The sequence below is a fragment of the Dendropsophus ebraccatus genome, chromosome 12, assembly GCF_027789765.1.
Source record: "Dendropsophus ebraccatus isolate aDenEbr1 chromosome 12, aDenEbr1.pat, whole genome shotgun sequence".
Taxonomy (NCBI): Eukaryota; Metazoa; Chordata; class Amphibia; order Anura; family Hylidae; genus Dendropsophus; species Dendropsophus ebraccatus.
In genome coordinates, this window is record NC_091465.1 from 504157 (window position 1) to 569218 (window position 65062).

The 65062-nt window shown below is 52.0% G+C and overlaps 1 protein-coding gene across 1 annotated transcript; it reads right to left on the reverse strand.

The window, feature by feature from the left end:
- Positions 1-2062: 2062 nt before the first annotated feature.
- On the reverse strand, positions 2063-56643 carry CFAP107 (cilia and flagella associated protein 107). The gene is made up of 4 exons (XM_069947907.1): positions 56272-56643; positions 18665-18778; positions 3691-3865; positions 2063-2456 (listed from the first exon to the last, which is right to left on the reverse strand). The coding sequence occupies exons 1-4, from the start codon at positions 56380-56382 to the stop codon at positions 2182-2184; spliced, it is 675 nt and encodes a 224-aa protein (XP_069804008.1). The 5' UTR covers positions 56383-56643; the 3' UTR covers positions 2063-2181.
- Between the last annotated feature and the right edge of the window lie 8419 nt (positions 56644-65062).

Consider the following 65062-nt stretch of genomic DNA (forward strand, 5'->3'; position numbering starts at 1 on the left):
CTACATAAAGGTATACACACTTATCTACAGAGCCGCTACATAAAGGTATACACACTTATCTACAGAGCCCACTACATAAAGGTATACACACCTAACTACAGAGCCTGCTACATAAAGGTATACACACCTAACTACAGAGCCGCTACATAAAGGTATACACACCTAACTACAGAGACATCTACATAAAGGTATACACACCTAACTACAGAGCCCGCTACATAAAGGTATACACACCTAACTACAGAGCCCGCTACATAAAGGTATACACACTTATCTACAGAGCCTGCTACATAAAGGTATACACACCTTACTACAGAGACATCTACATAAAGGTATACACACCTACCTACAGAGCCCGCTACATAAAGGTATACACACCTAACTACAGAGCCCGCTACATAAAGGTATACACACCTAACTACAGAGCCCGCTACATAAAGGTATACACACCTAACTACAGAGCCATCTACATAAAGGTATACACACCTAACTACAGAGCCTGCTACATAAAGGTATACACACCTAACTACAGAGCCATCTACATAAAGGTATACACACCTAACTACAGAGCCATCTACATAAAGGTATACACACCTAACTACAGAGCCCGCTACATAAAGGTATACACACCTAACTACAGAGCCCGCTACATAAAGGTATACACACCTAACTACAGAGACCGCTACATAAAGGTATACACACCTAACTGCAGAGCCGCTACATAAAGGTATACACACCTAACTACAGAGCTGCTACATAAAGGTATACACACCTAACTACAGAGCCCGCTACATAAAGGTATACACACCTAACTACAGAGCCCGCTACATAAAGGTATACACACCTAACTACAGAGCCTGCTACATAAAGGTATACACACCTAACTACAGAGCCCGCTACATAAAGGTATACACACTTATCTACAGAGCCTGCTACATAAAGGTATACACACCTAACTACAGAGCCCGCTACATAAAGGTATACACACCTGACTACAGAGCCCACTACATAAAGGTATACACACCTAACTACAGAGACATCTACATAAAGGTATACACACCTAACTACAGAGACATCTACATAAAGGTATACACACCTGACTACAGAGCCTGCTACATAAAGGTATACACACCTAACTACAGAGCCCGCTACATAAAGGTATACACACTTATCTACAGAGCCCGCTACATAAAGGTATACACACCTGACTACAGAGCCCACTACATAAAGGTATACACACCTGACTACAGAGACATCTACATAAAGGTATACACACCTGACTACAGAGCCCGCTACATAAAGGTATACACACCTGACTACAGAGCCGCTACATAAAGGTATACACACCTATCTACAGAGCTGCTACATAAAGGTATACACACCTGACTACAGAGCCGCTACATAAAGGTATACACACTTATCTACAGAGACATCTACATAAAGGTATACACACCTGACTACAGAGCCTGAAACATAAAGGTATACACACTTATCTACAGAGACATCTACATAAAGGTATACACACCTGACTACAGAGCCTGAAACATAAAGGTATACACACCTGACTACAGAGCCCGCTACATAAAGGTATACACACTTATCTGCCATAATCCTGTCCCCGATCGCTGATGTCACTGTAATGTTGTGAGAGTCTGCCCCCTAGTGGTGGCAGTGATGGGTGCAGCTGATCCTACATAAGTAACATTACACACAATACATGTTATTCTCTGCAATTCACAATGGAAACATTTTATTTTCTATTCTTATTATTATATTGGGTTATAGCCGCCATCATCTGCATCTCTACTGGCAGGACTTTTTTTTTCTTTTTATTTAGCTCCACCTGTTCCACCCAGAATCGACTCCCAAGCATTGTGGAGACGCCCACTTCTGGGTGCAGCTGTGTAACCGTTGCCCTATGGATCAGGGGTTGGAGAGAACAGCTCATGCACAGTTTTCAGTGTCTGGAGCAGAAGGCAGCAGACTCAGAACTGGGGAGGGAGACTAAGATAATAGTATGGAGCAGTAGTCTCCGGGGGGTGGGGGGGGGGGGGGGGGGGGGGGGAGGTGATTGAACATGGATTTTACATGAGCGGAATACCCCTTTAAGGTCAATTATAAACATTTCCACAAAGCCGCTCTGTACAAAGTCATTGTTTATTATTCAGGGGGACGGAGCGCTCAGGGCGCTGACTCGTTCTTCTCGGTTCTTTCTATTGGGTGGTCAGGGACCTGAAGGTACGCCTGGCATTTAAAGCCTAAAGCCTTATTGGTGTTATTAGGCGGATGCACAGAGCTGGACAGGAGGCGGGGAGCGACTCCATACTGGGCGGTCATGAGGGCGGAGCGTGGCGGCTGCCTGTAGGACGCAGAGTAGACGCTTCTTAGGTCATCGCCCACTTGGTCTCTCCACAGTTTTTGCTTTTCTTGCAGGAGGCCAAAATTAGTCGGAGGATCTGAAAAAAAGTTCAAAAAGTTAGAAACATTCTGGAAAATTCTGGCTGGATCCCGGCCAGAGGAGCCGCACAGTCACATGGTACATAAGTGTATAATGGTCTGTCCTCCTGCAGGGGGCGCACAATCCACGGCCTATCCTAGAGGAAGAGCTATGGTGGCCCAGGCAAACACTGATAGGCAGGAAGGCCGGGGGCCGGAACCATCTAATATCCGGAGCTAAGATGACAGGACCCCCACATTACAGCTGATCACTGGGGGTGCTGCCGGGTATTATCAGCACAGTCCTGCAGGACCCCCACATTACAGCTGATCACTGGGGGTGCTGCCGGGTATTATCAGCACAGTCCTGCAGGACCCCCACATTACAGCTGATCACTGGGGGTCCTGCCGGGTATTATCAGCACAGTCCTGCAGGACCCCCACGTTACAGCTGATCACTGGGGGTCCAGCCGGGTATTATCAGCACAGTCCTGCAGGACCCCCACATTACAGCTGATCACTGGGGGTCCAGCCGGGTATTATCAGCACAGTCCTGCAGGACCCCCACATTACAGCTGATCACTGGGGGTCCAGCCGGGTATTATCAGCACAGTCCTGCAGGACCCCCATGTTACAGCTGATCACTGGGGGTCCAGCCGGGTATTATCAGCACAGTCCTGCAGGACCCCCATGTTACAGCTGATCACTGGGGGTCCAGCCGGGTATTATCAGCACAGTCCTGCAGGACCCCCATGTTACAGCTGATCACTGGGGGTCCAGCCGGGTATTATCAGCACAGTCCTGCAGGACCCCCATGTTACAGCTGATCACTGGGGGTCCAGCCGGGTATTATCAGCACAGTCCTGCAGGACCCCCACCTTACAGCTGATCACTGGGGGTCCTGCCGGGTATTATCAGCACAGTCCTGCAGGACCCCCACATTACAGCTGATCACTGGGGGTCCTGCTGGGTATTATCAGCACAGTCCTGCAGGACCCCCACATTACAGCTGATCACTGGGGGTCCTGCCGGGTATTATCAGCACAGTCCTGCAGGACCCCCACATTACAGCTGATCACTGGGGGTCCTGCCGGGTATTATCAGCAACAACGCTGTGTGAACATAGCCTATAACTGTATAACACACTATGTGCACCACTGTGTATATCACCTTGTGTTACCCATTCTGCCTCCCCCCATATTGCCTTAATGCTTATTATTACTTTTACTATTATTATTTTTAATTTTTTTTTACCTGTAGAAGGAAAATCGGATTTCTCTGGCGCCCAGGTGAGACTGTTCCCATCCCAGCTCCGGAGAGGAGGCAAGGTGGAGGTGCCCCACCTGATGTAGTGGTCGTCATAGTGAGACACCAGGTGCCTGGCGGGCGGCTCTCCATGATGTGACAGCAGGTGGGGTCCTGGTAATCCCTGGAGACAATGGAAGGAGACACATCACTTCGGAATCGGCCATCACAGTGGGCGCTGGAGGGATTCCTACATATCACATTCATTGTACACATCAGCCGTACTCCACTCACCATCTCCCTCCTCCTCCTCCCTCCCATCGCCCTCCTCCAGCCTCCCATCTCCCTCCTCCTCCCTCCCATCTCCCTCCTCCTCCCTCCCATCGCACTCCTCCTCCCTCCCATCTCCCTCCTCCTCCCTCCCATCGCCCTCCTCCAGCCTCCCATCTCCCTCCTCCAGCCTCCCATCGCCCTCCTCCTCCCTCCCATCTCCCTCCTCCAGCCTCCCATCTCCCTCCTCCTCCCTCCCATCGCACTCCTCCAGCCTCCCATCGCCCTCCTCCAGCCTCCCATCTCCCTCCTCCTCCCTCCCATCGCACTCCTCCTCCCTCCCATCGCCCTCCTCCAGCCTCCCATCTCCCTCCTCCTCCAGCCTCCCATCTCCCTCCTCCTCCCTCCCATCGCCCTCCTCCAGCCTCCCATCGCCCTCCTCCAGCCTCCCATCGCCCTCCTCCTCCCTCCCATCTCCCTCCTCCAGCCTCCCATCGCACTCCTCCAGCCTCCCATCGCACTCCTCCAGCCTCCCATCTCCCTCCTCCCTCCCATCTCCCTCCTCCTCCCTCCCATCGCCCTCCTCCAGCCTCCCATCGCCCTCCTCCAGCCTCCCATCTCCCTCCTCCCTCCCATCGCACTCCTCCAGCCTCCCATCTCCCTCCTCCCTCCCATCTCCCTCCTCCTCCCTCCCATCTCCCTCCTCCCTCCCATCGCCCTCCCATCTCCCTCCTCCAGCCTCCCATCGCCCTCCTCCAGCCTCCCATCGCCCTCCTCCAGCCTCCCATCGCACTCCTCCAGCCTCCCATCTCCCTCCTCCCTCCCATCTCCCTCCTCCTCCCTCCCATCGCCCTCCTCCCTCCCATCTCCCTCCTCCAGCCTCCCATCGCCCTCCTCCAGCCTCCCATCTCCCTCCTCCAGCCTCCCATCGCCCTCCTCCCTCCCATCTCCCTCCTCCAGCCTCCCATCTCCCTCCTCCCTCCCATCTCCCTCCTCCAGCCTCCCATCTCCCTCCTCCCTCCCATCGCACTCCTCCTCCCTCCCATCGCACTCCTCCTCCAGCCTCCCATCGCCCTCCTCCTCCCTCCCATCTCCCTCCTCCTCCCTCCCATCGCCCTCCTCCAGCCTCCCATCTCCCTCCTCCTCCCTCCCATCGCACTCCTCCTCCAACCTCCCATCGCCCTCCTCCTCCCTCCCATCGCACTCCTCCTCCAGCCTCCCATCACCCTCCTCCTCCCTCCCATCTCCCTCCTCCAGCCTCCCATCTCCCTCCTCCAGCCTCCCATCGCCCTCCTCCAGCCTCCCATCGCCCTCCTCCTCCCTCCCATCTCCCTCCTCCTCCCTCCCATCTCCCTCCTCCTCCCTCCCATCGCCCTCCTCCAGCCTCCCATCGCCTTCCTCCTCCCTCCCATCTCCCTCCTCCTCCCTCCCATCTCCCTCCTCCTCCCTCCCATCGCCCTCCTCCAGCCTCCCATCTCCCTCCTCCTCCAGCCTCCCATCGCACTCCTCCAGCCTCCCATCTCCCTCCTCCAGCCTCCCATCGCCCTCCTCCTCCCTCCCATCTCCCTCCTCCTCCCTCCCATCTCCCTCCTCCTCCCTCCAATCGCCCTCCTCCAGCCTCCCATCGCCTTCCTCCTCCCTCCCATCTCCCTCCTCCTCCCTCCCATCTCCCTCCTCCTCCCTCCCATCTCCCTCCTCCTCCCTCCCATCGCCCTCCTCCAGCCTCCCATCTCCCTCCTCCTCCAGCCTCCCATCGCACTCCTCCAGCCTCCCATCGCACTCCTCCAGCCTCCCATCTCCCTCCTCCAGCCTCCCATCGCACTCCTCCTCCCTCCCATCGCCCTCCTCCAGCCTCCCATCTCCCTCCTCCTCCCTCCCATCTCCCTCCTCCTCCCTCCCATCTCCCTCCTCCTCCCTCCCATCGCCCTCCTCCAGCCTCCCATCTCCCTCCTCCTCCCTCCCATCGCACTCCTCCAGCCTCCCATCGCACTTCTCCAGCCTCCCATCGCACTCCTCCAGCCTCCCATCTCCCTCCTCCAGCCTCCCATCTCCCTCCTCCAGCCTCCCATCTCCCTCCTCCAGCCTCCCATCTCCCTCCTCCAGCCTCCCATCGCCCTCCTCCTCCCTCCCATCTCCCTCCTCCTCCCTCCCATCGCCCTCCTCCAGCCTCCCATCTCCCTCCTCCAGCCTCCCATCGCCCTCCTCCTCCCTCCCATCGCACTCCTCCTCCAGCCTCCCATCTCCCTCCTCCAGCCTCCCATCTCCCTCCTCCAGCCTCCCATCGCACTCCTCCTCCAGCCTCCCATCTCCCTCCTCCTCCCTCCCATCGCACTCCTCCTCCAGCCTCCCATCGCCCTCCTCCTCCCTCTCATCTCCCTCCTCCAGCCTCCCATCGCCCTCCTCCAGCCTCCCATCGCCCTCCTCCTCCCTCCCATCTCCCTCCTCCTCCCTCCCATCTCCCTCCTCCTCCCTCCCATCTCCCTCCTCCTCCCTCCCATCTCCCTCCTCCTCCCTCCCATCTCCCTCCTCCTCCAGCCTCCCATCGCCCTCCTCCTCCCTCCCATCTCCCTCCTCCTCCCTCCCATCTCCCTCCTCCTCCCTCCCATCTCCCTCCTCCAGCCTCCCATCTCCCTCCTCCAGCCTCCCATCTCCCTCTTCCTCCCTCCCATCGCCCTCCTCCAGCCTCCCATCTCCCTCCTCCTCCCTCCCATCGCACTCCTCCAGCCTCCCATCGCCCTCCTCCAGCCTCCCATCGCACTTCTCCAGCCTCCCATCGCACTCCTCCAGCCTCCCATCTCCCTCCTCCAGCCTCCCATCTCCCTCCTCCAGCCTCCCATCGCCCTCCTCCAGCCTCCCATCTCCCTCCTCCAGCCTCCCATCTCCCTCCTCCTCCCTCCCATCGCCCTCCTCCAGCCTCCCATCGCACTCCTCCTCCAGCCTCCCATCTCCCTCCTCCCTCCCATCGCACTCCTCCTCCAGCCTCCCATCTCCCTCCTCCCTCCCATCGCTCTCCTCCAGCCTCCCATCGCACTCCTCCTCCAGCCTCCCATCTCCCTCCTCCAGCCTCCCATCGCACTCCTCCAGCCTCCCATCTCCCTCCTCCAGCCTCCCATCTCCCTCCTCCTCCCTCCCATCTCCCTCCTCCTCCCTCCCATCGCACTCCTCCTCCAGCCTCCCATCTCCCTCCTCCTCCCTCCCATCGCACTCCTCCTCCAGCCTCCCATCTCCCTCCTCCTCCAGCCTCCCATCTCCCTCCTCCAGCCTCCCATCGCACTCCTCCAGCCTCCCATCTCCCTCCTCCAGCCTCCCATCTCCCTCCTCCTCCCTCCCATCGCCCTCCTCCAGCCTCCCATCGCACTCCTCCTCCAGCCTCCCATCGCACTCCTCCAGCCTCCCATCTCCCTCCTCCTCCCTCCCATCGCACTCCTCCTCCAGCCTCCCATCTCCCTCCTCCAGCCTCCCATCGCCCTCCTCCAGCCTCCCATCTCCCTCCTCCTCCCTCCCATCGCCCTCCTCCAGCCTCCCATCTCCCTCCTCCTCCCTCCCATCGCACTCCTCCAGCCTCCCATCGCCCTCCTCCAGCCTCCCATCTCCCTCCTCCAGCCTCCCATCTCCCTCCTCCTCCCTCCCATCGCACTCCTCCAGCCTCCCATCGCCCTCCTCCAGCCTCCCATCTCCCTCCTCCAGCCTCCCATCTCCCTCCTCCAGCCTCCCATCTCCCTCCTCCAGCCTCCCATCGCACTCCTCCAGCCTCCCATCTCCCTCCTCCTCCCTCCCATCGCACTCCTCCTCCAGCCTCCCATCTCCCTCCTCCTCCAGCCTCCCATCTCCCTCCTCCAGCCTCCCATCTCCCTCCTCCTCCCTCCCATCTCCCTCCTCCAGCCTCCCATGTCCCTCCTCCCTCCCATCTCCCTCCTCCTCCCTCCCATCGCCCTCCTCCAGCCTCCCATCGCACTCCTCCTCCAGCCTCCCATCTCCAGCCTCCCATCTCCCTCCTCCTCCCTCCCATCTCCCTCCTCCTCCCTCCCATCGCCCTCCTCCAGCCTCCCATCGCCCTCCTCCAGCCTCCCATCGCCCTCCTCCAGCCTCCCGTCTCCCTCCTCCCTCCCATCTCCCTCCTCCAGCCTCCCATCTCCCTCCTCCCTCCCATCTCCCTCCTCCTCCCTCCCATCGCCCTCCTCCAGCCTCCCATCGCCCTCCTCCAGCCTCCCATCGCCCTCCTCCAGCCTCCCATCGCCCTCCTCCTCCCTCCCATCTCCCTCCTCCAGCCTCCCATCTCCCTCCTCCAGCCTCCCATCGCCCTCCTCCAGCCTCCCATCGCCCTCCTCCTCCCTCCCATCTCCCTCCTCCTCCCTCCCATCTCCCTCCTCCTCCCTCCCATCGCCCTCCTCCCTCCCATCGCACTCCTCCAGCCTCCCATCGCCCTCCTCCAGCCTCCCATCGCCCTCCTCCTCCCTCCCATCTCCCTCCTCCAGCCTCCCATCTCCCTCCTCCCTCCCATCTCCCTCCTCCTCCCTCCCATCGCCCTCCTCCAGCCTCCCATCTCCCTCCTCCTCCCTCCCATCGCACTCCTCCAGCCTCCCATCGCCCTCCTCCAGCCTCCCATCGCACTTCTCCAGCCTCCCATCGCACTCCTCCAGCCTCCCATCTCCCTCCTCCAGCCTCCCATCTCCCTCCTCCAGCCTCCCATCGCCCTCCTCCAGCCTCCCATCGCACTCCTCCAGCCTCCCATCTCCCTCCTCCAGCCTCCCATCTCCCTCCTCCAGCCTCCCATCTCCCTCCTCCCTCCCATCGCACTCCTCCAGCCTCCCATCGCTCTCCTCCAGCCTCCCATCTCCCTCCTCCCTCCCATCGCCCTCCTCCAGCCTCCCATCGCACTCCTCCTCCCTCCCATCGCACTCCTCCTCCCTCCCATCGCCCTCCTCCAGCCTCCCATCGCACTCCTCCAGCCTCCCATCTCCCTCCTCCAGCCTCCCATCTCCCTCCTCCAGCCTCCCATCTCCCTCCTCCTCCCTCCCATCTCCCTCCTCCCTCCCATCGCTCTCCTCCTCCCTCCCATCGCCCTCCTCCCTCCCATCTCCCTCCTCCCTCCCATCGCACTCCTCCTCCAGCCTCCCATCTCCCTCCTCCAGCCTCCCATCTCCCTCCTCCAGCCTCCCATCACATTACCAGGGAGGACGGCTATGCTGCCTGAGAAGAGACCTTTCTCCCAAGTAGCTTTTGTGTCAGATGGCGGCCGGAGCTCTTCCTTACAGTACAGCACCACCTGGTGGTCAGAACATGCGGCAATGTGCACGTCCAAATGATGAGACAGAGGACACACGTGATCGGTCACTCTCCTTACAGCCAGCCCTCCGCATAGTGATGTATAGTGATGTATAGTGATGTAATGTATAGTGATGTGTAGTGATGTATAGTGATGTATAGTGATGTAATGTATAAATGATGTATAGTGATGTGTAGTGATGTATAGTGATGTATAGTGATGTGTGTAGTGATGTATAGTGATGTAATGTATAAATGATGTATAGTGATGTATAGTGATGTATAGTGATCCCTGTATATCAGCCAGCCCTCCGCATAGTGATGTGTAGTGATGTAATGTATAAATGATGTATAGTGATGTAATGTATAGTGATGTATAGTGATGTGTAGTGATGTATAGTGATGTAATGTATAGTGATGTATAGTGATGTGTAGTGATGTATAGTGATGTATAGTGATGTATAGTGATCCCTGTATATCAGCCAGCCCTCCGCATAGTGATGTATAGTGATATATAGTGATGTGTAGTGATGTATAGTGATCCCTGTATATCAGCCAGCCCTCCGCATAGTGATGTATAGTGATGTATAGTGATGTATAGTGATGTGTAGTGATGTATAGTGATGTATAGTGATGTATAGTGATGTGTAGTGATGTGTAGTGATGTATAGTGATGTAATGTATAGTGATGTGTAGTGATGTATAGTGATGTGTAGTGATGTATACCTGTAGTGTATAGTTTGAGGGCCCTGTATACCTGTAGTATATAATTGGTGGAGTTCCTGTATACCTGTAGTGTATAGTTTGGGGTTCTGTATACCTGATGTACCCGGCGCTGCCTGGGTATAAAGTGTCAGTGTGTATAGGGGGTCCTGTATACCTGTAGTGTAGAGTTGGTGGAGGTGCTGTATACCTGTAGTATAGAGTTGGTAGAGGTGCTGTATACCTGTAGTATAGAGTTGGTGGAGGTCTTGTTTACCTGAAGTATATAGTTTGAGGGTCCTGTATACCTGCAGTGTATAGTTTGAGGGTCCTGTATACCTGTAGTATATAGTTGGTGGAGTTCCTGTATACCTGTAGTGTATAGTTCGGGGTTCTGTATAACTGTAGTATAGAGTTGGTGGAGGTGCTGTGGCAGTGTTATCCAGTCACTGTATGGTGGTATTGGTCAGGTCTGGCAGTGTTATCCAGTCACAGTATGGCGGTATTGGTCAGGTCTGGTATAGCAGTGTTATCCAGTCACAGTGTGGCCGTATTGGTCAGGTGTGGTATGGCAATGTTATCCAGTCACAGTGTGGCCGTATTGGTCAGGTCTGGTGTGGCGGTGTTATCCAGTCACAGTATGGCGGTATTGGTCAGGTCTGGTGTGGCGGTGTTATCCAGTCACAGTATGGCAGTATTGGTCAGGTCTGGTATGGCGGTGTTATCCAGTTACAGTATGGTGGTATTGGTCAGGTCTGGTGTGGCGGTGTTATCCAGTCGGGGTATGGTGGTATTGGTCAGGTCTGGTATGGCGGTGTTATCCAGTCACGGTATGGTGGTATTGGTCAGGTCTGGTGTGGCGGTGTTATTTGGTATGGTATGACGGTGTTATCCAGTCACAGTATGGTGTTATTGGTCGGGTCTGGTATGGCAGTGTTATCCAGTTACAGTATGGTGGTATTGGTCAGGTCTGGTGTGGCGGTGTTATCCAGTCGGGGTATGGTGGTATTGGTCAGGTCTGGTATGGCGGTGTTATCCAGTCACAGTATGGTGGTATCGGTCAGGTCTGGTGTGGCGGTGTTATTTGGTATGGTATGACGGTGTTATCCAGTTACAGTATGGTGGTATTGGTCGGGTCTGGTATAGCGGTGTTATCCAGTCACAGTATGGCGGTATTGGTCAGGTCTGGTGTGGTGGTGTTATCCAGTCACAGTATGGCGGTACTGGTCAGGTCTGGTACGGTGGTGTTATCCAGTCACAGTATGGCGGTATTGGTCAGGTCTGGTATGGCGGTGTTATCCAGTCACAGTGTGGCGGTATTGGTCAGGTCTGGTATAGCAGTGTTATCCAGTCACAGTTTGGCCGTATTGGTCAGGTGTGGTATGGCAATGTTATCCAGTCACAGTATGGCGGTATTGGTCAGGTCTGGTGTGGCAGTGTTATCCAGTCACAGTATGGCGGTATTGGTCAGGTCTGATATGACAGTGTTATCCAGTCACAGTAGTCAGGTCTGGTGTGGCGGTGTTATTTGGTATGGTATGATGGTGTTATCCAGTTACAGTATGGTGGTATTGGTCAGGTCTTGTGTGTCGGTGTTATCCAGTCGGGGTATGGTGGTATTGGTCAGGTCTGGTATGGCAGATTCATCCATTCACAATATGGCGGTATTGGTCAGGTCTGGTATGGCGGTGTTATCCAGTCACAGTGTGGCGGTATTGGTCAGGTCTGGTATGGCGGTGTTATCCAGTCACAGTGTGGTGGTATTGGTCAGGTCTGGTATGGCAGAATTATCCAGTCACAGTATGGCAGTATTGGTCAGGTCTGGTGGTGTTATCCAGTCACAGTATGATGGTATTGGTCAGGTCTGGTATGGCGGTGTTATCCAGTCACAGTGTGGCCGTATTGGTCAGGTGTGGTATGGCAATGTTATCCAGTCACAGTGTGGCCGTATTGGTCAGGTCTGGTGTGGCGGTGTTATCCAGTCACAGTATGGCGGTATTGGTCAGGCCTGGTATGGCAGTGTTATCCAGTCACAGTATGGCGGTATTGGTCAGATCTGGTATAGCGGTGTTATCCAGTCACAGTGTGGCCGTATTGGTCAGGTCTGGTATAGCAGTGTTATCCAGTCACAGTATGGCGGTATTGGTCAGGTGTGGTATGGCAGTGTTATCCAGTCACAGTATGGCGGTATTGGTAAGGTCTGGTGTGGCAGTGTTATCCAGTCACAGTATGGCGGTATTGGTCAGGTCTGATATGACAGTGTTATCCAGTTACAGCATGGTGGTATTGGTCAGGTCTGGTGTGGCGGTGTTATCCAGTCGGGGTATGGTGTATTGGTCAGGTCTGGTATGGAGGTGTTATTTGTCATTTTTATGATATAGATAGATAGTGATGTATAGTGATATATAGTGATCCCTGTATATCAGCCAGCCCTCTGCATAGTGATATATAGTGATGTATAGTGATATATCTATATCATAAAAATGAAGGTCTGTCCTTCTGTCTGTCTGTCTGTCTGTCTGTCCTCTATAGACTTCAAAATGCCTGAACCGTTTGACCCCAAATTTGACACACAGATACATTGGGTGCCCGGGAAGGTTATAGCGAAGGTCCCGTCCCCGCCAGATGTACAGGAGGGGAGGGGGAGGGGAAAGAGAGGCGCCCCATAGAGATGAATGGGAAATTCTCCTCACTGCACACACAGGTGATATAATTAGCTGCAGCAGACACGGCAGTTGGAGCCTTAGCAACCAATAGGATTACTGCTTTCATTTTCACAGGGAGCAATGGTTGCTAGGGAAGCTGCCTGACAACATCCACAGTAATAACTGGTAGATCCCCTACTCCAACTATACAGTACATGTATACAGGGCCCCCTACTCCATCTATACAGTACATGTATATACAGGACCCCCTACTCCATCTATACAGTACATGTATATAGGACCCCCTACTCCATCTATACAGTACATGTATACAGGACCCCCTACTCCATCTATACAGTACATGTATACAGGACCCCCTACTCCATCTATACAGTACATGTATATAGGACCCCCTACTCCATCTATACAGTACATGTATACAGGACCCCCTACTCCATCTATACAGTACATATATATACAGGACCCCCTACTCCATCTATACAGTACATGTATATACAGGACCCCCTACTCCATCTATACAGTACATGTATACAGGACCCCCTACTCCATCTATACAGTACATGTATACAGGACCCCCTACTCAGTCTATACAGCACATGTATATACAGGACCCCCTACTCCATCTATACAGGACATGTATATACAGGACCCCCTACTCCATCTATACAGGACATGTATATACAGGACCCCCTACTCCATCTATACAGGACATGTATATACAGGACCCCCTACTCCATCTATACAGTACATGTATACAGGACCCCCTACTCCATCTATACAGTACATGTATACAGGACCCCCTACTCCATCTATACAGTACATGTATATACAGGACCCCCTACTCCATCTATACAGTACATGTATATACAGGACCCCCTACTCCATCTATACAGTACATGTATACAGGACCCCCTACTCCATCTATACAGTACATGTATACAGGACCCCCTACTCCATCTATACAGTACATGTATATACAGGGCCCCCTACTCCATCTATACAGTACAGGTATACAGGAGCCCCTACTCCATCTATACAGTACATGTATACAGGACCCCCTACTCCATCTATACAGCACATGTATATACAGGACCCCCTACTCCATCTATACAGTACATGTATATACAGGACCCCCTACTCCATCTATACAGTACATGTATATACAGGACCCCCTACTCCATCTATACAGTACATGTATATACAGGACCCCCTACTCCATCTATACAGTACATGTATATACAGGACCCCCTACTCCATCTATACAGTACATGTATATACAGGACCTCCTACTCCATCTATACAGTACATGTATATACAGGACCCCCTACTCCATCTATACAGTACATGTATACAGGACCCCCTACTCCATCTATACAGTACATGTATATACAGGACCCCCTACTCCATCTATACAGTACATGTATACAGGACCCCCTACTCCATCTATACAGTACATGTATATACAGGGCCCCCTACTCCATCTATACAGTACATGTATATACAGGACCCCCTACTCCATCTATACAGTACATGTATATACAGGGCCCCCTACTCCATCTATACAGTACATGTATACAGGACCCCCTTCTCCATCTATACAGTACATGTATATACAGGACCTCCTACTCCATCTATACAGTACATGTATATACAGGGCCCCCTACTCCATCTATACAGTACATGTATATACAGGGCCCCCTACTCCATCTATACAGTACATGTATACAGGACCCCCTTCTCCATCTATACAGTACATGTATATACAGGACCCCCTACTCCATCTATACAGCACATGTATACAGGACCCCCTACTCCATCTATACAGTACATGTATATACAGGACCCCCTACTACATCTATACAGTACATATATATACAGGACCTCCTACTGCATCTATACAGTACATGTATACAGGACCTCCTACTCCATCTATACAGTACATGTATACAGGACCCCCTACTCCATCTATACAGTACATGTATATACAGGACCTCCTACTCCATCTATACAGTACATGTATATACAGGACCTCCTACTCCATCTATACAGTACATGTATATACAGGACCTCCTACTCCATCTATACAGTACATGTATATACAGGGCCCCCTACTCCATCTATACAGTACATGTATACAGGACCCCCTTCTCCATCTATACAGTACATGTATATACAGGACCTCCTACTCCATCTATACAGCACATGTATACAGGACCCCCTACTCCATCTATACAGCACATGTATACAGGACCCCCTACTCCATCTATACAGTACATGTATATACAGGACCCCCTACTACATCTATACAGTACATATATATACAGGACCTCCTACTGCATCTATACAGTACATGTATACAGGACCTCCTACTCCATCTATACAGTACATGTATACAGGACCCCCTACTCCATCTATACAGTACATGTATATACAGGACCTCCTACTCCATCTATACAGTACATGTATATACAGGACCTCCTACTCCATCTATACAGTACATGTATATACAGGACCTCCTACTCCATCTATACAGTACATGTATATACAGGGCCCCCTACTCCATCTATACAGTACATGTATACAGGACCCCCTTCTCCATCTATACAGTACATGTATATACAGGACCTCCTACTCCATCTATACAGCACATGTATACAGGACCCCCTACTCCATCTATACAGTACATGTATATACAGGACCCCCTACTCCATCTATACAGTACATGTATACAGGACCCCCTACTCCATCTATACAGTACATGTATATACAGGACCCCCTACTTCATCTATACAGTACATGTATACAGGACCCCCTACTCCATCTATACAGTACATGTATACAGGACCCTCTACTCCATCTATACAGTACATGTATACAGGCCCCCCCTCTCCATCTATACAGTACATGTATATACAGGACCCCTACTCCATCTATACAGTACATGTATACAGGACCCCCTACTCCATCTATACAGTACATGTATACAGGACCCCCTAGTCCATCTATACAGTACATGTATACAGGACCCCTTACTCCTACTTTACAGTACATGTATACAGGGCAGTATTACCAGCTGTTGATGCCCTAAGCACTAAACCTGAGGACACCCCATCCTCACCCACCAATTAGCATCAGGATTGGTAGGTAATAGCTCCAGACATCACATTTAACACCGCCACACCAAGCCTGACCAATACCACCATACTGTGACTGGATAACACCACCACACCAGACCTGACCAATACCGCCATACTGTGACTGGATAACACTGTCATATAAGACCTGACCAATACCGCCATATTGTGAATGGATAACACCGCCACACCAGACCTGACCAATACCGCTATACTGTGCTGGATAACACTGCCATACCAGACCTGACCAATACCACCATACTGTGACTGGATAACACCACCACACCAGACCTGACCAATACCGCCATATTGTGACTGGATAACACCGCCATACCAGACCTGACCAATACCGCCACACTGTGACTGGATAACAGCGCCATACCAGACCTGACCAATACCACCATATTGTGACTGGATAACACTGCTACAGCACCTCCTCCAACTCTATACTACAGGTATACAGAACCCCAAACTATACACTACAGGTAATCAGGACCCCAAAACTATACACTACAGGTATACAGGAACTCCACCAACTATATACTACAGGTATACAGGACCCTCAAACTATACACTACAGGTATACAGGACCCCCGAACTATATACTTCAGGTATACAAGACTTCCACCAACTCTATACTACAGGTATACAGCACCTCCACCAACTCTATACTACAGGTATACAGGACCCCCTATACACACTGACACTTTATACCTGGGCAGCGCCGGGTACATTTTCTAGTATAGTGATACATAGTGATCCCTGTATATCAGCCAGCTCTCTGCATTGTGATGTGTAGTGATGTATAGTGATGTGATATATAGTGATGTATAGTGATGTATAGTGATGTAATATATAGTGATGTATAGTGATGTATAGTGATCCCTGTATATCAGCCAGCCCTTCGCATAGTGATGTATAGTGATGTATAGTGATCCCTGTATATCAGCCAGCCCTCCGCATTGTGATGTATAGTGATGTATAGTGATGTAATGTATAGTGATGTATAGTGATGTGATGTATAGTGATGTATAGTGATCCCTGTATATCAGCCAGCCCTCCGCATAGTGATGTATAGTGATGTATAGTGATGTGATGTATAGTGATGTGATGTATAGTGATGTATAGTGATGTGATATATATAGTGATGTATAGTTATCCCTGTACATCAGCCAGCCCTTCGCATAGTGATGTGTAGTGATGTATAGTGATGTGTAGTGATGTATAGTGATGTATAGTGATGTATAGTGATCCCTGTATATCAGCCAGCCCTCCGCATAGTGATGTGTAGTGATGTATAGTGATGTATAGTGATCCCTGTATATCAGCCAGCCCTCCGCATAGTGATGTGTAGTGATGTATAGTGATGTATAGTGATGTATAGTGATCCCTGTATATCAGCCAGTCCTCCGCATAGTGATGTATAGTGATGTGTAGTGATGTATAGTGATCCCTGTATATCAGCCAGCCCTCCGCATAGTGATGTGTAGTGATGTATAGTGATGTATAGTGATGTAATGTATAGTGATGTATAGTGATGTATAGTGATGTAATGTATAGTGATGTATAGTGATGTATAGTGATCCCTGTATATCAGCCAGCCCTCCGCATAGTGATGTATAGTGATGTATAGTGATGTGTAGTGATGTATAGTGATGTATAGTGATGTAATGTATAAATGATGTATAGCGATGTATAGTGATGTATAGTGATCCCTGTATATCAGCCAGCCCTCCGCATAGTGATGTGTAGTGATGTGTAGTGATGTATAGTGATGTATAGTGATGTATAGTGATGTATAGTGATGTATAGTGATGTATAGTGATGTGTAGTGATGTATAGTGATGTAATGTATAAATGATGTATAGCGATGTATAGTGATCCCTGTATATCAGCCAGCCCTCCGCATAGTGATGTATAGTGATGTATAGTATAGTGATGTATAGCGATGTATAGTGATGTATAGTGATGTGTAGTGATGTATAGTGATGTATAGTGATGTAATGTATAGTGATGTATAGTGATCCCTGTATAACAGCCAGCCCTCTGTATAGTGATGTATAGTGATGTAATGTATAGTGATGTATAGTGATGTATAGTGATCCCTGTATAACAGCCAGCCCTCCGCATAGTGATGTATAGTGATGTATAGTGATCCCTGTATATCAGCCAGCCCTCCGCATAGTGATGTATAGTGATGTATAGTGATGTATAGTGATGTAATGTGTAGTGATGTGTAGTGATGTATAGTGATGTATAGTGATGTAATGTATAAATGATGTATAGCGATGTATAGTGATGTATAGTGATCCCTGTATATCAGCCAGCCCTCCGCATAGTGATGTAATGTATAGTGATGTATAGTGATGTAATGTATAGTGATGTAATGTATAGTGATGTATAGTGATCCCTGTATATCAGCCAGCCCTCCGCATAGTGATGTATAGTGATGTAATGTATAGTGATGTATAGTGATGTATAGTGATGTATAGCGATGTATAGTGATGTATAGTGATGTAATGTATAGTGATGTATAGTGATGTATAGTGATGTATAGCGATGTATAGTGATGTATAGTGATGTGTAGTGATGTATAGTGATGTATAGTGATGTATAGTGATCCCTGTATATCAGCCAGCCCTCCGCATAGTGTCAGGCAGGGAATCGGTGGAGCCCGTATAGTCACCAGGTCGTATAGCTGAGAAGTTGTCGTCTTCTTCAGGGTCAGCAACAAGGGAGGATCCTGTCAGCTGCCGGAGGAGACGGATCGGGCACATACGCAGCACGGCAGCCGGACATGATGAAATTATTTCTCTTTATAATATTAGATTCACTATAAAATGACTTTTGGTTTCTGAGGGGAATTGATGGATCCCGGGCTCTATAGTCTGGAGCGTTCCTTTAAGTTTTGCAATTCATGTTAATGTAAGTTTTTAAAACTTTTACCTCCATTCTTTTTAGGAAATCTCTCCTGTGTATCCGATCGGGCTGACTGTCTGGGAAGCGGATGAAGTCTTTGTGGTAGCAGCTCTGGGGCGATGGGAGATCACGTCTCCTGAACTAGAAAGAGGGAAGAAGAATCATGGGAGTCACGAGGGCCGAGGGCAATAGCACCGCATTCACACCCATCTTATGCTGCCTCCCCTGACCTGCTGCCCCTCTAACCTGCTGCCTCCCCTGACCTGCTGCCCCTCTAACCTGCTGCCACCCCTGACCTGCTGCCCCTCTAACCTGCTGCCACCCCTGACCTGCTGCCCCTCTAACCTGCTGCCACCCCTGACCTGCTGCCCCTCTAACCTGCTGCCACCCCTGACCTGCCACCCCTGACCTGCCGTCCCCTCTAACCTGCTGCCACCCCTGACCTGCTGCCCCTCTAACCTGCTGCCACCCCTGACCTGCTGCCCCTCTAACCTGCTGCCACCCCTGACCTGCTGCCACCCCTGACCTGCTGCCACCCCTGACCTGCTGCCACCCCTGACCTGCCACTCCTGACCTGCCGTCCCCTCTAACCTGCTGCCACCCCTGACCTGCTGCCCCTCTAACCTTCTGCCTCCCCTGACCTGCTGCCACCCCTGACCTGCTGCCCCTCTAACCTGCTGCCTCCCCTGACCTGCTGTCACCCCTGACCTGCTGCCCCCTCTAACCTGCTGCCCCTCTAACCTGCTGCCCCTCTAACCTGCTGTCACCCCTGATCTGCTGTCACCCCTGACCTGCTGCCACCCCTGACCTGCTGCCTCCCCTGACCTGCTGCCCCTCTAACCTGCTGCCACCCCTGACCTGCTGCCACCCCTGACCTGCTGTCACCCCTGACCTGCTGCCACCCCTGACCTGCTGCCACCCCTGACCTGCTGCCTCCCCTGACCTGCTGCCCCTCTAACCTGCTGCCTCCCCTGACCTGCTGCCTCCCCTGACCTGCTGCCACCCCTGACCTGCTGTCACCCCTGACCTGCTGTCACCCCTGACCTGCTGCCTCCCCTGACCTGCTGCCCCTCCTGACCTGCTGCCACCCCTGACCTGCTGCCTTCTCTAACCTGCTGTCACCCCTGACCTGCTGCCATTCTGACCTGCTGTAACCCCTGACCTGCTGTCACCCTTGACCTGCTGCCACCCATGACCTGCTGTCACCCCTAACCTGCTGTCACCCCTGACCTGCTGCCATTCTGACCTGCTGTCACTCCTGACCTGCTGTCACCCCTGACCTGCTGCCTCCCCTGACCTGCTGTCACTCCTGACCTGCTGCCTCCCCTGACCTGCTGTCACCCCTGACCTGCTGTCACCCCTGACCTGCTGTCACCCCTGACCTGCTGCCTCCCCTGACCTGCTGTCACCCCTGACCTGCTGCCTCCCCTGACCTGCTGTCACCCCTGACCTGCTGCCTCCCCTGACCTGCTGCCTCCCCTGACCTGCTGTCACCCCTGACCTGCTGCCTCCCCTGACCTGCTGTCACCCCTGACCTGCTGTCACCCCTGACCTGCTGCCTCCCCTGACCTGCTGTCACCCCTGACCTGCTGCCACCCCTGACCTGCTGTCACCCCTGACCTGCTGTCACCCCTGACCTGCTGCCTCCCCTGACCTGCTGCCTCCCCTGACCTGCTGTCACCCCTGACCTGCTGCCACCCCTGACCTGCTGCCACCCCTGACCTGCTGCCTCTCCTGACCTGCTGTCACCCCTGACCTGCTGCCTCCCCTGACCTGCTGTCACCCCTGACGTGCTGTCACCCCTGACCTGCTGTCACCCCTGACCTGCTGCCTCCCCTGACCTGCTGTCACCCCTGACGTGCTGTCACCCCTGACCTGCTGCCATTGTAAATAGTGCTGATCAAACTGTTCGAGAAAAGTTAAGTATAAGTCGAACATCTCGATTTTCTCAAACCAATAATTTTACAGTTCGTTCAAGTTAGCGTCCGAGCGCCTTTTTTGCCAGCCAATCAGTGCAGAGCAGAAACATCGTTGCTGAGGTGCAGGGGTCTCATTGGTTGCTAAAATCACATGACCATCTCATATAAAAGGCGCTGTGCTGGGCGCCATTGTCTCCTCACTCACTTTTCTGTACAGACGGCTATCACATAGATAGGCAGTGAGCAGGGACGCTTTAACCAGAGGTCACATGGTGCACGTGCAGGGCCGGCCTGTGCTCTGTGAGACCATTGCGGTCGCACAAGGCTCCGGCCACCAGCCTGCCAGGGGGGCGCCATCGGGATGGGTAAGTTACCCATCCATGGCGCCCCCTGCAGGCCCTGCCCCCCCCCCCCCTGCGCTATGAGCGCTCGTAACGAGCGCTCATAGGTACGGGCAGCAGCAGCGTCACTGACAGGTCGGGAGCCATTGGCGCCCTCCCTGTCAGTCATCCCTGTGCCCGCAGGCAGTGCTTTACCTGCGGGCACAAGAAGCCGCTCTCCCGCAGTGGTATCGGCGCTAAGTGATGTCAGCGCCGGCATCGCGAGAGGGGACGGCGGCCTCTTGTGACCGCAGGCAAAGCCCTGCCTGCGGCCACCAGGATGAGGTGAAGAGAAGAGGAACCCGCGGACCCAGGTGAGTATACGCCTTTGTTTTTTTGTTATTTGCTATATGGGAGGCCAGGGAGGGGGAGCACAAAGGGGGGCTATATAACGGGGGCAGCACACAGTGGGGGTCTATACTACTTGGGGTGCCCTATATACTACTAGGGGGGGTGGCACGCTCAGGGGGGTATATATAATTAGGGGGGCACACAGGGGGTATATATATAACTGGGAGCACACAGGGGGTATATATATATATAACTGGGAGCACATAGGGGGTATATATAACTCGGTAAGCACACAAGGGGGGCTATATACTACGGGGGGTGCATCGGGTTATTTTTAACTCAGGGTGTGCACAGGGGGGCTATATACTACTGGGGAGGTGCATGGGGGTATATATAACTGGGGGGGTGCACAGGGGGGTTTATATAACGGGGAGTGCAGAGGGGGGCTATATAGTACTGGGGGGTGCACAGGGGGTATGTATAACTGGGTGAGCGCAGAGGGGGGCTATATACTACTGGGGGCGCACAGGGGATATATATATATAACTGGGGGGGTGCACAGGGGGTATATATAACTGGGAAAGCATACTGGGGGCGCACAGGGGATATATATACTACTGGGGGTGCACAGGGAGAGTATATACTACTGGGGGGAGCACAGGGGATGTATATATACTACTGGGGGTGCACAGGGGGGTATATATACTACTAGGGCATACATATAACTGGGGGAGCACAGAGGGGGCTATATACTACTGTGGGCAGCACCTAGTGGTCTAAAGTACTAGGGGCAGCACTCAAGGGGTCTATATACTACTGGACGCAGCACACGGGTCTACTATATAGGGGTACATAGGGGGGTAACTGTAACTGTATAGGGGACCTTGTGCCTGTATGTTTTGGAGCCTAAAATGTTTCTCTGGCAGATTCTGGAGAGAAGATTCACAGCCGGGGGAGACATCATGGTGGCCCAGGCTGGATGGAGAGAATGAAAAGACTCTGATCAGAGAAGACGTCTCCTGTGAGTCACTGGATGTAACTGCACTCTGTTATAGGGTCTGTAGTGATAGGGGTCACGGTCTGGTGGTATTATGTAATGGTATCATTGGTGATATCTTTATAAGGTTATAAGTAGAGATGAGGGAACCTGGAGCAGCTGGAGTCCATCCGAACCCAAACGTTCGCCATTTGATTAGCTGGGGCGGCTGAACTTGGATAAAGCTCTAAGATTATCTGGAAAACATGAATACAGCCAATGACTATATCCAATAACTATATCCAATAACTACATCCAATAACTACAGCCAATAACTACAGCCAATAACTATATCCAATAACTACAGCCAATAACTACAGCCAATAACTATATCCAATAACTATATCCAATAACTATATCCAATAACTATATCCAATAACTACAGCCAATAACTACAACCAATAACTACAGCCAATAACTATATCCAATAACTACAGCCAATGACTATATCCAATAACTATATCCAATAACTATATCCAATAACTACAGCCAATGACTATATCCAATAACTATATCCAATAACTATATCCAATAACTATATCCAATAACTACAGCCAATGACTATATCCAATAACTACAGCCAATGACTATATCCAATAACTACAGCCAATAACTATATCCAATAACTATATCCAATAACTACAGCCAATAACTACAGCCAATAACTACATCCAATAACTACAGCCAATAACTACATCCAATAACTATATCCAATAACTACAGCCAATAACTACAGCCAATGACTATATCCAATAACTACAGCCAATAACTACAGCCAATAACTATATCCAATAACTACAGCCAATGACTATATCCAATAACTACATCCAATAACTACATCCAATAACTACAGCCAATAACTACATCCAATAACTACAGCCAATAACTACATCCAATAACTACAGCCAATAACTACAGCCAATAACTACAGCCAATAACTATATCCAATAACTATATCCAATAACTATATCCAATAACTATATCCAATAACTACATCCAATAACTACAGCCAATAACTAGAGCCAATAACTACAGCCAATGACTACATCCAATAACTACAGCCAATAACTACAGCCAATGACTATATCCAATAACTACAGATAATAACTACAGCCAATGACTATATCCATGATTTCCACACCGCCTTAGGGCTTTATCCAAGTTCAGCAGCCGCCGCTAATCACATGCCGAATGATCGGGTTCGGATGGACTCCAGCTGCTCCAGGGTCGCTCATCTCTAGTTATAAGGTAACTACCGTATGTATTGGGGCTCTTAATACAGTGTTGGGTCATTTTCAGGGCATTATACTGTGTGTGGAGCTCTGATTCTGATAACGCTGGGTTGTGGGGGGGGGGGGGGGGTCACTCTTGAGGGCTGTGCACTGGGCCCACCAATGTATTAAAACGGCCCTGGCAGTGAGATTAGTCATATTACACAGATAGGCAGTGAGATTAGTGATATTACAGATAGGCAGTGAGATTAGTGATATTACACAGATAGGCAGTGAGATTAGTGATATTACAGATAGGCAGTGAGATTAGTGATATTACAGATAGGCAGTGAGATTAGTGATATTACACAGATAGGCAGTGAGATTAGTGATATTACACAGATAGGCAGTGAGATTAGTGATATTACACAGATAGGCAGTGAGATTAGTGATATTACAGATAGGCAGTGAGATTAGTGATATTATACAGATAGGCAGTGAGATTAGTGATATTACAGATAGGCAGTGAGATTAGTGATATTACAGATAGGCAGTGAGATTAGTGAGATTACAGATAGGCAGTGAGATTAGTGATATTACAGATAGGTAGTGAGATTAGTGATATTACAGATAGGCAGTGAGATTAGTGATATTACACAGATAGGCAGTGAGATTAGTGATATTACAGATAGGCAGTGAGATTAGTGATATTACACAGATAGGCAGTGAGATTAGTGATATTACACAGATAGGTAGTGAGATTAGTGATATTACAGATAGGTAGTGAGATTAGTGATATTACAGATAGGCAGTGAGATTAGTGATATTACAGATAGGCAGTGAGATTAGTGATATTACACAGATAGGCAGTGAGATTAGTGATATTACAGATAGGCAGTGAGATTAGTGATATTACAGATAGGTAGTGAGATTAGTGATATTACACAGATAGGCAGTGAGATTAGTGATATTACACAGATAGGCAGTGAGATTAGTGATATTACAGATAGGCAGTGAGATTAGTGATATTACAGATAGGTAGTGAGATTAGTGATATTACAGATAGGCAGTGAGATTAGTGATATTACAGATAGGCAGTGAGATTAGTGATATTACACAGATAGGCAGTGAGATTAGTGATATTACAGATAGGCAGTGAGATTAGTGATATTACAGATAGGTAGTGAGATTAGTGATATTACACAGATAGGCAGTGAGATTAGTGATATTACACAGATAGGCAGTGAGATTAGTGATATTACAGATAGGCAGTGAGATTAGTGATATTACACAGATAGGCAGTGAGATTAGTGATATTACACAGATAGGTAGTGAGATTAGTGATATTACACAGATAGGCAGTGAGATTAGTGATATTACAGATAGGCAGTGAGATTAGTGATATTACAGACAGGCAGTGAGATTAGTGATATTACAGATAGGCAGTGAGATTAGTGATATTACAGATAGGTAATGAGATTAGTGATATTACAGATAGGCAGTGAGATTAGTGATATTACACAGATAGGCAGTGAGATTAGTGATATTACACAGATAGGTAGTGAGATTAGTGATATTACACAGATAGGCAGTGAGATTAGTGATATTACACAGATAGGCAGTGAGATTAGTGATATTACAGATAGGCAGTGAGATTAGTGATATTACACAGATAGGCAGTGAGATTAGTGATATTACACAGATAGGCAGTGAGATTAGTGATATTAGACAGACAGGCAGTGAGATTAGTGATATTACACAGATAGGCAGTGAGATTAGTGATATTACAGATAGGCAGTGAGATTAGTGATATTACAGATAGGCAGTGAGATTAGTGATATTACACAGATAGGCAGTGAGATTAGTGATATTACAGATAGGTAGTGAGATTAGTGATATTACAGATAGGCAGTGAGATTAGTGATATTACACAGATAGGCAGTGAGATTAGTGATATTACACAGATAGGCAGTGAGATTAGTGATATTACAGATAGGTAGTGAGATTAGTGATATTACAGATAGGCAGTGAGATTAGTGATATTACACAGATAGGTAGTGAGATTAGTGATATTACAGATAGGCAGTGAGATTAGTGATATTACAGACAGGCAGTGAGATTAGTGATATTACACAGATAGGCAGTGAGATTAGTGATATTACAGATAGGTAGTGAGATTAGTGATATTACAGATAGGCAGTGAGATTAGTGATATTACACAGATAGGCAGTGAGATTAGTGATATTACAGATAGGCAGTGAGATTAGTGATATTACAGATAGGCAGTGAGATTAGTGATATTACAGATAGGCAGTGAGATTAGTGATATTACAGATAGGCAGTGAGATTAGTGATATTACAGATAGGCAGTGAGATTAGTGATATTACAGATAGGCAGTGAGATTAGTGATATTACAGATAGGCAGTGAGATTAGTGATATTACACAGATAGGCAGTGAGATTAGTGATATTACAGATAGGCAGTGAGATTAGTGATATTACACAGACAGGCAGTGAGATTAGTGATATTACAGATAGGCAGTTAGATTAGTGATATTATACAGACAGGCAGTGAGATTAGTGATATTACACAGATAGGCAGTGAGATTAGTGATATTACACAGATAGGCAGTGAGATTAGTGATATTACACAGATAGGCAGTGAGATTAGTGATATTACAGATAGGCAGTGAGATTAGTGATATTACACAGATAGGCAGTGAGATTAGTGATATTACAGATAGGCAGTGAGATTAGTGATATTACAGATAGGCAGTGAGATTAGTGATATTACAGATAGGCAGTGAGATTAGTGATATTACACAGATAGGCAGTGAGATTAGTGATATTACAGATAGGCAGTGAGATTAGTGATATTACAGATAGGCAGTGAGATTAGTGATATTACACAGATAGGCAGTGAGATTAGTGATATTACACAGATAGGCAGTGAGATTAGTGATATTACACAGATAGGCAGTGAGATTAGTGATATTACACAGATAGGCAGTGAGATTAGTGAGATTACAGATAGGCAGTGAGATTAGTGATATTACACAGATAGGCAGTGAGATTAGTGATATTACAGATAGGCAGTGAGATTAGTGATATTACACAGATAGGCAGTGAGATTAGTGATATTACACAGATAGGCAGTGAGATTAGTGATATTACACAGATAGGTAGTGAGATTAGTGAGATTACAGATAGGCAGTGAGATTAGTGATATTACACAGATAGGTAGTGAGATTAGTGATATTACAGATAGGCAGTGAGATTAGTGATATTACAGATAGGCAGTGAGATTAGTGATATTACACAGACAGGCAGTGAGATTAGTGATATTACACAGATAGGCAGTGAGATTAGTGATATTACACAGATAGGCAGTGAGATTAGTGATATTACACAGATAGGCAGTGAGATTAGTGATATTACAGATAGGCAGTGAGATTAGTGATATTACACAGATAGGCAGTGAGATTAGTGATATTACAGATAGGCAGTGAGATTAGTGATATTACAGATAGGCAGTGAGATTAGTGATATTACAGATAGGCAGTGAGATTAGTGATATTACACAGATAGGCAGTGAGATTAGTGATATTACAGATAGGCAGTGAGATTAGTGATATTACAGATAGGCAGTGAGATTAGTGATATTACACAGATAGGCAGTGAGATTAGTGATATTACACAGATAGGCAGTGAGATTAGTGATATTACACAGATAGGCAGTGAGATTAGTGATATTACACAGATAGGCAGTGAGATTAGTGAGATTACAGATAGGCAGTGAGATTAGTGATATTACACAGATAGGCAGTGAGATTAGTGATATTACAGATAGGCAGTGAGATTAGTGATATTACACAGATAGGCAGTGAGATTAGTGATATTACACAGATAGGCAGTGAGATTAGTGATATTACACAGATAGGTAGTGAGATTAGTGAGATTACAGATAGGCAGTGAGATTAGTGATATTACACAGATAGGTAATGAGATTAGTGATATTACAGACAGGCAGTGAGATTAGTGATATTACAGATAGGCAGTGAGATTAGTGATATTACAGATAGGCAGTGAGATTAGTGATATTACACAGACAGGCAGTGAGATTAGTGATATTACACAGATAGGCAGTGAGATTAGTGATATTACAGACAGACAGTGAGATTAGTGATATTACAGATAGGCAGTGAGATTAGTGATATTACAGATAGGTAGTGAGATTAGTGATATTACAGATAGGCAGTGAGATTAGTGATATTACAGATAGGCAGTGAGATTAGTGATATTACACAGATAGGTAGTGAGATTAGTGATATTACACAGATAGGCAGTGAGATTAGTGATATTACACAGATAGGCAGTGAGATTAGTGATATTACAGATAGGCAGTGAGATTAGTGATATTACACAGACAGGCAGTGAGATTAGTGATATTACAGATAGGCAGTGAGATTAGTGATATTACAGACAGGCAGTGAGATTAGTGATATTACAGATAGGCAGTGAGATTAGTGATATTACACAGATAGGCAGTGAGATTAGTGATATTACAGACAGGCAGTGAGATTAGTGATATTACAGATAGGCAGTGAGATTAGTGATATTACAGATAGGCAGTGAGATTAGTGATATTACAGATAGGTAGTGAGATTAGTGATATTACAGACAGGCAGTGAGATTAGTGATATTACAGATAGGCAGTGAGATTAGTGATATTACAGATAGGTAGTGAGATTAGTGATATTACAGATAGGCAGTGAGATTAGTGATATTACACAGATAGGCAGTGAGATTAGTGATATTACAGATAGGCAGTGAGATTAGTGATATTACAGATAGGCAGTGAGATTAGTGATATTACAGATAGGTAGTGAGATTAGTGATATTACAGATAGGCAGTGAGATTAGTGATATTACAGATAGGCAGTGAGATTAGTGATATTACACAGATAGGCAGTGAGATTAGTGATATTACAGATAGGCAGTGAGATTAGTGATATTACAGATAGGCAGTGAGATTAGTGATATTACACAGATAGGTAGTGAGATTAGTGATATTACACAGATAGGCAGTGAGATTAGTGATATTACAGATAGGCAGTGAGATTAGTGATATTACACAGATAGGCAGTGAGATTAGTGATATTACACAGATAGGTAGTGAGATTAGTGATATTACAGATAGGCAGTGAGATTAGTGATATTACACAGATAGGCAGTGAGATTAGTGATATTACACAGATAGGCAGTGAGATTAGTGATATTACACAGATAGGCAGTGAGATTAGTGATATTACAGATAGGTAGTGAGATTAGTGATATTACAGATAGGCAGTGAGATTAGTGATATTACACAGATAGGCAGTGAGATTAGTGATATTACACAGATAGGCAGTGAGATTAGTGATATTACAGATAGGCAGTGAGATTAGTGATATTACAGATAGGCAGTGAGATTAGTGATATTACACAGATAGGTAGTGAGATTAGTGATATTACACAGATAGGCAGTGAGATTAGTGATATTACAGATAGGCAGTGAGATTAGTGATATTACACAGATAGGTAGTGAGATTAGTGATATTACAGACAGGCAGTGAGATTAGTGATATTACACAGATAGGCAGTGAGATTAGTGATATTACAGATAGGCAGTGAGATTAGTGATATTACAGATAGGCAGTGAGATTAGTGATATTACAGATAGGCAGTGAGATTAGTGATATTACAGACAGGCAGTGAGATTAGTGATATTACACAGATAGGCAGTGAGATTAGTGATATTACAGATAGGCAGTGAGATTAGTGATATTACACAGATAGGCAGTGATATATGATAGATTAATGAGGTGTTAATGAAGGTTACACTAGCATATTTGCAAGAAGCATTTTCAACAAGCCAATTTATACATAGAGCCTAAGGCTGGGTTCACACTACGTCTATTTGAGGCTGTATTTGTGAGGCTGTATAGCAACCAAAACAAGGAGTGGATTGAAAACACAGAAAGGCTCTGTTCACATAATGTTGTAATTGAGTGGATGGCCGTCATTTAATGGCAAATATTTGCTGTTATTTTAAAACAACGGCTGTTATATTGAAATAATGGCCGTTATTTACTGTTATATGGCGGCCATCCACTCAATTTCAACATTGTGTGAACAGATCCTTTCTGGGTTTTCAATCCACTCCTGGTTTTGGTTGCTATGAGGACTTGACATGAGGACCAAATACAGCCTGAAATATACATAGTGTGAACCCAGCCTAAGGCCCTATGCACACGTTCAGTATTTTTTTCTGGTCCTGAAACAACCCGTGAGAAATTGCGGATTGGACATCCGTATTCCATCCGTATTCCATCCGTTGCTGGACCAGACTGAGCAGTGAATGAATGGCAGACCCCCTCCTGCGGCATCATCAGACCTCCTCTGCGGCGGCATCAGACCCCCTCCTGCGGCGGCATCGGACCGACCCCCTCTGCGGCATCAGACCCCCTCCGGCGGCATCATCAGACCTCCTCTGCGGCGGCATCAGACCCCCTCCGGCGGCATCAGACCCCCTCCGGCGGCATCAGACCCCCTCCTGCGGCTGCATCAGACCCCCTCCTGCGGCGGCATCGGACCGACCCCCTCTGCGGCATCAGACCCCCTCCTGCGGCATCATCAGACCCCTCCTGCGGTAAGGATGCGATCTCCTATGCGATCCTCCTGTGCCGTTCTGCCTTCAGTGCTCTTAATTGATTCATTGATACTTTCCTAACCTCATAGTAAACACCAATTTATTGAGCTAATTGGTAATGATGATTGGCAGCTGGGCTACAAAGGTACAAGTACCAATTACCTCAATAAATTGGGGTGTTGATTGTAAACACCCCAATTTATTGAGGTAATTGGTACTTGTACCTTTGTAGCCCAGCTGCCAATCATCATTACCAATTAGCTCAATAAATTGGTGTTTACTATGAGGTTAGGAAAGTATCAATGAATCAATTAAGAGCACTGAAGGCAGAACGGCACAGGAGGATCGCATAGGAGATCGCATCCTTACCGCAGGAGGGGTCTGATGATGCCGCCGGAGGGGGTCTGATGCCGCAGAGGGGGTCGGTCCGATGCCGCCGCAGGAGGGGGTCTGATGCCGCCGCAGAGGAGGTCTGATGATGCCGCAGGAGGGGGTCTGATGCCGCAGAGGGGGTCGGTCCGATGCCGCCGCAGGAGGGGGTCTGATGCAGCCGCAGGAGGGGGTCTGATGCAGCCGCAGGTTCAGACTGAGGAATTCTCGCGGAAAATGTCCGCGGAATTCCGTCAGCTGTCCGCCCGGAGATCCGGAGAACTATAGATCCCAGCACTTCTATATACTGCTGTGCACAATAGGAGCATGAGTTATCCATATTTTTCTACGGAAATACGGATGCCAAACATGTTGCAATCCGCAAACAATCCGTAGACAATTGATGTCAATGAGAGCATCCGTGAAAAAATCTGGGTCCGCACCCGGTCCGCACTAGGACATGTCCTTTTTTTTTTTACGGATTGATTTTCATCCATTTCTGCTACTGATCGTGTGAATAGCCCAATAGACTTCAATGTGCACTAACTCGGATACGGAAATACGGATCCGTAAATTACGGAACGTGTGAATAAGGCCTAAAAGTGTATTTTGGTCTGCTCACATCTGTTATACAGTGTTTAAACGTACATCTCCTTTGTGTACGTGTATTTTTTTGAGTTATTATAGCTGTATTCCTATAAGCTAAAAAAAAAGGTCTTCTGTCAGTCAGGAAAAATTCAGTGATTAAACGTACATCTGGTTTGTCTACAAGCATTTCTTGACTAATTATAGCTGTATTGTCAGGACATTTCAGGGCACACAAAGGAAACACTCCCATGGACTGGTGAAGCCTGACACTGTCCCACTCCTGCTGTCCCTGCCTACTTACCACTAGACCACCCTAAATGATGGCGGACAACCAGGTGACGTTCCCTGGACTGAAATAGGGTGACACATGAGACAAGACAAAAGACGATAACAAAGACAGACAAAACACAATGGTGGGTAGTCGGGCAAAAAATGTGTCAGAACCAGGAGAATCAAAATATAGATCAGAATCACAGAGCCAAAGAATAGTCAGAAGCCGAGGTCAGGTATAATGGGAGGTCAGAAGCCGAGGTCAGGTGTAATGGGAGGTCAGAAGCCGAGGTCAGGTATAATGGGAGGTCAGAAGCCGAGGTCAGGTGTAATGGGAGGTCAGAAGCCGAGGTCAGGTGTAATGGGAGGTCAGAAGCCGAGGTCAGGTATAATGGGAGGTCAGAAGCCGAGGTCAGGTGTAATGGGAGGTCAGAAGCCGAGGTCAGGTATAATGGGAGGTCAGAAGCCGAGGTCAGGTGTAACGGCGGGTCAGAAGCCGAGGTCAGGTGTAACGGGAGGTCAGAAGCCGAGGTCAGGTATAACAGGAGGTCAGAAGCCGAGGTCAGGTGTAACAGGAGGTCAGGTGTAACGGGAGGACAGAAGCTGAGGTCAGGTGTAACGGGAGGTCAGGTGTAACGGGAGGACAGAAGCCGAGGTCAGGTGTAACGGGAGGACAGAAGCCGAGGTCAGGTGTAACGGGAGGTCAGGTATAATGGGAGGTCAGAAGCCGAGGTCAGGTGTAACGGCGGGTCAGAAGCCGAGGTCAGGTGTAACGGGAGGTCAGAAGCCGAGGTCAGGTGTAATGGGAGGTCAGGTGTAACGGGAGGACAGAAGCCGAGGTCAGGTGTAACGGGAGGACAGAAGCCGAGGTCAGGTGTAACGGGAGGTCAGGTATAATGGGAGGTCAGAAGCCGAGGTCAGGTGTAACGGCGGGTCAGAAGCCGAGGTCAGGTGTAACGGGAGGTCAGAAGCCGAGGTCAGGTGTAATGGGAGGTCAGAAGCCGAGGTCAGGTGTAACGGCGGGTCAGAAGCCGAGGTCAGGTGTAACGGGAGGACAGAAGCCGAGGTCAGGTGTAACGGGAGGACAGAAGCCGAGGTCAGGTTTAACGGGAGGACAGAAGCCGAGGTCAGGTGTAACGGGAGGACAGAAGCCGAGGTCAGGTGTAACGGGAGGTCAGAAGCCGAGGTCAGGTGTAACGGCGGGTCAGAAGCCGAGGTCAGGTGTAATGGGAGGTCAGGTGTAACGGGAGGACAGAAGCCGAGGTCAGGTGTAACGGGAGGTCAGAAGCCGAGGTCAGGTGTAACGGGAGGTCAGAAGCCGAGGTCAGGTGTAACGGCGGGTCAGAAGCCGAGGTCAGGTGTAATGGGAGGTCAGGTGTAACGGGAGGACAGAAGCCGAGGTCAGGTGTAACGGGAGGTCAGAAGCCGAGGTCAGGTGTAACGGGAGGACAGAAGCCGAGGTCAGGTGTAACGGGAGGTCAGGTGTAACGGGAGGTCAGAAGCCGAGGTCAGGTGTAACGGGAGGTCAGAAGCCGAGGTCAGGTGTAACGGGAGGACAGAAGTCGAGTTCAGGTGTAACGTAGGTCAGAAGCCAAGGTCAGGTGTAACGGCAGGTCAGAAGCCGAGGTCAGGTGTAACGGGAGGTCAGAAGCAGAGGTCAGGTGTAATAGAAGGTCAGGTGTAACGGGAGGACAGAAGCTGAGGTCAGGTGTAACGGGAGGTCAGGTGTAACGGGAGGACAGAAGCCGAGGTCAGGTGTAACGGGAGGTCAGAAGCCGAGGTCAGGTGTAACGGGAGGTCAGGTGAAACGGGAGGACAGAAGCCGAGGTCAGGTGTAACGGGAGGTCAGAAGCCAAGGTCAGGTGTAACGGGAGGTCAGAAGCCGAGGTCAGGTGTAACGGGAGGTCAGAAGCCGAGGTCAGGTGTAACGGGAGGACAGAAGCCGAGGTCAGGTGTAACGGGAGGTCAGGTGTAACGGGAGGACAGAAGCTGAGGTCAGGTGTAACGGGAGGTCAGAAGCCGAGGTCAGGTGTAATAGAAGGTCAGGTGTAACGGGAGGACAGAAGCCGAGGTCAGGTGTAATAGAAGGTCAGGTGTAACGGGAGGACAGAAGCCGAGGTCAGGTGTAACGGGAGGACAGAAGCCGAGGTCAGGTGTAACGGGAGGTCAGGTGTAACGGGAGGACAGAAGCTGAGGTCAGGTGTAACGGGAGGTCAGGTGTAACGGGAGGACAGAAGCAGAGGTCAGGTGTAATAGAAGGTCAGGTGTAACGGGAGGACAGAAGCCGAGGTCAGGTGTAACGGGAGGACAGAAGCTGAGGTCAGGTGTAACGGGAGGTCAGGTGTAACGGGAGGACAGAAGCTGAGGTCAGGTGTAACGGGAGGACAGAAGCAGAGGTCAGGTGTAATAGAAGGTCAGGTGTAACGGGAGGTCAGGTGTAACGGGAGGACAGAATACACAGAGATAGGAAGCCAGAGACAGGTACAACAAGTGTCACCTATAGCAGGCCTCAGGCCTAGGAAATGACTGAGCTTTATGTGACACCTGGTGTTACCTGTATACCTGCTGGAAGAAATCTTCCCAGACAATGAGTAGGGAGTTAACCTTAATCAATATAAATGCCAAAGCAGTATAACACTGTGTTCACACTAATAAAATGATACAAGAAAATAACTATCGTGCACGTACATTTTGCCGCCATGATCGTAACCGTCGACCAGAGCTCACGAGCGTGGTCCTAACATGTATTCCTATAAGCTAAAAAACGTCCTCTGTCCGTCAAGAAAAATACGAAATAGTAGACCTCTGTTATACAGTAATTAAACGTGAATCTCCTTTGTGTATGTGCATTTGTTCACTGATTACAGCGGTATTCCTAGAAGCTGACATACGTTTTTTGTCCGTCATAAAAAAATACAGAATACTTCACATCTGTTATACCCAGTAATTAATCGTCCATCTTATTTGTGTACGTGGATTTATCGAGACTAGGTAGATCTGTTGATTTTCTTTTTGTTGTATTTTCTATCTAAGATATTATATATATATCTTGTGAACATGGTGAGAAGCAGAGGTGGTAGGTGAGCAATATCAGGTGTAGGAAGGGGAGATAGAGGTAGTGCACCAGGTAGTGCTTCCGCCATGTTGTGGCCCTGTCACGTCCCCAGTATCAGGTGTAGGAAGGGGAGATAGAGGTAGTGCACCAGGTAGTGCTTCCGCCATGTTGTGGTCCTGTCACGTCCCCAGTATCAGGTGTAAGAAGGGGAGATAGAGGTAGTACACCAGGTAGTGCTTCCGCCATGTTGTGGCCCTGTCACGTCCCCAGTATCAGGTGTAGGAAGGGGAGATAGAGGTAGTGCACCAGGTAGTGCTTCCGCCATGTTTTGCTCCTGTCACGTCCCCAGTATCAGGTGTAGGAAGGGGAGATAGAGGTAGTACACCAGGTAGTGCTTCCGCCATGTTGTGGCCCTGTCACGTCCCCAGTATCAGGTGTAGGAAGGGGAGATAGAGGTAGTGCACCAGGTAGTGCTTCCGCCATGTTGTGGCCCTGTCACGTCCCCAGTATCAGGTGTAGGAAGGGGAGATAGAGGTAGTACACCAGGTAGTGCTTCCGCCATGTTGTGGCCCTGTCACGTCCCCAGTATCAGGTGTAGGAAGGGGAGATAGAGGTAGTGCACCAGGTAGTGCTTCCGCCATGTTGTGGCCCTGTCACGTCCCCAGTATCAGGTGTAGGAAGGGGAGATAGAGGTAGTACACCAGGTAGTGCTTCCGCCATGTTGTGGCCCTGTCACGTCCCCAGTATCAGGTGTAGGAAGGGGAGATAGAGGTAGTGCACCAGGTAGTGCTTCCGCCATGTTGTGGCCCTGTCACGTCCCCAGTATCAGGTGTAGGAAGGGGAGATAGAGGTAGTACACCAGGTAGTGCTTCCGCCATGTTGTGGCCCTGTCACGTCCCCAGTATCAGGTGTAGGAAGGGGAGATAGAGGTAGTGCACCAGGTAGTGCTTCCGCCATGTTGTGGCCCTGTCACGTCCCCAGTATCAGGTGTAGGAAGGGGAGATAGAGGTAGTGCACCAGGTAGTGCTTCCGCCATGTTGTGGCCCTGTCACGTCCCCAGTATCAGGTGTAGGAAGGGGAGATAGAGGTAGTACACCAGGTAGTGCTTCCGACATGTTGTGGCCCTGTCACGTCCCCAATATCAGGTGTAGGAAGGGGAGATAGAGGTAGTGCACCAGGTAGTGCTTCCGCCATGTTGTGGTCCTGTCACGTCCCCAGTATCAGGTGTAGGAAGGGGAGATAGAGGTAGTGCACCAGGTAGTGCTTCCGCCATGTTGTGGCCCTGTCACGTCCCCAGTATCAGGTGTAGGAAGGGGAGATAGAGGTAGTACACCAGGTAGTGCTTCCGCCATGTTGTGGCCCTGTCACGTCCCCAGTATCAGGTGTAGGAAGGGGAGATAGAGGTAGTGCACCAGGTAGTGCTTCCGCCATGTTGTGGCCCTGTCACGTCCCCAGTATCAGGTGTAGGAAGGGGAGATAGAGGTAGTACACCAGGTAGTGCTTCCGCCATGTTGTGGCCCTGTCACGTCCCCAGTATCAGGTGTAGGAAGGGGAGATAGAGGTAGTGCACCAGGTAGTGCACCAGGTAGTGCTTCCGCCATGTTGTGGCCCTGTCACGTCCCCAATATCAGGTGTAGGAAGGGGAGATAGAGGTAGTGCACCAGGTAGTGCTTCCGCCATGTTGTGGCCCTGTCACGTCCCCAGTATCAGGTGTAGGAAGGGGAGATAGAGGTAGTGCACCAGGTAGTGCTTCCGCCATGTTGTGGCCCTGTCACGTCCCCAGTATCAGGTGTAGGAAGGGGAGATAGAGGTAGTACACCAGGTAGTGCTTCCGCCATGTTGTGGCCCTGTCACGTCCCCAGTATCAGGTGTAGGAAGGGGAGATAGAGGTAGTGCACCAGGTAGTGCTTCCGCCATGTTGTGGCCCTGTCACGTCCCCAGTATCAGGTGTAGGAAGGGGAGATAGAGGTAGTGCACCAGGTAGTGCTTCCGCCATGTTGTGGCCCTGACACGTCCCCAGTATCAGGTGTAGGAAGGGGAGATAGAGGTAGTGCACCAGGTAGTGCTTCCGCCATGTTGTGGTCCTGACATGTCCCCAGTATCAGGTGTAGGAAGGGGAGATAGAGGTAGTGCACCAGGTAGTGCTTCCGCCATGTTGTGGCCCTGTCACGTCCCCAGTATCAGGTGTAGGAAGGGGAGATAGAGGTAGTGCACCAGGTAGTGCTTCCGCCATGTTGTGGTCCTGTCACGTCCCCAGTATCAGGTGTAGGAAGGGAGATAGAGGTAGTGCACCAGGTAGTGCTTCCGCCATGTTGTGGTCCTGTCACGTCCCCAGTATCAGGTGTAGGAAGGGGAGATAGAGGTAGTGCACCAGGTAGTGCTTCCGCCATGTTGTGGCCCTGTCACGTCCCCAGTATCAGGTGTAGGAAGGGGAGATAGAGGTAGTACACCAGGTAGTGCTTCCGCCATGTTGTGGCCCTGTCACGTCCCCAGTATCAGGTGTAGGAAGGGGAGATAGAGGTAGTGCACCAGGTAGTGCTTCCGCCATGTTGTGGCCCTGTCACGTCCCCAGTATCAGGTGTAGGAAGGGGAGATAGATGTAGTACACCAGGTAGTGCTTCTGCCATGTTGTGGCCCTGTCACGTCCCCAGTATCAGGTGTAGGAAGGGGAGATAGAGGTAGTACACCAGGTAGTGCTTCCGCCATGTTGTGGTCCTGTCACGTCCCCAGTATCAGGTGTAGGAAGGGGAGATAGAGGTAGTGCACCAGGTAGTGCTTCCGCCATGTTGTGGCCCTGACATGTCCCCAGTATCAGGTGTAGGAAGGGGAGATAGAGGTAGTGCACCAGGTAGTGCTTCCGCCATGTTGTGGCCCTGTCACGTCCCCAGTATCAGGTGTAGGAAGGGGAGATAGAGGTAGTGCACCAGGTAGTGCTTCCGCCATGTTGTGGCCCTGTCACGTCCCCAGTATCAGGTGTAGGAAGGGGAGATAGAGGTAGTACACCAGGTAGTGCTTCCGCCATGTTGTGGCCCTATCACTGCCCCAGTATTAGGTGTAGGAAGGGGAGATAGAGGTAGTGCACCAGGTAGTGCTTCCGCCATGTTGTGGTCCTGTCACGTCCCCAGTATCAGGTGTAGGAAGGGGAGATAGAGGTAGTACACCAGGTAGTGCTTCCGCCATGTTGTGGCCCTGTCACGTCCCCAGTATCAGATGTAGGAAGGGGAGATAGAGGTAGTGCTTCCGCCATGTTGTGGTCCTGTCACGTCCCCAGTATCAGGTGTAGGAAGGGGAGATAGAGGTAGTACACCAGGTAGTGCTTCCGCCATGTTGTGGTCCTGTCACGTCCCCAGTATCAGGTGTAGGAAGGGGAGATAGAGGTAGTGCACCAGGTAGTGCTTCCGCCATGTTGTGGTCCTGTCACGTCCCCAGTATCAGGTGTAGGAAGGGGAGATAGAGGTAGTACACCAGGTAGTGCTTCCGCCATGTTGTGGCCCTGTCACGTCCCCAGTATCAGGTGTAGGAAGGGGAGATAGAGGTAGTGCACCAGGTAGTGCTTCCGCCATGTTGTGGCCCTGTCACGTCCCCAGTATCAGGTGTAGGAAGGGGAGATAGAGGTAGTACACCAGGTAGTGCTTCCGCCATGTTGTGGCCCTGTCACGTCCCCAGTATCAGGTGTAGGAAGGGGAGATAGAGGTAGTACACCAGGTAGTGCTTCCGCCATGTTGTGGCCCTGTCACGTCCCCAGTATCAGGTGTAGGAAGGGGAGATAGAGGTAGTACACCAGGTAGTGCTTCCGCCATGTTGTGGCCCTGTCACGTCCCCAGTATCAGGTGTAGGAAGGGGAGATAGAGGTAGTGCACCAGGTAGTGCTTCCGCCATGTTGTGGCCCTGTCACGTCCCCAGTATCAGGTGTAGGAAGGGGAGATAGAGGTAGTACACCAGGTAGTGCTTCCGCATGTTCTGGCCCTGTCACGTCCCCAGTATCAGGTGTAGGAAGGGGAGATAGAGGTTAGTGCACCAGGTAGTGCTTCCGCCATGTTCTGGCCCTGTCACGTCCCCAGTATCAGGTGTAGGAAGGGGAGATAGAGGTAGTACACCAGGTAGTGCTTTCGCCATGTTGTGGCCCTGACATGTCCCCAGTATCAGGTGTAGGAAGGGGAGATAGAGGTAGTACACCAGGTAGTGCTTCCGCCATGTTGTGGCCCTGTCACGTCCCCAGTATCAGGTGTAGGAAGGGGAGATAGAGGTAGTGCACCAGGTAGTGCTTCCGCCATGTTGTGGTCCTGTCACGTCCCCAGTATCAGGTGTAGGAAGGGAGATAGAGGGTAGTACACCAGGTAGTGCTTCCGCCATGTTGTGGCCCTGTCACGTCCCCAGTATCAGGTGTAGGAAGGGGAGATAGAGGTAGTACACCAGGTAGTGCTTCCGCCATGTTGTGGCCCTGTCACGTCCCAGTATCAGGTGTAGGAAGGGGAGATAGAGGTAGTACACCAGGTAGTGCTTCCGCCATGTTGTGGCCCTGTCACGTCCCCAGTATCAGGTGTAGGAAGGGGAGATAGAGGTAGTACACCAGGTAGTGCTTCCGCCATGTTGTGGCCCTGTCACGTCCCCAGTATCAGGTGTAGGAAGGGGAGATAGAGGTAGTGCACCAGGTAGTGCTTCCGCCATGTTCTGGCCCTGACATGTCCCCAGTATCAGGTGTAGGAAGAGGAGATAGAGGTAGTACACCAGGTAGTGCTTCCGCCATGTTGTGGCCCTGACATGTCCCCAGTATCAGGTGTAGGAAGGGGAGATAGAGGTAGTGCACCAGGTAGTGCTTCCGCCATGTTGTGGCCCTGTCACGTCCCCAGTATCAGGTATAGGAAGGGGAGATAGAGGTAGTGCACCAGGTAGTGCTTCCGCCATGTTGTGGTCCTGTCACGTCCCCAGTATCAGGTGTAGGAAGGGGAGATAGAGGTAGTACACCAGGTAGTGCTTCCGCCATGTTGTGGCCCTGTCACGTCCCCAGTATCAGGTGTAGGAGGGTGAGATAGAGGTAGTACACCAGGTAGTGCTTCCGCCATGTTGTGGCCCTGTCACGTCCCCAGTATCAGGTGTAGGAAGGGGAGATAGAGGTAGTACACCAGGTAGTGCTTCCGCCATGTTGTGGCCCTGTCACGTCCCCAGTATCAGGTGTAGGAAGGGGAGATAGAGGTAGTACACCAGGTAGTGCTTCCGCCATGTTGTGGCCCTGTCACGTCCCCAGTATCAGGTGTAGGAAGGGGAGATAGAGGTAGTGCACCAGGTAGTGCTTCCGCCATGTTGTGGTCCTGTCACGTCCCCAGTATCAGGTGTAGGAAGGGGAGATAGAGGTAGTACACCAGGTAGTGCTTCCGCCATGTTGTGGTCCTGTCACGTCCCCAGTATCAGGTGTAGGAAGGGGAGATAGAGGTAGTGCACCAGGTAGTGCTTCCGCCATGTTGTGGTCCTGTCACGTCCCCAGTATCAGGTGTAGGAAGGGGAGATAGAGGTAGTGCTCCCGCCATGTTGTGGTCCTGTCATGTCCCCAGTATCAGGTGTAGGAAGGGGAGATAGAGGTAGTGCACCAGGTAGTGCTTCCGCCATGTTGTGGCCCTGTCACGTCCCCAGTATCAGGTGTAGGAAGGGGAGATAGAGGTAGTACACCAGGCTTCCAGTGCTCCGGCCAACATACAAGCGAGAACATGGTCAGTAGCAGGACCGTCAGGCCTGTCCTCTTTTGCTAGGTTTCCTGTGCGCCTTATTAATGAACAGCGTCGTCAATCTGTTCTTCAGTGGTTATGGGACCCTGAATCAAGCGCATTGATCTCCTCTTCCTCTTAGTCACGGCCACAAATGTTATCATCATCATCATCATCGTCAGTCCAAATGGAAGCAAACATGGTAGAATGTCCCTCCCCAATATACAGGCCACTGAAAATAACCCCCATTCTGAAGAGCTCTTAGACCACACAAGGCAGTTAGGGTCAGAAGGTCGTTCAAAAGGTCAAGAGGCCAAAGAGGATGATTTATTCTGCTCTGACGCCCAATTGCTGATACCCTCAGAGGAGGATCGGGAAGCTGGTCTGTGGTCAGAAATACCGAGCGGTCAGCAATGCCTGAAAGTGCCCCAGGCTTCTATCCCGCAGTTTGAGGATGTAGACTGTCAGTGGGAGGAAGTCACCTGTCGACGATGATGATGATGACATTGCGGATCCAACGTGGTCTTTGGAGCGACAGCTGCCGAGGGCATCATCAGTGGAGGATGATGTAGTTACAGTGCGGGTCCGACCTCAGAAAGGGAGAGGTCGGTCGCACAAGTCCGCTGATATTACTGCGCCAGCCGTGGTCAGTGGTGGCAGCGGGGAGACCGCTACTAGGTTTTCGCCGTCTAAGAGATCCCGAACCTGTGAAGCCTCGGCCTTTTTTGATCAAGCCTCTGATTCACCGACTGAGGTGATATGTTGTATTTGCCGGCAACGCGTCAGTATGGAAAAAATTAAAAGTGTTTAAGTATCACGAGCATGACCAGGCACATGCAGGGAAAGCAGGAATTGTCGTGGAATAGTCAGAGAAAAAAGGCCACACAGGTCCTGGGCGTCCAACTACCGGGACATCTACCATCTCCTCCACGGCAAAGTGGCCCTCTCCTGCCGATGTGCCGGTGCAGCACGACCAAGCACCATCTCCACTTAAAGGAGAAGTCCGGCAAATTTTTTTTTCCCCACTTCCTCCCTACATAAAAAGTTATATAAGTTCCTAATGTACACTCCTGTCAGATTATGGTCCCTTAGCAGACTTTCCCCTGGGTCTCCAGCTGCAGGAAGTGGCTTACTTCCTCATTCTGTGCTGACGTCACCACGAGTGCAGGGTCCCTGCTGCACCTTGGGTGGTGATGTAGGGCTCTGAGCTCCTGGCACGCCTCCCAGCCTCATGCATATTCATACAGATGCCTCCTTCCTGTACACAGACACTGACTACAACCTGTACAGCAATCAGATCGGGAGGAGGTGGGGGCTGCAGGGGGGAGGAGAGAACCGGGCGGGAGGAGGTGGGGGCTGCAGGGGGGGAGGAGAGAACCGGGCGGGAGGAGGTGGGGGCTGCTGAGGGGGAGGAGAGAACCGGGCGGGAGGAGGTGGGGGCTGCTGAGGGGAAGGAGAGAACCGGGCAGGAGGAGGTGGGGGCTGCTGAGGGGAAGGAGAGAACCGGGCAGGAGGAGGTGGGGGCTGCTGAGGGGAAGGAGAGAACCGGGCGGGAGGAGGTGGGGGCTGCAGGGGGGGAGGAGAGAACCGGGCGGGAGGAGGTGGGGGCTGCAGGGGGGAAGGAGAGAACCGGGCGGGAGGAGGTGGGGGCTGCTGAGGGGGAGGAGAGAACCGGGCGGGAGGAGGTGGGGGCTGCTGAGGGGGAGGAGAGAACCGGGCGGGAGGAGGTGGGGGCTGCTGAGGGGGAGGAGAGAACCGGGCGGGAGGAGGTGGGGGCTGCTGAGGGGGAGGAGAGAACCGGGCGGGAGGAGGTGGGGGCTGCTGAGGGGGAGGAGAGAACCGGGCAGGAGGAGGTGGGGGCTGCTGAGGGGGAGGAGAGAACCGGGCGGGAGGAGGTGGGGGCTGCTGAGGGGGAGGAGAGAACCGGGCGGGAGGAGGTGGGGGCTGCTGAGGGGGAGGAGAGAACCGGGCGGGAGGAGGTGGGGGCTGCAGGGGGGGAGGAGAGAACCGGGCGGGAGGAGGTGGGGGCTGCTGAGGGGAAGGAGAGAACTGGGCGGGAGGAGGTGGGGGCTGCTGAGGGGGAGGAGAGAACCGGGCGGGAGGAGGTGGGGGCTGCTGAGGGGAAGGAGAGAACCGGGCGGGAGGAGGTGGGGGCTGCTGAGGGGGAGGAGAGAACCGGGCGGGAGGAGGTGGGGGCTGCAGGGGGGGAGGAGAGAACCGGGCGGGAGGAGGTGGGGGCTGCTGAGGGGGAGGAGAGAACCGGGCGGGAGGAGGTGGGGGCTGCTGAGGGGGAGGAGAGAACCGGGCGGGAGGAGGTGGGGGCTGCAGGGGGGAGGAGAGAACCGGGCGGGAGGAGGTGGGGGCTGCTGAGGGGGAGGAGGAGAGAAACGGGCGGGAGGAGGTGGGGGCTGCAGGGGGGAGGAGAGAACCGGGCGGGAGGAGGTGGGGGCTGCTGAGGGGGAGGAGAGAACCGGGCGGGAGGAGGTGGGGGCTGCTGAGGGGAAGGAGAGAACCGGGCGGGAGGAGGTGGGGGCTGCTGAGGGGGAGGAGAGAACCGGGCGGGAGGAGGTGGGGGCTGCTGAGGGGGAGGAGAGAACCGGGCGGGAGGAGGTGGGGGCTGCAGGGGGGGAGCAGAGAACCGGGCGGGAGGAGGTGGGGGCTGCAGGGGGGGAGGAGAGAACCGGGCGGGAGGAGGTGGGGGCTGCTGAGGGGGAGGAGAGAACCGGGCGGGAGGAGGTGGGGGCTGCTGAGGGGGAGGAGAGAACCGGGCGGGAGGAGGTGGGGGCTGCTGAGGGGGAGGAGAGAACCGGGCGGGAGGAGGTGGGGGCTGCTGAGGGGGAGGAGAGAACCGGGCGGGAGGAGGTGGGGGCTGCTGAGGGGGAGGAGAGAACCGGGCGGGAGGAGGTGGGGGCTGCTGAGGGGGAGGAGAGAACCGGGCGGGAGGAGGTGGGGGCTGCTGAGGGGGAGGAGAGAACTGGGCGGGAGGAGGTGGGGGCTGCTGAGGGGGAGAGAAACCGGGCGGGAGGAGGTGGGGGCTGCTGAGGGGGAGGAGAGAACCGGGCGGGAGGAGGTGGGGGCTGCTGAGGGGGAGGAGAGAACCGGGCGGGAGGAGGTGGGGGCTGCTGAGGGGGAGGAGAGAACCGGGCGGGAGGAGGTGGGGGCTGCTGAGGGGGAGGAGAGAACCGGGCGGGAGGAGGTGGGGGCTGCTGAGGGGGAGGAGAGAACTGGGCGGGAGGAGGTGGGGGCTGCTGAGGGGGAGAGAACCGGGCGGGAGGAGGTGGGGGCTGCTGAGGGGGAGAAGGTACGGCAGACTAGAGCAGCCACACTGAGAACACTGGAAAGCAAAAAAAATGGAGGTCAGCTCACCTTGTTGTTGTGTAGTTCGGATTTCAATGCATTGAGGGAGGGTGCACGGTTCCAGGCGGTGGCTAGCCGTAAATAGATAAATGGAATGGAAAGAAGGTGCGGATCCAGCACTCCAAGGTGAGTTAAAAATCTTATATTTTATTCAATCATGTTAAAATACAGCAGAGCTATGTGTGCTGTGTGGCCCAGTAGATTGACGCGTTTCGCGCATGCGCGCTTAGTCATAATCTGGTGAATAATGCGCAAGTGTGAGTTTAAAAACAAATTGAGGCCAATGGGAGTATTCCCAGCGCTAGCGCTAGCAGGTGGGATGGGTGCATGTAGTTAATGTGTTAACCCTGTGTTAGCATCACTTCAGGTATTAGGCGGCTGGTAACATTGTAATATGTTATATGTAATGAAATGTGTATAAAAATATATACTATATATGTGATGCCGCGATTTCCCTGATGGAGACAATGAGAAAGGATATGATGATCTAAAGAGCTGTATATGCTGTGAATTGGCGTGGAGTGGGTAAACTCGGAAAAACGCCTGTAAATGAATAATGTGTGGTGTGAACATGGTTGTATGTTCATGATGGTGTGATGCGTGTCAAGCTGGTAGTCTGCCTATATGAGCGCCTGAATGGTAAAGTTATATGGTGCTGCAAGTATCTGTGTGCAGACATAAGTAAATTTTGCACTAAAAATGCATGCAATAATTATTAACCAGAAACAAAGGAATAGCGATGAATATTAATGAAAGTCAAAAATCAGCGAGTAAATGAAATTAAGGTTAAATTAATGAATGGACTATAGTAATGCATATGAGGTGTGATGCCCGTATGTACACCGGGTGGCAGTGTGATACCCAGGCTGTAAATAATAATAACCAAAACTCCATTTTAGGGGGATAGCGATATCTGAATAATCTGTGGAGGAGCTATGAATTATTGTGTTCAGCTGATAAATGGAAAAAACAAGAAGAAAAAAAAAATGAAATTAAAATATGAAAAAATGTATAAAAAAACAATAATGAAAAAAGATAATAATGAAAATAGAAAAAATTATTCAAACTATGAAAAACATTCATACTGTAAATTAGTTCATGTAATGATAAAGAAGGTCATTTTTGTAATTAAGTCCATGTGGAATTCTTGTATCCAATTTGAAAATACATTCCGCTTCGTTGTTGAAGAGTTGTCTTGTCCTATCGCCTCCTCTTACTTCTATGAATTTGATGCCATAAAAAGAAAAGTAGGAAATGTCTCTATTGTGAACTTCAATGAAGTGTTTCGCTGCACCCGAGCAGCTGGATCTCGTGTTGTTTTTAATGTCAGTGATGTGCTCACTGATTCTCTTCTTTAATTTGCGAGATGTACAGCCAACATACTTGAGATCGCACCTTCCACATTCGATTATGTACACTACGTGATCTGTTTCACAATTAATAAAGTCTGTGATGTTATATGTTTTGGTGTGATCGCTGTTGGTGTACTCTTTGATATTTTTACAATAGTTACACATATTGCACCGTGACCCATTGCATTTGAAGTTACCTTTTGGTTTGTTTCTTGTTATTGCGGAGGTTTTCAGTGCAGGTAGAGTGCTAGGTGATCAATCATCTCGCAAGGTGCGACCTCTGCGTGCCACGCAGCGCACTCCGTCATCTAGTATTTCATTTAGAATGGCATCTTGCCTCAGTATATTTATGTTGCGTTGTATCATTTTGGTGATTTCTTGGTATTCCAAGGAGAAGCGCGTGGAGAAAGTTATTGGTGTTGGTGATATTTGTTCTTTTTTCATTTTTTCTTAATAATTCTTCCCTGTTTTTGGTTTGTACAATTTTTTACAGCTCGTTCCAGATGATATTTCTTATACCCTCTCCTTTCCATTCTTGTACAGGCTTCCTTGGATTGTTTAGAGTATATGTCTGGTTGGGAGCATGCTCTTTTTATTCGAGTCAATTCCCCCACTGGTATTGCCTTAACAGTGTGCAGGGGGTGATTGCTTTGGGCATGTAGTATCGTGTTGCCCGCGGTGGGCTTGCGATACAAAGATGTATGGACCATATTTGTGTTTTTGTCCACCTCTAATTGGATATCCAGGAAAGAGACACATGTTGGATGTGTGAAATGGGTGAACCTGAGATTGTTGTCATTAGCATTACAATATTGCAGGAAGTCTGAGAGAGCGGAATCTTCCCCCTGCCATACGATGAGTACGTTGTCGATAAAACGACCGTACCACCGCATGGCGGGGGAGAATGGATTTGTGCATGAGAATATGTATCTCTCTTCCCACCATGCGACGAATAGCCCAGCTAGAGTGGGGGAAAATTTGGCCCCCATGGGGGCGCCCCTAATTTGTAAAAAATATTCACTGTTAAAAGAGAAATAGTTATGTTTTAACAAAAAGGCTGTCACCTCCAAAATATATTCTCTCAGCTCGCAGCTATAACTACTGTATCTATATAGATGGTAAGCTAGGGCTTCAAGGGCTTGATTATGGGGGATAGAAGAATACAGTGCAGTTATATCGCAGCTAAGCCACTTGTTTTCATTGGACCATTCAAATTCCTTAAAAGCTCTCAAGACTGAGCCGCTATCTTGTAGATAGCCGGGTACTCGCTGGACCAATGGTTGTAACAGATTGTCAACCCATTCACAAAGCTTTTCCCCTAGAGAACCTACCCCTGAAATTATGGGACGGAGGGGTCTGCACACAGATACTTGCAGCACCATATAACTTTACCATTCAGGCGCTCATATAGGCAGACTACCAGCTTGACACGCATCACACCATCATGAACATACAACCATGTTCACACCACACATTATTCATTTACAGGCGTTTTTCCGAGTTTACCCACTCCACGCCAATTCACAGCATATACAGCTCTTTAGATCATCATATCCTTTCTCATTGCCTCCATCAGGAAAATCGCGGCATCACATATATAGTATATATTTTTATACACATTTTATTACATATAACATATTACAATGTTACCAGCCGCCTAATACCTGAAGTGATGCTAACACAGGGTTAACACATTAACTACATGCACCCATCCCACCTGCTAGCGCTAGCGCTGGGAATACTCCCATTGGCCTCAATTTGTTTTTAAACTCACACTTGCACATCATTCACCAGATTATGACTAAGCGCGCATGCGCGAAACGCGTCAATCCACTGGGCCACACAGCACACATAGCTCTGCTGTATTTTAACATGATTGAATAACATATAAGATTTTTAACTCACCTTGGAGTGCTGGATCCGCACCTTCTTTCCATTACACTGAGAACACCTGTGTGCTGTGATCAGATCGGGAGGAGGTGGGGGCTGCAGGGGGGGGAGGAGAGAACCGGGCGGGAGGAGGTGGGGGCTGCTGAGGGGGAGGAGAGAACCGGGCGGGAGGAGGTGGGGGCTGCTGAGGGGGAGGAGAGAACCGGGCGGGAGGAGGTGGGGGCTGCTGAGGGGGAGGAGAGAACCGGGCGGGAGGAGGTGGGGGCTGCTGAGGGGGAGGAGAGAACCGGGCGGGAGGAGGTGGGGGCTGCTGAGGGGGAGGAGAGAACCGGGCGGGAGGAGGTGGGGGCTGCTGAGGGGGAGAGAACCGGGCGGGAGGAGGTGGGGGCTGCTGAGGGGGAGGAGAGAACCGGGCGGGAGGAGGTGGGGGCTGCTGAGGGGGAGGAGAGAACCGGGCGGGAGGAGGTGGGGGCTGCAGGGGGGGAGGAGAGAACCGGGCGGGAGGAGGTGGGGGCTGCTGAGGGGGAGGAGAGAACCGGGCGGGAGGAGGTGGGGGCTGCTGAGGGGGAGGAGAGAACCGGGCGGGAGGAGGTGGGGGCTGCTGAGGGGGAGGAGAGAACCGGGCGGGAGGAGGTGGGGGCTGCTGAGGGGGAGGAGAGAACCGGGCGGGAGGAGGTGGGGGCTGCAGGGGGGGAGGAGAGAACCAGGCAGGAGGAGGTGGGGGCTGCAGGGGGGGAGGAGAGAACCGGGCGGGAGGAGGTGGGGGCTGCTGAGGGGGAGAGAACCGGGCGGGAGGAGGTGGGGGCTGCTGAGGGGGAGGAGAGAACCGGGCGGGAGGAGGTGGGGGCTGCTGGGGGGGAGGAGAGAACCGGGCGGGAGGAGGTGGGGGCTGCTGAGGGGGAGGAGAGAACCGGGCGGGAGGAGGTGGGGGCTGCTGAGGGGGAGGAGAGAACCGGGCGGGAGGAGGTGGGGGCTGCTGAGGGGGAGGAGAGAACCGGGCGGGAGGAGGTGGGGGCTGCTGAGGGGGAGGAGAGGGCATGAGACTGGAGCAGGCAGGCTGGGAGCTCCGTATGAGCTGTGATCAGGACGGGAGGAGGTGGGGGCTGCAGGGGGGGAGGAGAGAACCGGGCGGGAGGAGGTGGGGGCTGCTGAGGGGGAGGAGAGAACCGGGCGGGAGGAGGTGGGGGCTGCTGAGGGGGAGGAGAGAACCGGGCGGGAGGAGGTGGGGGCTGCAGGGGGGGAGGAGAGAACCGGGCGGGAGGAGGTGAGGGCTGCAGGGGGGGAGGAGAGAACCGGGCGGGAGGAGGTGGGGGCTGCTGAGGGGGAGGAGAGAACCGGGCGGGAGGAGGTGGGGGCTGCAGGGGGGGAGGAGAGAACCGGGCGGGAGGAGGTGGGGGCTGCTGAGGGGGAGGAGAGAACCGGGCGGGAGGAGGTGGGGGCTGCTGAGGGGGAGGAGAGAACCGGGCGGGAGGAGGTGGGGGCTGCGGGGGGGGCGGAGAGAACCGGGCGGGAGGAGGTGGGGCTGCTGAGGGGGAGGAGAGAACCGGGCGGGAGGAGGTGGGGGCTGCTGAGGGGGAGGAGAGAACCGGGCGGGAGGAGGTGGGGGCTGCTGAGGGGGAGGAGAGAACCGGGCGGGAGGAGGTGGGGGCTGCTGAGGGGGAGGAGAGAACCGGGCGGGAGGAGGTGGGGGCTGCTGAGGGGGAGGAGAGAACCGGGCAGGAGGAGGTGGGGGCTGCTGAGGGGGAGGAGAGAACCGGGCAGGAGGAGGTGGGGGCTGCTGAGGGGGAGGAGAGAACCGGGCAGGAGGAGGTGGGGGCTGCTGAGGGGGAGGAGAGAACCGGGCAGGAGGAGGTGGGGGCTGCTGAGGGGGAGGAGAGAACCGGGCGGGAGGAGGTGGGGGCTGCTGAGGGGGAGAGAACCGGGCGGGAGGAGGTGGGGGCTGCAGGGGGGGAGGAGAGAACCGGGCGGGAGGAGGTGGGGGCTGCAGGGGGGGAGGAGAGAACCGGGCGGGAGGAGGTGGGGGCTGCTGAGGGGGAGGAGAGAACCGGGCGGGAGGAGGTGGGGGCTGCAGGGGGGGAGGAGAGAACCGGGCGGGAGGAGGTGGGGGCTGCAGGGGGGGAGGAGAGAACCGGGCGGGAGGAGGTGGGGGCTGCAGGGGGGACAAAGCATGACAGGCTGTGCAGGCCAGTAGTGACCAGAAGGGGAGGAGAGGGCGGCTGTGTATACTATGTGGGGATTTGTCAGTGTAATTTACCATTTTGCATAGCTGCACATTAGGGGTGCAGACACTAGCAGTGATGGCACAGAGGATACAGGCTAAGCACTGGGAGGGTGCTAACATTCAGGGGGTGGGACAAACAGCAAGGTTTGACTGAGTGGGCTGGACAAGGAGGAGAGGGGCGTATACAGTGGGCGTGGCAGAGTAACAGAGCTTGGACAGGAAGTGACACCAGCTTATAGTCAGAACGGGCCATGTGGGGGTCCGAGAGTGGCGATTCTGGGCTCAAACTGTTACTATACAAAAGGTGTACATGATCTCTTGTTTTTTTGGTGAATGGTTTTTTTTTAACAGACCCCGGAATTCTCCTTTAAAGATCCAGTCGCTCCCCAAAAAGCTAAATGTCGCCATTGCCAGGCTGTTGGCTTTGGAAATGTTGCCTTTCCACCTGGTGGACACAGAAGGCTTCCTCCATGTTCTGGGCCTGGCATGCCCCCAGTATCAGATACCTAGCAGGCAGGAGAATCTATCCCTGCCCTGGTCCAGCACGTTGCAGAGAATATTTCAAGCACCATAGCTGCATCTGTAACCACCAAGGTCCATCTGACTACAGACACATGGGCCAGTAAGCACGGTCAAGGTCGTTACATATCCCTGACTGCTCACTGGGTGACTGTGGTGGCTAATACGGCCTCTGGGGCTTCTGGGTCTCCGTCTACAGTCTCCAAAACTGCTGGGATGGTGCACAGCCAGGATCCCCAACCTCGACAGGTAGCATCACGTGCTAAGAGAAACCAGGCCGTTCCTAAATTAATTTGTCTCTGAGACGATTAACACACAGGTCAGGAGGATGTGGAGGGCTCTGCGCACTCAGACCGACCACTGGCTGGGTGCTAAGAACCTGGCTCTAGGTAAGGTGGTGTGCGACAATGGGAGCATTCTCCATGCTGCCATTAAGATTGGCAGACCTATGCACATGCCTTGTCTGGCACACGTCATGAACCTGGTTGTGCAGAAATTTCTTAAGTGCCACCCTGGTGGTGACGGGCTCCTGAAGAAGGCTCCAGGTCTTAGCTCCCACTTCCGACTTTCGCACCCTGCTTCGGCACCACTGGCATTGTTGCAACGGGATCTGGGCCTCCCCATCAACCGTCTCATCTGTGATGTCGCAACACGCTGGAATCCATTGCAGTATGCAGTACGAAATGTCGCATGGCCTGATGAGCAGTGGTGCAGACCTCGGGGTGATCACTCATAGAGAGAGGAGACAGGTGAAGGATTTGTGCGCCATCCTTGCCAGTTTTGAAGAAGCCACCAAAATGGTCAGTCGAGACGATGCCCTTATCAGCATCACCGTTCTGGTGATATTTTTACTGGAACAACTGTTAGGCCCTCTGCAGCAGCAGGTCTCAGCAATGATGGAGGAAGAGGAGGAGGAGGCAGACACGGAACCTTACTCACCAGAGGATGTAGAGGACCCAACTGTTACACAGTTGTATAGGTCTCCTTTATGTACTGGTTCTAGGTCAAGGGTGGGTGCAGGCCGGCAGTACAGCTCCCACGGTGGAGCGCATGAGGCTAGCCAGGGCTCTGACGGTCAGGAGGAGCATGAGGAGGCAGGGGTGGACACCACGGGTACTGATTCCCCTTCACTGGTGAGAGGTTGGCACAGATTACAGGGAGAGGAGGAGGAAGAAGATGAAGATCCTGTTATTGCCCCTCCACCCCGAGGCTTGGGAGATCCCGGTAGCATCTCACACACGAGTGCTTGGAGGCTGCATTACTTCTAACATGATCCACGTATCAAGGCAATAAAATGAACAGCGATTACTGGGTGGTGACCCTCCTTAATCCACGTTACAAGACCAAAGGGAGCAATTTCCTACCACCCACAGAAATTGATACATCGAGACACCTTTTGGGTCTCCACATTCTAATGTCACAGCGGCAGTGTCAGCAACGCGGCAGCAGTAGAATCACATGTAGCCGTCGCAGCAGCAGGCGGTATGGCAGAACCTTACTGGGTGACATTTGGCAATCAATTTTTACCACCTCACCAACGCCAGCAAGGCAGGCCAGCATTATGACACACAGAGGCCGCCTTAAGACCATGGTTCATGACTATCTGCGCCTTAACATTAATGTCTTGACCCATTCAACTCCTGAGTGTCCAAACTGGATGAATGGCCTGAGCTTGCTGGACACGCCATAGAAGTGTCATCTTGCCCAGCAGCCAGTGTTATCTCGGAACGCACATTCAGCCCAGCTGGCGGGGTGATAACTGACTAACGTATCCGTCTATCCTCTGACAATGTGGATCATTTGACATTTATAAAAATGAATCAAGCGTGGATCTCTGACCATTTTGTCGCCCCGGTTGTTAATGTCACTGACTAGTAAACTGTAGCATGTCTTCTTGGAATGTGAAATACACATCTCCACTACACTACATCTCACGTCTGTAGTTCCTATGCTGCTGCTTCTAAAAATTGTATTCTACTGCTGCCCACAGCTCGTGCTCCAAGTGTTACAGCTGAATGTATTGTGGAGAAATACACCGGTATGAGCTTGATGCGCACTGCATACACCTCGTTCTCCTCATCCTCTTTGTAGCTTCCAAATGGTTATTTTTTAAATGCCTCCATCTCTCCTGCCATGTTCTGCTACCTACTGTAGTTGAACCGCGACCTCCGTCTTCCCTGCTGGGCTTTTCTCGCTGCCACCAATGGTACCAATTTTTCAGGAGTGGGTAAAAGCCCGTTTTTGTCAGTCTGCATTGCAGAATAATTTTTTTTATAATTAATCTGAACATCTATTAGATTCATCAATCTTTGATACAGAGGAGTTGGTGGTCAAATTTTTCCGGAGTGGCTAAAAAGTCAGTTTATATTGCTGAATAATTTTTTGAAAAATCAATCCCAACATCTGTTAGATATATCAGTGTTTTGTACAGAGTAATTCCCAAGTATTTTTCTCCCATAGACTATAATGGGATTCAATATTCCTACAAATTATTGAATATTTCACTATTCGCCCATCTCTTTCATTCTTACAGCCAAATTTTAGGCTATAACTATAAGTTGTTCCATGTTTCCAGTTTCCTCTTCTGGATGATAATTACAGTTTCTCCTACTACAAATAGGTGTCAAAATTAACCCAAACATCTCCCATTGACTTTAATGGGGTTCGAGTTCGAGTTGAACTTTGAACCGAACACCACTACTGTTCGCTCATCACTACTTGTAACCTGCCGTCCCCTCTAACCTGCTGCCACCCCTGACCCGCCGTCCCCTCTAACCTGCTGCCACCCCTGACCCACCGTCCCCTCTAACCTGCTGCCACCCCTGACCCGCTGTCCCCTCTAACCTGCTGCCACCCCTGACCCGCCGTCCCCTCTAACCTGCTGCCTCCCCTGACCCGCCGTCCCCTCTAACCTGCTGCCTCCCCTGACCTGCCGTCCCCTCTAACCTGCTGCCACCCGACCCGCCGTCCCCTCTAACCTGCTGCCACCCCTGACCCCTCTAACCTGCTGCCACCCGACCCGCCGTCCCCTCTAACCTGCTGCCACCCCTGACCCCTCTAACCTGCTGCCACCCGACCCGCCGTCCCCTCTAACCTGCTGCCATCCCTGACCTGCCATCTCCCTATAATTCCTCCTCGAAAATTATGAATACATTGACACCTGGGTGTTTCCAGTTGGAGGTGTCCCCCAGCATGCACCGGCACTGTCCAATCAGAGTTCACACTATCACACTGCATGGGAACACCCAGTTGTCAATGTATTCATAATTTTCGAGGAGGAATAATAAGGAATGGCCCAGAGTTCTGAGAATAGATACAATAAAATTGTTAAAACATTACTGCCACAAAAAAAAAATCATGTCTTGGAAATGAGACCCCTAATGATCACACGGAGAAGTGTTCAGCAGTTCGCTTCTTTCTCCGCTGCAGAAGACAGACTCCATAGGCACACGTGGTGGCCGCTCTGTTCTGTCCTTTGGGTGGGGGATAAGTTATTATGGTAGGACAACCCCCTGGAAGGGGACATGAGTGATAGGGGCTCAAAGCTCAGACACCGGGGATGGTCGGGGGGGTTGTCTCTAAGCTCAGACACAAGGGATAGTCGGGATGGCCGGGGGGGTTGTCTCTAAGCTCAGACACCCGGGATGGCCGGGGGGGTTGTCTCTAAGCTCAGACACCGGGGATGGTCGGGGGGGTTGTCTCTAAGCTCAGACACCGGGGATGGTCGGGGGGGGGGGGGGTGTTGTCTCTAAGCTCAGCCAGCGGGGATGGTCGGGGGGGGGGGGGGGGGTGTTTGTCTCTAAGCTCAGCCAGCGGGGAAGGTCGGGGGGGGGGGTGTCTCTAAGCTCAGCCAGCGGGGATGGTCGGGGGGGGTGTTGTCTCTAAGCTCAGCCAGCGGGGATGGTCGGGGAGGGGGGGGGGTGTTGTCTGTAAGCTCAGCCACCGGGGATGGTCGGGGGGGGGGGGGTGTTGTCTCTAAGCTCAGCCAGCGGGGATGGTCGGGGGGGGGGGGGTGTTGTCTCTAAGCTCAGCCAGCGGGGATGGTCGGGGGGGGGGGGGGGGGGGTGTTGTCTCTAAGCTCAGACACTGGGGATGGTCGGGGGGGAGTTGTCTCTAAGCTCAGCCACCGGGGATGGTCGGGGGGGGGGGGGGTGTTGTCTCTAAGCTCAGCCAGCGGGGATGGTCGGGGGGGGGGGGTGTTGTCTCTAAGCTCAGACAGCGGGGATGGTCGGGGGGGGGGGGGGGTGTTGTCTCTAAGCTCAGCCAGCGGGGAAGGTCGGGGAGGGGGGGGTGTTGTCTCTAAGCTCAGCCACCGGGGATGGTCGGGGGGGGGGGGTGTTGTCTCTAAGCTCAGCCAGCGGGGATGGTCGGGGAGGGGGGGGGGTGTTGTCTCTAAGCTCAGCCAGCGGGGGTGGTCGGGGGGGGGGGGGTGTTGTCTCTAAGCTCAGCCACCGGGGATGGTCGGGGGGGGGTGTTGTCTCTAAGCTCAGCCACCGGGGATGGTCGGGGAGGGGGGGGGGGGTGTTGTCTCTAAGCTCAGACACCGTGGATGGTCGGGGATTCTCTAAGCTCAGTCCCCCCCATATGTCCCGGCAGTGGTCCCCCATATGTCCCGGCAGTGGTCCCCCCATACAGTATATCCCGGCAGTGGTCCCCCATATGTCCCGGCAGTGGTCCCCCATATGTCCCGGCAGTGGTCCCCCATATGTCCCGGCAGTGGTCCCCCCATACAGTATATCCCGGCAGTGGTCCCCCCCCATATGTCCCGGCAGTGGTCCCCCCCATATGTCCCGGCAGTGGTCCCCCCCATATGTCCCGGCAGTGGTCCCCCCATACAGTATATCCCGGCAGTGGTCCCCCCTATGTCCCGGCAGTGGTCCCCCCATACAGTATATCCCGGCAGTGGTCCCCCATATGTCCCGGCAGTGGTCCCCCCATATGTCCCGGCAGTGGTCCCCCCATATGTCCCGGCAGTGGTCCCCCCCATATGTCCCGGCAGTGGTCCCCCCATATGTCCCGGCAGTGGTCCCCCCATACAGTATATCCCGGCAGTGGTCCCCCATATGTCCCGGCAGTGGTCCCCCCATATGTCCCGGCAGTGGTCCCCCCATATGTCCCGGCAGTGGTCCCCCCATATGTCCCGGCAGTGGTCCCCCCATATGTCCCGGCAGTGGTCCCCCCATATGTCCCGGCAGTGGTCCCCCCATACAGTATATCCCGGCAGTGGTCCCCCATATGTCCCGGCAGTGGTCCCCCCATACAGTATATCCCGGCAGTGATCCCCCCATACAGTATATCCCGGCAGTGGTCCCCCATATGTCCCGGCAGTGGTCCACCATATGTCCCGGCAGTGGTCCCCCCATACAGTATATCCCGGCAGTGGTCCCCCATATGTCCCGGCAGTGGTCCACCATATGTCCCGGCAGTGGTCCCCCCATATGTCCCGGCAGTGGTCCCCCATATGTCCCGGCAGTGGTCCCCCATATGTCCCGGCAGTGGTCCCCCCATACAGTATATCCCGGCAGTGGTCCCCCATATGTCCCGGCAGTGGTCCCCCATATGTCCCGGCAGTGGTCCCCCATATGTCCCGGCAGTGGTCCCCCCATACAGTATGTCCCGGCAGTGGTCCCCCCCATATGTCCCGGCAGTGGTCCCCCATATGTCCCGGCAGTGGTCCCCCCATACAGTATATCCCGGCAGTGGTCCCCCATATGTCCCGGCAGTGGTCCCCCCCCATATGTCCCGGCAGTGGTCCCCCATATGTCCCAGCAGTGGTCCCCCCCATATGTCCCGGCAGTGGTCCCCCCATATGTCCCGGCAGTGGTCCCCCCATATGTCCCGGCAGTGGTCCCCCATATGTCCCGGCAGTGGTCCCCCATATGTCCCGGCAGTGGTCCCCCATATGTCCCAGCAGTGGTCCCCCCCATATGTCCCGGCAGTGGTCCCCCCCATATGTCCCGGCAGTGGTCCCCCATATGTCCCAGCAGTGGTCCCCCCCATATGTCCCGGCAGTGGTCCCCCCATATGTCCCGGCAGTGGTCCCCCATATGTCCCGGCAGTGGTCCACCATATGTCCCGGCAGTGGTCCCCCCCATACAGTATATCCCGGCAGTGGTCCCCCCATACAGTATATCCCGGCAGTGGTCCCCCATATGTCCCAGCAGTGGTCCCCCCATACAGTATATCCCGGCAGTGGTCCCCCATATGTCCCGGCAGTGGTCCCCCCATATGTCCCGGCAGTGGTCCCCCCATATGTCCCGGCAGTGGTCCCCCATATGTCCCGGCAGTGGTCCCCCATATGTCCCGGCAGTGGTCCCCCCCATATGTCCCGGCAGTGGTCCCCCCCATATGTCCCGGCAGTGGTCCCCCATATGTCCCGGCAGTGGTCCCCCATATGTCCCAGCAGTGGTCCCCCCCATATGTCCCGGCAGTGGTCCCCCCATATGTCTCGGCAGTGGTCCCCCCCCATATGTCCCGGCAGTGGTCCCCCCCCCATATGTCCCGGCAGTGGTCCCCCATATGTCCCGGCAGTGGTCCCCCATATGTCCCGGCAGTGGTCCCCCCATATGTCCCGGCAGTGGTCACCCCCATATGTCCCGGCAGTGGTCCCCCATATGTCCCGGCAGTGGTCCCCCATATGTCCCGGCAGTGGTCCCCCATATGTCCCGGCAGTGGTCCCCCCCCATATGTCCCGGCAGTGGTCCCCCCCCATATGTCCCGGCAGTGGTCCCCCATATGTCCCGGCAGTGGTCCCCCCCCATATGTCCCGGCAGTGGTCCTCCATACCTTTCTCCTCTCCTCCGCCCAGTTTCCGATCAGCACTTTGTTGGAATATCTCTGCTCGATCCTCCATCCCGGCTGACACCACTTGCTGACACTCTGGGAGGGAGCGGCCATAGTGATCCTGTGGGATCTCTGCTCCCTGGAGATCTCACTGCTCTTCCTGCAGCCACAATGTTTACTGCTGCCATGGAAACCGGCCAGCAGCTCCACTTCCTGTATACAGCCATTGTATCACATGCAGCAACCTCCCCAGGGAAACAATTGTCTCATCGGTATAATATACATGGAATGGCGCTCGGGTTCATTCACCGCCCTAAATCCTTCAGGTCTTCGGTAAAGTTTCCTGTTCCTCTGCATGTAGTATAGATCTGGCCACTAGGGGGGGCGCGTGCACACTGCTCTGTGCCTGATCACTCTGCACCTGCGGCCTAGGTCCTGCACATCTGCCTCAGCGCCAAGGTCCTGTATCCTCCTGTCCTGGTCCCTGTATCCTCCTGTATCCCCTGTCCTGGTCCCTGTATCCTCCTGTATCCCCTGTCCTGGTCCCTGTATCCTCCTGTATCCCCTGTCCTGGTCCCTGTATCCTCCTGTATCCCCTGTCCTGGTTCCTATATCCCCTGTCCTGGTTCCTGTGTCCCCTGTCCTGGTTCCTGTATCCCCTGTCCTGGTTCCTGTATCCTCCTGTATCCCCTGTCCTGGTTCCTGTATCCTCTGTCCTGGTTCCTGTATCCCCCTGTATCCCCCTGTATCCCCCTGTATCCCCTGTCCTGGTCCCTGTATCCTCCTGTATCCCCTGTCCTGGTTCCTGTATCCTCCTGTATCCCCTGTCCCGGTCCCTGAGTCCCCTATCCCGGTTCCTGTATCCCCCTGTATCCCCTGTCCTGGTCCCTGTATCCCCTGTCCTGGTCCCTGTATCCTCCTGTATCCCCTGTCCTGGTTCCTGTATCCCCTGTCCTGGTCCCTGTATCCTCCTGTATCCCCTGTCCTGGTCCCTGTATCCTCCTGTATCCCCTGTCCTGGTCCCTGTATCCTCCTGTATCGGTCCCTGTATCCTCCTGTATCCCCTGTCCTGGTCCCTGTATCCTTCTGTATCCCCTGTCCTGGTTCCTGTATTCCCTGTATCCTCCTGTATCCCCTGTCCTGGTCCCTGTATCCTCCTGTATCCCCTGTCCTGGTCCCTGTATCCCCTGTCCTGGTCCCTGTATCCCCTGTCCTGGTCCCTGTATCCTGTATCCCCTGTCCTGGTTCCTGTATCCTGTATCCCCTGTCCTAGTTCCTGTATCCCCTGTCCTGGTCCCTGTATCCTGTATCCCCTGTCCTGGTTCCTGTATCCTCTGTCCTAGTTCCTGTATCCCCTGTCCTGGTCCCTGTATCCTGTATCCCCTGTCCTGGTTCCTGTATCCTCTGTCCTAGTTCCTGTATCCCCCTGTATCCCCTGTCCTAGTTCCTGTATCCTCTGTCCCGGTTCCTGTATCCCCTGTCCTGGTTCCTGTATCCTCTGTCCTGGTCCCTGTATCCTGTATCCCCTGTCCTAGTTCCTGTATCCCTTCTCCTGGTTCCTGTATCCCCTATCCCTGTCCCTGTATCCCCCTGTATCCCCTGTCCTGGTCCCTGTATCCCCTGTCCTGGTTCCTGTATCCCCTGTCCTGGTTCCTGTATCCCCTGTCCTGGTTCCTGTATCCCCTGTCCTGGTTCCTGTATCCCCTGTCCTGGTTCCTATATCCCCTGTCCTGGTTCCTGTATCCCCTGTCCTGGTTCCTGTATCCTCCTGTATCCCCTGTCCTGGTTCGTATATCCCCTGTCCTGGTTCCTGTATCCTCTGTCCTGGTTCCTGTATCCTCCTGTATCCCCTGTCCTGGTTCCTATATCCCCTGTCCTGGTTCCTGTATCCTCCTGTATCCCCTGTCCTGGTTCCTGTATCCTCCTGTATCCCCTGTCCTGGTTCCTGTATCCCCTGTCCTGGTTCCTATATCCCCTGTCCTGGTTCCTGTATCCCCTGTCCTGGTTCCTGTATCCCCTGTCCTTGTTCCTGTATCCTCCTGTATCCCCTGTCCTGGTTCCTGTATCCTCTGTCCTGGTTCCTGTATCCCCCTGTATCCCCTGTCCCGGTTCCTGTATCCCCTGTCCTGGTCCCTGTATCCTCCTGTATCCCCTGTCCTGGTTCCTGTATCCTCCTGTATCCCCTGTCCCGGTCCCTGAGTCCCCTATCCCGGTTCCTGTATCCCCCTGTATCCCCTGTCCTGGTCCCTGTATCCCCTGTCCTGGTTCCTGTATCCTCCTGTATCCCCTGTCCTGGTTCCTGTATCCCCTGTCCTGGTTCCTGTATCCCCTGTCCTGGTTCCTGTATCCCCTGTCCTGGTTCCTGTATCCTCTGTCCTGGTTCCTGTATCCTCCTGTGTCCCCTGTCCTGGTTCCTGTATCCCCTGTCCTGGTTCCTGTATCCCCTGTCCTGGTTCCTGTATCCTCCTGTATCCCCTGTCCTGGTTCCTATATCCCCTGTCCTGGTTCCTGTATCCCCTGTCCTGGTTCCTGTATCCTCCTGTATCCCCTGTCCTGGTTCGTATATCCCCTGTCCTGGTTCCTGTATCCTCTGTCCTGGTTCCTGTATCCTCCTGTATCCCCTGTCCTGGTTCCTATATCCCCTGTCCTGGTTCCTGTATCCTCCTGTATCCCCTGTCCTGGTTCCTGTATCCTCCTGTATCCCCTGTCCTGGTTCCTGTATCCCCTGTCCTGGTTCCTGTATCCTCCTGTATCCCCTGTCCTGGTTCCTGTATCCCCTGTCCTGGTTCCTATATCCCCTGTCCTGGTTCCTGTATCCCCTGTCCTGGTTCCTGTATCCCCTGTCCTGGTTCCTGTATCCTCCTGTATCCCCTGTCCCGGTCCCTGAGTCCCCTATCCCGGTTCCTGTATCCCCCTGTATCCCCCTGTATCCCCCTGTATCCCCTGTCCTGGTCCCTGTATCCCCTGTCCTGGTTCCTGTATCCTCCTGTATCCCCTGTCCTGGTTCCTATATCCCCTGTCCTGGTTCCTGTATCCCCTGTCCTGGTTCCTGTATCCCCTGTCCTGGTTCCTGTATCCTCCTGTATCCCCTGTCCTGGTTCCTGTATCCTCCTGTATCCCCTGTCCTGGTTCCTATATCCCCTGTCCTGGTTCCTGTATCCTCCTGTATCCCCGTCCTGGTTCCTGTATCCCCTGTCCTGGTTCCTGTATCCCCTGTCCTGGTTCCTGTATCCTCCTGTATCCCCTGTCCTGGTTCCTGTATCCTCTGTCCTGGTTCCTGTATCCCCCTGTATCCCCTGTCCCGGTTCCTGTATCCCCTGTCCTGGTTCCTGTATCCTCCTGTATCCCCTGTCCTGGTTCCTATATCCCCTGTCCTGGTTCCTGTATCCTCCTGTATCCCCTGTCCTGGTTCCTGTATCCCCTGTCCTGGTTCCTGTATCCTCTGTCCTGGTTCCTGTATCCTCCTGTATCCCCTGTCCTGGTTCCTATATCCCCTGTCCTGGTTCCTGTATCCTCCTGTATCCCCTGTCCTGGTTCCTGTATCCTCCTGTATCCCCTGTCCTGGTTCCTGTATCCCCTGTCCTGGTTCCTGTATCCTCCTGTATCCCCTGTCCTGGTTCCTGTATCCCCTGTCCTGGTTCCTATATCCCCTGTCCTGGTTCCTGTATCCCCTGTCCTGGTTCCTGTATCCCCTGTCCTGGTTCCTGTATCCTCCTGTATCCCCTGTCCCGGTCCCTGAGTCCCCTATCCCGGTTCCTGTATCCCCCTGTATCCCCCTGTATCCCCCTGTATCCCCTGTCCTGGTCCCTGTATCCCCTGTCCTGGTTCCTGTATCCTCCTGTATCCCCTGTCCTGGTTCCTATATCCCCTGTCCTGGTTCCTGTATCCCCTGTCCTGGTTCCTGTATCCCCTGTCCTGGTTCCTGTATCCTCCTGTATCCCCTGTCCTGGTTCCTGTATCCTCCTGTATCCCCTGTCCTGGTTCCTATATCCCCTGTCCTGGTTCCTGTATCCTCCTGTATCCCCTGTCCTGGTTCCTGTATCCCCTGTCCTGGTTCCTGTATCCCCTGTCCTGGTTCCTGTATCCTCCTGTATCCCCTGTCCTGGTTCCTGTATCCTCTGTCCTGGTTCCTGTATCCCCCTGTATCCCCTGTCCCGGTTCCTGTATCCCCTGTCCTGGTCCCTGTATCCTCCTGTATCCCCTGTCCTGGTTCCTGTATCCTCCTGTATCCCCTGTCCCGGTCCCTGAGTCCCCTATCCCGGTTCCTGTATCCCCCTGTATCCCCTGTCCTGGTTCCTGTATCCTCCTGTATCCCCTGTCCTGGTTCCTGTATCCCCTGTCCTGGTTCCTGTATCCCCTGTCCTGGTTCCTGTATCCCCTGTCCTGGTTCCTGTATCCTCTGTCCTGGTTCCTGTATCCTCCTGTGTCCCCTGTCCTGGTTCCTGTATCCCCTGTCCTGGTTCCTGTATCCTCCTGTATCCCCTGTCCTGGTTCCTATATCCCCTGTCCTGGTTCCTGTATCCCCTGTCCTGGTTCCTGTATCCTCCTGTATCCCCTGTCCTGGTTCGTATATCCCCTGTCCTGGTTCCTGTATCCTCTGTCCTGGTTCCTGTATCCTCCTGTATCCCCTGTCCTGGTTCCTATATCCCCTGTCCTGGTTCCTGTATCCTCCTGTATCCCCTGTCCTGGTTCCTGTATCCTCCTGTATCCCCTGTCCTGGTTCCTGTATCCCCTGTATCCCCTGTCCTGGTTCCTGTATCCTCCTGTATCCCCTGTCCTTGTTCCTGTATCCCCTGTCCTGGTTCCTATATCCCCTGTCCTGGTTCCTGTATCCCCTGTCCTGGTTCCTGTATCCCCTGTCCTGGTTCCTGTATCCCCTGTCCTGGTTCCTGTATCCTCCTGTATCCCCTGTCCTGGTTCCTGTATCCCCTGTCCCGGTTCCTGTATCCCCCTGTATCCCCTGTCCTGGTTCCTGTATCCCCTGTCCTGGTTCCTGTATCCTCCTGTATCCCCTGTCCTGGTCCCTGTATCCCCTGTCCCGGTTCCTGTATCCTCCTGTATCCCCTGTCCTGGTTCCTGTATCCCCTGTCCTGGTTCCTGTATCCCCTGTCCTGGTCCCTGTATCCTGTATCCCCTGTCCTGGTTCCTATATCCCCTGTCCTGGTTCCTGTATCCCCTGTCCTTGTTCCTGTATCCTCCTGTATCCCCTGTCCTGGTTCCTGTATCCTCCTGTATCCTCTGTCCTGGTTCCTGTATTCCCTGTCCCAGTCCCTGAGTCCCCTGTCCTGGTTCCTGTATCCTCCTGTATCCCCTGTCCCGGTCCCTGTATCCCCTGTCCTGGTTCCTGTATCCCCTGTCCTGGTTCCTGTATCCTCCTGTATCCCCTGTCCCGGTCCCTGAGTCCCCTATCCCGGTTCCTGTATCCCCCTGTATCCCCTGTCCTGGTTCCTGTATCCCCCTGTATCCCCTGTCCTGGTTCCTGTATCCCCTGTCCCGGTCCCTGAGTCCCCTATCCCGGTTCCTGTATCCCCTGTCCTGGTCCCTGTATCCCCTGTCCCGGTCCCTGAGTCCCCTATCCCGGTTCCTGTATCCCCTGTCCTGGTCCCTGTATCCCCTGTCCCGGTCCCTGAGTCCCCTATCCCGGTTCCTGTATCTCCTGGTCCCTGTATCCCCTGTCCCGGTTCCTGTATCCTCCTGTATCCCCTGTCCCTGTATCCTCCTGTATCCCCTGTCCCGGTTCCTGTATCCTCCTGTATCCCCTGTCCCGGTTCCTGTATCCTCCTGTATCCCCTGTCCCGGTTCCTGTATCCTCCTGTATCCCCTGTCCCGGTTCCTGTATCCTCCTGTATCCCCTGTCCCGGTTCCTGTATCCTCCTGTATCCCCTGTCCTGGTTCCTGTATCCTCCTGTATCCCCTGTCCCGGTCCCTGTATCCCCTGTCCTGGTTCCTGTATCCCCTGTCCCGGTTCCTGTATCCTCCTGTATCCCCTGTCCCGGTTCCTGTATCCTCCTGTATCCCCTATCCCGGTTCCTGTATCCCCTGTCCTTATGTATTCACCACTAGGCACCCGCAGGACACATTTTTTTTAAATTTATTTTTTCATTTTTTTCTTAACCCCCCTCCGCCGCTGACGTCCAAGCCCGAGAGGGGGGGGGGGATTGGATGCGGGGGTGCATCTTCGGGGCCGGGGTGAGGTTACAGGACAGACAGCCGGTATAAGACAGGCCCGAAGCTCACAGCTGCAGCCCGCGGTGCCCAAAGCAGGGGAGAAGATCGGGCAACGCGGGGCTGTACCCCCTGCTCCCTGGCTGTTCCCTCTGCCCCTCAGATGCTCCCTCTCTACCCCCCGGCTGCTCCCTCCTGCTTCTCTATCTGCTCCCCCATCTTCTCCCCGTGCCTGTTATCCCAGCTACCCCCCTATCGCTCCCCCTGCCCCCAGCTTCTCACCCTGCCTGTCACCCCAGCTACCCCCCCCCCATCTGCTCCCCCTGCCGCCCCTAGGTTCTTCCCCTCCCTGTCCCCCCAGCTGTTCCTCCGGCCCCCCCCAGCTTCTCCCCCTCCCTGTCACCCCAGCTGTCCTTCTGCAGATGTATCCTGTATCTACAACCTGCTGCTGTATTATCAGGGTTATACAGTTACTATACATTATATACCACATGCTGATTGCTATACTGTGTACAGTAACTTATATATCACATAATCAGCTGCTGCTGTGTTATCAGGGTTATACAGTTACTATACATTATATACCACATGCTGCTATACTGTACAGTAACTTATATATCACATATCCAGCAGCTGTGTTATCAGGGTTATACAGTTACTATACATTATACACCACATGCTGCTATACTGTACAGTAACTTATATATCACATATCCAGCTGCTGTGTTATCAGGGTTATACAGTTACTATATATTATATACCACATGCTGATTGCTATACTGTACAGTAACTTATATATCACATATCCAGCTGCTGTGTTATCAGGGTTATACAGTTACTATACATTATACACCACATGCTGCTATACAGTACAGTAACTTATATATCACATATCCAGCTGCTGTGTTATCAGGGTTATACAGTTACTATACATTATACACCACATGCTGCTATACTGTACAGTAACTTATATATCACATATCCAGCTGCTGTGTTATCAGGGTTATACAGTTACTATACATTATATACCACATGCTGCTATACTGTACAGTAACTTATATATCACATATCCAGCTGCTGTGTTATCAGGGTTATACAGTTACTATACATTATACACCACATGCTGCTATACTGTACAGTAACTTATATATCACATATCCATCTGCTGTGTTATCAGGGTTATACAGTTACTATACATTATACACCACATGCTGATGCTATACTGTACAGTAACTTATATATCACATATCCAGCTGCTGTGTTATCAGGGTTATACAGTTACTATACATTATATACCACATGCTGCTATACTGTACACTGTAAGTAACTTATATATCACATATCCAGCTGCTGTGTTATCAGGGTTATACAGTTACTATACATTATATACCACATGCTGCTATACTGTACAGTAACTTATATATCACATATCCAGCTGCTGTGTTATCAGGGTTATACAGTTACTATACATTATACACCACATGCTGCTATACTGTAAGTAACTTATATATCACATATCCAGCTGCTGTGTTATCAGGGTTATACAGTTACTATACATTATATACCACATGCTGCTATACTGTACAGTAACTTATATATCACATATCCAGCTGCTGTGTTATCAGGGTTATACAGTTACTATACATTATATACCACATGCTGCTATACTGTACAGTAACTTATATATCACATATCCAGCTTCTGTGTTATCAGGGTTATACAGTTACTATACATTATATACCACATGCTGCTATACTGTACAGTAACTTATATATCACATATCCAGCTGCTGTGTTATCAGGGTTATACAGTTACTATACATTATATACCACATGCTGCTATACTGTACAGTAACTTATATATCACATATCCAGCTGCTGTGTTATCAGGGTTATACAGTTACTATACATTATACACCACATGCTGCTATACTGTACAGTAACTTATATATCACATATCCAGCTGCTGTATTATCAGGGTTATACAGTTACTATACATTATATACCACATGCTGCTATACTGTACAGTAACTTATATATCACATATCCAGCTGCTGTGTTATCAGGGTTATACAGTTACTATACATTATACACCACTTGTCTGCAGATCAGTGATTTCTTATGGGGAAATTTGCTTTGGTATAAGAGTGATTTGGATTACAAGCGCCGTCCCGGATTGTATTATACTCCTAATCCAAGGCACCACTGTATAGATAAAAAATGAACAACAAGAGCAAACAATTGGTTCTCCTCTAAAGTCCCCAAATCTAAGCTCCCTGAATATTAAAGTTCCACAAGGCTCCAAAACTCGCTTACAGATAGTAATATAATAGAAGTCATCTGCCAAGATGGCCGCTGCTGTGCTGGAAGGGACGGGCAGGCTGCACACAGGTGTCCTAATTAGCAATCACTCCCCTCATCATCCACCTAAGCAACACCCAGCAAGCTATATAGGGGACTGATTGCTATATGGGGCACTATGAGGGGGGCTGACTACTACATGGGGGAAATAATGGGGTAGCTACTGTGTGGGGGCAACTACTTCATGGAGCAGTATTATGCTGCGTTTACACGGAACGATTATCGTTTGAATTTGCATGATAATGATCAAATTTGAACTATAATCGTAC

Coding starts and splice junctions, on each gene's coding strand:
- CFAP107 (XM_069947907.1), bottom strand. CDS start 56,382: ATGGCCGCTCCCTCCCAGAGTGTCAGCAAGTGGTGTCAGCCGGGATGG. Junction 3,866..18,664: donor ATTTCCTAAAAAGAATGGAG/GTAAAAGTTTTA, acceptor CATTGTCTCCAG/GGATTACCAGGACCCCACCT. Junction 2,457..3,690: donor ATCCGATTTTCCTTCTACAG/GTAAAAAAAAAT, acceptor ACTTTTTTTCAG/ATCCTCCGACTAATTTTGGC.